Here is a 66031-nt window from a genome sequence, read left to right on the forward strand (position 1 = left end):
TCCTTTTTCTGCCTGGGAACCTCCAATGGAATTTGGTTAACTCCTTACATGCCACTACTCATTTAGGAGAAAAGGCCCTCCAAAGATTACTAGAAAGGTCCTTCAGAGGAACACGCTTCCAACAACTCTAAGACAGGTGGTCTCCTTTTGTCCCACTTGCCAATTAAACAACCCCCAAGGAGCTCAAAGACTCCAGCTGGCCCAGCCCATCCAACAACTTGGAGCCTACCCAGGAAAGGACATAGGTTTCACCCAGATGCCAGTTTCTCAAGGGTATAAATACCTATTAGTCATGATAGATACATTCACAGGATGGATTGAAGGCTTTCCCACCCAGACTGAGAAGGCTGAAGAGGTGGTAAAAAAAACTGCTTCATGAAATCATTCCAAGATTTGGTCTGCCCAGGTCATTACAAAGTGACAATGGGACATCATTTACTTCCAAGGTCACCCAAGGGGTCTCAAAATCATTGGGCATTACTTATTATCTCCATTGTGCCTGGAGGCCTCAATCTTCAGATAAAGTAGAAAGAGCCAATCAATTCTTAAAATCAGCTATAAAAAAGATAACCCAGGAGACCTCCCTGGGATGGAAAGAGGCTTTGCCAATAGCTCTCCTCTGCACCCGCATTACCCCTAAGGAACAGTTTGGTCTTAGTCCTTATGAGATGCTATATGGGAGACCTTTTGTTTATGTCAATGACCTCTTCCTAGATCCAGAGGTTCAGACCCTCCAGTCTTATACCATGGCCATTGGTATATACGCCAACAGAATATACGCTTGTGGGGTATAAACCAGGACCGAAAAGATTCTAAGGAGTCACCACTATATGCTCCAGGGACTCAAGTCCTAATTAAAGTCTGGAAAGATGGGTCCCCAAAAGCTCAACTCCAGCCCACATGGAAGGGCCCCTACCCTGTAATACTTTCTACCCCCACAGCAGTCAAGGTACCAGGACATGACTTCTGGATTCACTACTCATGAGTCAAGCCATGGAAGAAGACAGAAGAGGACACTCAATACACCTGTGAGCCCCTGGGAGATCTCAGATACCTATTCAGGACTACCAATGAGTGCCATTCTAATGAAAACCCCCAAAATCTGGTTTCTGAGGATAAGATTTCTCAAGATAGCCCTAAACAGCCAACACAGCTTGACAGAGATTGTACTCCAAAACAGACAGGAGATAGATCTTCTGATCCCTGAACAAGGAGGGACTTGAACCATCCTGGCGATGTGAATTTAAAAATGACTAATGCCCCTACTAGTCTTTGTTAAGTTATATTGATGATGCTTATGATTATTCCATGTACTGTCAATTGTCTAACCTGTTTTACCTCTGCTCAGGTCAACAAGCTACAGCATGCAGTGCCAGCTCAACAAACATATAAAACTACAGCCGACCAGGAAAAATATCACACACCCTTAGATGGCCATCGCTGTAAGGACTCTGAGGCTTGAGACTAACAAGAGGGGGAGGCCCAAAAGCCCTCGCTGCTCCAGTTCAGCAGGAAGTAGCCAGAAAGACCTCGACACCCCTATTCCCAAAGAATTGGGCCTCCCATCTCGTGAGGGGGGAATATTAGGTAGGTAGAATAGGGAAAAGGAGTCCAAAATGGTGGTGGCTAAAAGACAAGGAAGGGAAAAGCCCACAAAAATAGAACAAAAGAAGGTCCGAGGACCAGAGTGAAGACTTCAGGTAGAACAAACAGCACTCCTGGCTAAGCCCAATTTGCATAGGGCAGGCCCAGGTGGAAGAAAAACATATAAAAGGAGGAGCCAAAGCGCTCTCTTTCTCTCCTGCGTGCGTGTGCTCTTTTTCTCTCTCCCCCTCTCTCTCTATCCTCCACCCTCTTCTCTTCAAGTCTTTGGGTTGGCATGCCCTCACACTTTGAGGATGGATTCTCCTGCTATCTCCTAAATAAAATAGAGCTGTAACACTGATTTGCCTAAGAGCTATAACACAGTTTGTCCAAGACCCGAGAGCTGTGACGCGCCGAGGGCTTTAATGTCCGTTGCTCCAAATCTTTGTTGTGATGAGACAAAGAGCCCAGGAACATACACTCACATGACAGTTCCATGTCCAGTTCTAACTGTTGCTTCCTGGATACAGGTTTCTCAAGAGGCAGGTCAGGTGGTCTGGTATTCGCATCTCTCTCAGAATTTTCCACAGTTTATTGTGATCCACACAGTCAAAGGCTTTGGCATAGTCAATAAAACAGAAATAGATGTTTTTCTGGAATCCTCTTGCTTTTTCCATGATGCAGCAGATGTTGTCAATTTGATCTCTGGTTCCTCTGCCTTTTCTAAAACCAGCTTGAACATCAGGAAGTTCACAGTTCACTCATTGCTAAACCCTAGATTGGAGAATTTTGAGCATTACTTTACTAGCACTCAGACTGAATTTAAGTGACCCTTTTGCAGACTAAGGTCTGTCTAGTCAAGGCTATGGTTTTTCCTATGGTCATGTATGGATGTGAGAGTTGGACTGTGAAGAAGGCTGACTGCCGAAGAATTGACGCTTTGAACTGTGGTGTTGGAGAAGACTCTTGAGAGTCCCTTGGACTGCAAGGAGATCCAACCAGTCCATTCTAAAGGAGATCAGCCCTAGGATTTCTTTGGAAGGAATGATGCTAAAGCTGAAACTCCAGTACTTTGGCCACCTCATGCGAAGAGTTGACTCATTGGAAAAGACTCTGATGCTGGGAGGGATTGGGGACAGGAGGAGAAGGGGATGACAGAGGATGAGATGGCTGGATGGCATCACTACTTGACGCACGTGAGTCTGAGTGAACTCCGGGAGTTGGTGATGGACAGGGAGGCCTTGCGTGCTGTGATACATGGGGTCACAAGGAGTCGGACACGACTGAGTGACTGAACTGAAATGAGCTGAACTGAAACATCTCTTTCTCCCTAAAATCACCGTCATTTTTACGTAATATAACCAAATTAAGACCTGTTTGTAATATAGATCTGAAAATGAAAGTGAAAGTGAAAATGAAGTCGCTCAGTCATGTCCGACTCTTTGCGGCCGTATGGACTGTAGCCTACCAGGCTCCTCTGCCCTTGGGATTTTCTAGGCAATAGTAATGGAGTGGATTGCCATTTCCTTCTCCAGGGGATCTTCCCAACCCAGGGATCGAACCCGGGTCTCCTGCATTGTAGACAGACGCTTTACCGTCTGAGCCACCAGGGAAGTCCTAGATCTTGGCCTGATGACTTATAAAACCATTATTGATCACAGACTTTTTTGCTTTGCTGAGACTTTTATAGAGTCTCAGACTGAACTTTTAAAATAAAACCTTTCAGGGCTAGAAAAATCATTGCAAAGGCTTATCACAGATTTTGCCTAAAAGATCTAAGAAAATTCCTGACTTCTCAAGGTCTCCAAAACTCCTTGAGATTTCTGTATCTGTTATTGAGATAACCTTCCTACCTTATCTGATAAAGTTACTGGAAACTAAGAGCTTCCAATCTCTGGAGGGTTCAGAGAGAGAGAAAAGATAAATGTTTCAATTTGTTTATAAACTGTAATTTTACCAATTTACTGTCATAATTAGTTTGAGGGGAAGGGTATTTTTTTTTCCTTACACCTGGAAAACACAGATTCAAATCACTAATTTTTCAGATAGAAACCATAGAAGTTATAAGCATATTCACCAGTTCATTCAGTCCTTTTGTTAACTTTTGTGAAATCATCAGGTTTTTCATTAGAACCTTTACCCAGAGATGATGGAGGAATAGGATAAGGAGACCACTTCTTCCCCCCAAAATTCATTGAAAGATCATTTGAAGGCTGAGCAAATACCGCAATTTCTGAATGCTGGCGGAGGACACCAGGCACCCAGAAAAGCAGCCCATTTTCTTTGAAAGGAGGTACATTATGAGAAATGCTGGGCTGGAAGAAGCACAAACTGGAATCAAGATTGCCGGGAGAAATATCAATAAGCTCAGATATACAGATGACACCACCTTTTATGGCAGAAAGTGAAGAGGAACTAAAAAGCCTCTTGATGAAAGTGAAAGAGGAGAGTGAAAAAGTTGGCTTAAAGCTCAATATTCAAAAAACGAAGATCATGGCATCCGGTCCTATCACTTCATGGGAAATAGATGGGGAAACAGTGTCAGACTATATTTGGGGGGGCTCCAAAATCACTGAAGATGGTGATTGCAGCCACGAAATTAAAAGACACTTACTCCTTGGAAGGAAAGTTATGACCAACCTAGATAGCATATTGAAAAGCAGAGACATTACTTTGCCAACTAAGGTCTGTCTAGTCAAGGCTATGGTTTTTCCAGTAGTCATGTATGGATGTGAGAGTTGGACTGTGAAGAAAGCTGAGTGCCAAAGAATTGATGTTTTTCAACTGTGGTGTTGGAGAAGACTCTTGAGAGTCCCTTGGACTGCAAGGAGATCCAACCAGTCCATTCTAAAGGAGGTAGTCCCGGGATTTCTTTGGAAGGACTGACGCTAAAGCTGAAACTCCAGTACTTGTGGCCATCTCATGCGAAGAGTTGACTCATTGGAAAAGACTCTGATGCTGGGAGGGATTGGGGGCAGGAGAAGAAGGGGACGACAGAGGATGAGATGGCTGGATGGCATCACTGACTTGATGGACATGAGTTTGAGTGAACTCCGAGAGTTAGTGATAGACAGGGAGGCCTGGCGTGCTGCAACTCATGGGGTTGCAAAGAGTCGGACACGACTGGGTGACTGAACTGAACTGAACTGAACTGAGGACAAAAGATAAAAGATAAAAAGAGAGACAAAGAGTTATGGATGGAGACCCATCCTAGGGAGGGAGTCGTAAAAGAGAAGAAGTTTCCAAACACCAGGAAACCATCTCACTGGCAGGTCTGTGGGAGTTTTGGAATCTCAGAGGGCAACATAAATGGGAGGAAAGAATAAATAAATTAAACCCACAGATTATGGGCATAACTGCAACTCCCAGCGGAAAAGAAGCCCAGAAACTCACATCCACCATCAGCAAGAGGGGGCTGAACAGGGAAGCGCAGGCTGCGTTGCTTAGGGTAAGTACTGGGCCTGAATGTCCTGAGGACAATCTGGGGAGCTAATCTGAGATAGCAACCCAAACTGTGGGATGGCCAGAGAAAGAGAACTTTCCCATGAACAGCTCTAACATAAGGCACTGCTGGGCCCACTCACAGAACAAGTTCAGTTGAGTTCAGTCACTCAGTCGTTGTCCAACTCTTTGTGACCCCATGAAACTCAGCATGCCAGGCCACCCTGTCTATCACCAACTCCCAGAGTTCACTCAAACTCATGTCCATCAAGTCAGTGATGCCACCCAGCCATTTCATCCTCTGTCATCCCTTTCTCCTCCTGCCCTCAATCCCTCCCAGCATTGGGGTCTTTTCCAATGAGTCAACTCTTCACATGAGGTGGCCAAAGTACTACAGTTTCAGCTTCAGCATCAGTCCTTTCAATGAACACCCAGGAACAATCTCCTTTAGGATGAACTGGTTGGATTTCCTTGCAGTCCAAGGAACTCTCAAGAGTCTTCTCCAACACCACAATTCAAAAGCATCAATTCTTTGGTGCTCAGCTTTCTTCACAGTCCAACTCTCACATCCATACATGACTACTGGAAAACCATAGCCTTGACTAGATGGACCTTTGTTGGCAAAGTAATAGCTCTGCTTTTCAATATACTATCAAGGTTGGTCATAACTTTTCTTCCAAGGAGTAAGCGTCTTTTAATTTCATGGGGGCACTCACCATCTGGAGTGATTTTGAAGCCCAAAAATGTAACGTCTGACACTGTTTCCACTCTTTCCCCATCTATTTCCCATGAAGTGATGGGACCAGATACCATGATCTTAGTTTTCTGAATGTTGAACTTTAAGTCAACTTTTTCACTCTCCTCTTTCACTTTCATCAAGAGGCTTTTTAGTTCCTCTTCACTTTCTGCCATAAAAGGTGGTGTCATCTGCATATCTGATATTATTGATATTTCTCCCGGCAATCTTTATTCCAGCTTGTGCTTCTTCCAGCCCAGCATTTCTCATGATGTACTCTGCATAGAAGTTAAATAAGCAGGGTGACAATACACAGCCTTGATGTACTTCTTTCCCTATTTGGAACCAGTCTGTTATTCCATGTCCAGTTCTAACTGTTGCTTCCTGACCTGCATAGAGATTTCTCTAGAGGCAGGTCACGTGGCCTGGTATTCCCATCTCTTTCAGTATTTTCCACAGTTTATTGTGATCCACATAGTCAAAGGCTTTGGCATAGTCAATGAAGCAGAAATAGATGTTTTTTCTGGAACTCTCTTGCTTTTTCGATGATCCAGCAGATGTTGGCAATTCGATCTCTGGTTCCCCTGCCTTTTTTAAAACCAGCTTGAACATCTGGAAGTTCACAGTTCATGTATTCCTAAAGCCTGGCTTGGAGAATTTTGAGCATTACTTTACTAGTGTGTGAGATGAGTGCAATTGTGCAGTAGTTTGAGCATTCTTTGGCATTGCCTTTCTTTGGGATTGGAATGAAAACTGATATTTCCATCCTGTAGCCACTGCTGAGTTTTCCAAATTTGCTGGCATATTGAGTGCAGCACTTTCACAGCATCATCTTTCAGGATTTGAAATAGCTCAACTGGAATGCCATCAGCTCCACTAGCTTTGTTCGTAGTGATGCTTTCTAAGACCCACTTGACTTCACATTCCAGGATGTCTGGCTCTAGATGAGTAATCACACCATCATGATTATTTGGCTTGCGAAACTTTTTTGTACAGTTCCCCTGTGTATTCTTGCCACCTCTTCATAGTATCTTCTGCTTCTGTTAGGTCCATACCATTTCTGTCCTTTATCGAGCCCATCTTTGCATGAAATATTCTCTTGGTGTCTCTAATTTTCTTGAAGAGATCTTTAGTCTTTCCCATTCTGTTGTTTTCCTCTATTTCTTTGCATTGATCACTGAGGAAGCCTTTCTTATCTCTTCTTGCTATTCTTTGGAACTCTGCATTCAGATGCTTATATCTTTCCTTATCTCCTTTGCTTTTCACTTCTCTTCTTTTCACAACTATTTGTAAGCCCTCCACAGACAGCCATATTGCTTTTTTGCATTTCTTTTCCATGGGGATGGTCTTGATCCCTGTATCCTGTACAGTGTCATGAACCCTGAATGCTCTAGTGGTTTTCCCCACTTTCTTCAATTTAAGTCTGAATTTGGCAATAAGGAGCTCATGACCTACAGTCAGCTCCCAGTCTTGTTTTTGCTGACTGTATAGAGCTTCTCCATCTTTGGCTGCAAAGAATATAATCAATCTGATTTCGGTGTTGACCATCTGGTGATGTCCATGTGTAGAGTCTTCTCTTGTGTTGTTGGAAGAGGGTGTTTGCTATGACCAGTGCGTTCTCTTGGCAAAATTCTATTAGCCTTTGCCCTGCTTCATTCTGTATCTCAAGGCCAAATTTGCCTGTTACTCTAGGTGTTTCTTGACTTCCTACTTTTGCATTCCAGTCTCCTATAATGAAAGGACATCTTTTTAGGGTGTTAATTCTAAAAGGTCTTGTAGGTCTTCATAGAACCATTCAGCTTCTTCAGCGTTACTGGTTGGGGCATAGTCTTGGATTACTGTGATATTGAATGGTTTGCCTTGGAAATGAACAGAGATCATTCTGTCATTTTTGAGATTGCATCCAAGTACTGCATTTCGGACTCTTTAGTTGACCATGATGGCTACTCCATTTCTTCTGAGGGATTCCTCCCCACAGAAGTAGATATAATGGTCATCTGAGTTAAATTCACCCATTCCAGTCCATTTTAGTTCCCTGATTCCTAGAGTGTCGATGTTCACTCTTGCCGTTTCCTGTTTGACCACTTCCAATTTGCCTTGATTCATGGACCTATCATTCCAGGTTTCTATGCAATATTGCTCTTTACAGCATCAGACCTTGATTCTATCACCAGTCACATCCACAGCTGGGTGTTGTTTTTGCTTTGACTCCATCCCTTCATCCTTTCTGGAGTTACTTCTCCATTGATCTCCAGTAGCATATTTGGCACCTACTGACCTGGGGAGTTCTTCTTTCAGTATCCTATCATTTTGCCTTTTCATACTATTCATGGGGATTATGCATAAAAACTATTTAATCCTTATTCATTCATTTCATGCTGATTTAATATTATGCTTCTGAGATAAATTCTGACGTGTAATAGTATATCACCTATTTTTAGAAATGTAATATTAATATTATTATGCAATGGTAATGATAACTAAGACATAATAGTAAATGACTCTGATAATAATAAGTGAAACTTCAGTCTTCTTCCTAAAATAGTATAAGATAATCATGTTTAACCAATCCCCTACCACCTGGAAACCGTTATAGTAATAATTATTATCGTTCTCATCATCATTTTAAAGGTTAAACTCTTTTTTCATTTTCACTTTAGAAGTCATCCTGTAACATCCTTCTGTTTCATACCACTTTGGGGTTTGAAGTCTCCCTGTAAAGAACAGCTTGTTTCTTGCACAATATAATATTAACGTCAAGTAAGTTTCTCTGAATTTTCTTTCAACAGTAGATAGTACAGTTATAGTTCAAATGTCAAATAAATGTGTGTCTTGGAGACTAATTCTTTGGAAATAAAGAATAAATAATTTACTGTAAAACAGAGAACATACAACTTTAACATTTTTAAAATGCAGCATACTTGATTAACTTTAACTTTTGTCACACCCAAAATGCTAAGTTATGTGCTTTGAAAGAGTTCAGTTTTTTCTCTGATTAAAGATCAAAGAGCATTTGATTCCACTCAGAATTGAAGCCAACAAAACTAGTTAACAAAGTTTCTTATGAATAAAATGATGCTAATCTTCAAACCAACTTAACCAATATATGGATAAAATCTACAGTAATCATAAATATACCATTTTCTTATCATATGTAACATTTTCATAAACATACTTTCAAAAGCAATTTCAAAAATTTTTATTGTAACGTCTAACTGCTTCTATATTACTTACGGGCCAGTAAGTGATGGGTATCCTCCTTTTGATGATATTCTGGGTTTAGAAGGAATCATGAAATGAAAGGATACTTATTTTGAAACTAACTGATAGGATCCTAAGTTTTAGAGATATACCACTATTGTCAGTCATTTAGGAGTAGAACTCAAATAGTCACAACAGAAGAGATCACTCAGATATAAGCTACATGAGGGAACGTATCCCTAATGCTTAGAACATTACTGCACATACAGTAGGCACTCATTTACTACATTAATGTATGAAAAATGCATATGAATATAATTTCAGATACAAACAAAAGGTACTGTGTACATTCTCCATTGTTATAAAATCCAACCAGCTCCACAAACTATCTATTTGCTATTTTGCCAGATTTTGCCAATTCAATACAGCATCTGTCTCAGCACACTGGCAATATATGTGTGTGAGTGTGTGTGTGTGTGTACAATGAAAGTTGTTCAGTCATGTCCAGCTCTTTGTGATCCCATGGACCATAGCATGCCTGGCTCCTCTGTCCATGAAATGTTCCAGGCAAGAATACTGAAGCGGGTAGCCATTCCCTTCTCCAGGGAATCTACTTGACCCAGGGATCAAACCCAGGTCTCCTGTATTGCAGGCAAATTCTTCACCATCTGAGCCACCAGGGAAGCCTATATGTATAATAGTGAAATCAACTATTTATATGTCTGCCTCCTATGCTAGACTCTATGTCTTACTCTATGTCTTACAAATTTTTGTATCATCAGCATCTAGCTCAGTGACTGACACATGGTAAGAACTATGAAATATTTATTGAACCAGCTAGCTATGATATGAATAAGACAATTAATATCTTTAATCATTTTTTGCCTAAAAATAAAATAAGAGTTCTCAGTGTCATCAGTACTTCCACATACAAGCATCTGGAAATGTGTGGGGACAGGGTTTTTTGTTATCCTAATGCCAGAGATGTATTACTGGCATTATTGACTGGGTGGTACCAGGCAAGCTAAATATACTGCAGTCACTAAAATAATCCCTCACACTGAAGCATCATCCTGCCCAAAATGTCATGGTGAGGCCACTCAGAATTTCAATCCTTAATGTCCTTTCAAGTTTTAAAATTCTAAGCAGAAACTAAATTTTGAAAATTATTGCTTTAAAATGCAGACATGAGTATCAAGTTAACATCAGCTAAGAAGCTTACTGTTTTGTTTCCTATTGCCTTTTATGTGTGTTCTAGGTGGCGTATTTCTCTCAAGTATAGTATGTGGACTCTATGAGTGAAATGTCTAAACTTTTCTGGTGTGAATGTCAAACTCATGCCCTTATTCCTCACAGATCCAAAACCATCTTGGGAAATCTTTTTGGCTCTTGTACATCAACCCGGTCCAAAGTGAGAGGATCTGGGAGATGGAACAGGGTCAAAAGGCTCTCTTATTCTCCCAGCTGCCCCCTAAATTTATAAAAGCCACCAAGACAATGAACCTCCTTCTAATAAGTCATAAAAGTGATACTTCTTATTCCTCAGACCTCCTGCTCTAGATGGAAGGCTGGCGGTATTTCCTGTGGCTTACCTTTTGGTGACTTGTGGTTATTTGTAATTTGTGCAACTCATGGGAACTCAGATGCAAGCTATGCTCTTTTTTATTTAGTTCTTTCATCACAACCTTTTGATTTTCCTGCTCCTAGGGTAATATTAGCAGTGTGAGTAATAGCAACCTTGCTCTTTTGTAAAAGAATGCTAGGTGGAAAAATGATTCAGCAGGTACGGTTACATACAACTTCCAAGTCTATGTTTCTCAACAGTGTGTCCAAGGGTCAACAAACTCCATAAGTCACAGCCAAACTTTGTCACAGACTCCTGTTTCAACTTTACCTATTTGTTAGCTCCCAGCTGAAATGTAATCTTTTATTACCTAAGTTCTAGAACTTTTTGGTTTTACGATTTTTCTGATTAAAAAATTTTAGCCATTTTATTTATTAAATTTTGTTTATATATTTAGTCTTAGCTAAATTTAGTCTTAGCTCTTTCATCCATTCATGTGTAATTACTCCCCAAGGTAAAGTATATGGTATATATTCACTCACAGTTTTCTTCCTAAATAAATGTTATTATAGATTACATCAATTCTCATCACCATGTTTCTCATAGCCATTCTCTTTCCTTAATTACCAAGCTCTGGGAAACAAAACTCGCTTGGGTTATGCCCCTCTTCTCTCTCCAGGCCCATATTATGTGATAGTTCTAACAGGAAACTATAGCTTACCTCTGGTTCTTACTTCAAGATCATTCCACTTATAACTGTCCATCTAGTCCCTTAAATAAGACATCTTGGGGGACTAATGACTAATCATCCCATGCTCCCACATAATTGTGCTGTCATACATTTGGTATCTTTTTAATTATGGGGGATACTATGAATTAGTAATGGCCATCAAAGGCCTTAACGCAGTCAAACAAATTGTAACCCTATTGCCTGTTAACTTATAATCCTAACCAATATCATAACCAAAAGGGGTTAATTAGTCAATACTTGTAGGACATAAAAAATGTAATTATGAACTTGTATACTTATTATCATCAAACAAAATTATTTTAACAAGCCCTCTTAACCCTTCATAGACCTTTACCTATCCATGTTATACAGGTACGCCCCTACCCCACATTGCAAAATTTTGTTTTATGCCACTTTACCTTTACAAAAGACCTACATTAATACCTGTTCTCATTATCCAAAAGAAATGTAAAGATTTTCACTTTTATGAAAAAAAAGTGAAAAGTGAATATTGCATTCAATGTTTGGTTTGCAGGAATCCTTATAGAGGCAGCATGTGCCCCGAGTGGGAGAATGGCCCCACCAAGCTCCTTCCCTGGGTACAAAATTCAGCATAGCATTAAGCCACCACAGCTTTCAACTATGTCTATAAGCATTTGTGCTTCATCTCTATTTATTACATCTGGAGCATCCACTATCAATGTAACTGCTTCTTCCTTTTAAGCCACTGGCTTACAAAAGTTTTCATAAGAATGTTCTGCTTTTGAAAGTGGTGGTGGTGCTTTAGTTGCTAAGTCATGTCAGACTCTTGCAACCCACATCTCCTGTGTCTCCTGCATTGGCAGGTGGATTATTTACCATGGAGCCACCTAGGAAGCCTCATAACAATTCATAAAAAGCCTACATAATTTTAATTATCTCATAATTTATAGCATATATCCTCCAATTATATATAATCTCAATCAAACATGCTCTAAATGAAATTTTAAAACACTAAAATGTTTCAAAAAATTAAATTTCATGGACTAAAATTTTTTTAATTCTTTAATACCTTTAAACCTACATCTGAAAGCTCTTCATTCACATACTGTTGAAGCCTAGCTTGGAGGGTTTTGAGCACTACCTTACTAGCATGTGAAATGAGTGCAATTGTGCAGTAGTTTGAACATTCTTTGACATTGCCCTTCTTTGGGATTGGAATGAAAATGGACCTTTTCCAGTCCTGCAGCCACTGCTGAGTTTTCCAAATTTGCTGGCATATTGAGTTCAGCACTTTAACAGCATCCTCTTTTAGGATTTGAAATAGTGCAGTTGGAATTCCATCACCTTCAGTAGTTTTTTTGTTCATAGTGATGTTTCCTAAGGCCTGCTTGGCCTCACACTCCAGGATGTCTGGCTCCAGGTGAGTGATCATACCATCATGGTTATCTGAGTCATTAATACCTTCTTTGTACAGTTTTTCTGTGTATTCTTGCCACCTCTTCTTAATCTCTTTTGTTTCTGTTAGGTCCTTGCCATTTCTGTCCTTTATTGTGCCCATTTTTGCATGAAATGTTCCCTTCTTATCTCTAATTTTATTGAAGAGGCCTCTAGTCTTTGCCATCCTATTGTTTTCCTCTATTTCTTTGCATCGTATATGTGCTAATATACAAATTTTTTTTACTTACTTCATTCTGTATCAGTTCAGTTCAGTTCAGTTCAGTTGCTCAGCTGTGTCTGACTCCTTGCGACCCCATGAATCGCAGCACTCAGGACCTCCTTGTCCATCACCAACTCCCGGAGTTCACTCAGACTCACGTGCATAGAGTCGGTGATGCCATCCAGTCATCTCATCCTCTGTCATCACCTTCTCCTCCTGCCCCCAATCCCTCCCAGCATCAGAGTCTTTTCCAATGAGTCAACTCTTCACATGAGGTGGCCAAAGTACTGCAGTTTCAGCTTTAGCATCATTCCTTCCAAAGAACACCCAGAGCTGTTCTCCTTTAGAATGGACTGGTTGGATCTCCTTGCAGTCCAAGGGACTCTCAGGAGTCTTCTGCAATACCACAGTTCAAAAGCATCAATTCTTTGGCACTCAGCTTTCTTCACAGTCCAACTCTCACATCCATACAGGACCACAGGAAAAACCATAGCCTTGACTAGATGGACCTTAGTTGGCAAAGTAATGTATCTGCTTTTGAATATGCTATCTAAGTTGGTCATAACTTTCCTTCCAAGGAGTAAGCGTCTTTTTTCCATGGCTGCAGTCACTATCTGCAGTGATTTTGGAGCCCCAAAAATAAAGTCTGACACTGTTTCCCCATCTATTTCCCATGAAGTGATGGGACCAGATGCCATGATCTTAGTCTTCTGAATGTTGAGCTTTAAGCCAACTTTTTCACTCTCCTCTTTCACTCTCATCAAGAGGCTTTTTAGTTCCTCTTCACTTTCTGCCATAAGGATGGTTTCATCTGCATATCTGAGGTTACTGATATTTCTCCTGGCAATCTGGATTCCAGCTTGTGTTTCTTCCAGCCCACGTTTCTCATGATGTAGTCTGCATAGAAGTTAAATGAGCAGGGTGACAATATACATCATTGACGTACTCCTTTCCTGATTTGGAACAAGTCTGTTGTTTCATGTACAGTTCTAACTATTGCTTCCTGACCTGCATATAGGTTTCTCAAGAGGCAGGTCAGGTGGTCTGGTATTCCCAACTCTTTCAGAATTTTCCACAGTTTATTGTGATCCACACAGTCAAAGGCTTTGGCATAGTCAGTAAAGCAGAAATAGATGTTTTTCTGGAACTCTCTTGCTTTTTTGATGATCCAGCAGATGTTGGCAATTTGATATCTGGTGCAGTGATTAGCAGACTCTAAATCCATCCGCATATCTACAAATGACCCAGTTTTGTTCCTTTTTATGGCTGAGTTTTATTCCATTTTATATATGTACCACACTTTCTTCATCTGTTCATCTGTTGAGGGACATTTAGGTTGCTTCCATGTCCTGGCTATGTACCCAATGTTCATTGCAACACTATTTACAATAGGAGTGAGTCAAATAAAATCTTGCTGTAATTATGTCAAAGAGTATTTTTCCTATGCTTTCCTCTGTGAGTTTTATAGTGTCCTGTCTTACATTTAGATCTTTAATCCATTTTAAATTTGTTTTTTGTATGGTGCTTTTTATTCTTCAATTTGCTTACATGGTGTATCACACTGATTGATTTGCATATATTGAAGAACTCTTGCATCACTAGGATAAATCCCATTTGATCATGGTGTAGGATCCTTTTAAACTATTGTCAGATTTGGCTTGCTGGTGTTAAGTTGAGGAATTTTGTGTCTATGTTCATCAGTGACATTGGCCTGTTATTGTCTTTTTTAATGATATCTTTATCTGGTTTTCCTGTCAAGGTGATGGTGGCCTCAATGAATGAAACTTGGGAGTGTTCCTTTCTCTGCAATGTTTTGGAAGAGTTTCAGATGGATACGTGTTAACTCTTCTCTAAATGTTTGATAGAATTAATCTGCGAAGCCATCTGGTTTTGACTTCTGACATCTGGTTTGACATTTGTTTGTTGGAAGTTTATAAATTACACTTTCAGTTTCAGTACTTGTGATTGGCTTCTTCATATTTTCTATTTCTTCCTGGTTCAGTCTTGGAAGGTTGTACCTTTCTAAGAATCTGTCCATTACTTCTGGGCTGTCCATTTTATTAGCCTATAGCTGCTTGTAGTAGTCTCTATGATCCTTTTTATTTCTGTGGTATCATTTGTAACTTCTTTTTCATTCCTAATTTTTTTTATGAGTCCTCTCTTTTTTTGGTTTGAGTCCTCTCTTTTTTTGGTTCATCTGGCTAAAGGTTTATCAATTTTGTTTATTTTCTCAAAGAATCAGTATTCAGTTTCATTGATCTTTGCTATTATTTTCTTGGTCTCTATTTCATTTATTTCTGCTCTGACCTTTATGAACTCTTTCCTTCTGCCAACTGGGTCTTGTCTCTCTGGTGGGCAGGACCATGTCAAGGGTGTGTTTATAGGTGACTGTGAGCTTAGTTTGGTTTTAGGCACCCTGTCTGCTGAGGTGGTAGGTCTGTGTTTCTATCCTGCTGGGTTTTTGGCCTAAGGCATTCTAGCTCTGGACCCTATATGCTCTTGGGTAGAGCAAGGTCTTGATGACAAAATGCTGACCTCAGGAAGACCTCATGTTGATCAATATTCTCTAGGGCCTCTGCCACCAGTGTTTTTGCCACCTCAGTGAGCAGCAGCTGACACCTTCCTCCCTCTGAAGTTCCTCCAAGATTCATAGAGAAGTCCAGTCCTGGCTCCTATGGATTTTCTGCTTTGTGCTGAGTCCCAGTGTATGTGAAACCTTGTGTACACCCTCCAAGAATGGCATCTTTGTTTCCCCAGACCTATGGAACTCCTGCACTCAAGCCCCACTGGCCTTTCAAGTCAAATGTTTTGGGGATTTCTACTTCTAATGCCAGACCCTCAGGCTAGAGAGCCTAGTGTGGGGTTCAGGGCTCATTCTTGTGGGAGAACTTCTGTGATATGATTATTTTCCAGTTTATGTGTTGTCCACCTGTTAGATATAGGATTTATGTCATGAAAGTTCCCCCTCCTGCCATCTCATTGTGGCTTTTTCTTTGCCTTTCAATGTAAAATATCTTGGTCGATAGATTCCAGTCTTTTTTATTGATGGTTGTTTAGCAGTTAGTTGTTATTTTGGTGTTTTCTCAAGAGAAGGTGAGCTCAAGTCCTTCTACTTCACACTCTTTTCCAAAATCAAGGAGCTGCTTTTACTTTGGATGTTTGCTGTCTCCTTCCGCCATGTGTTGGCCATGATCCCCTTGATATGAGATATGTAGGTACACTTTGCACACTTCTACAATAGCAGGGGCATAAGCTCAGCACTTGTTCACAGATTCCCTAGGGGCTGGCACTCTCCATGTCCTCCTGGAAGAGTAGGGGCAGGGCCTGGTACCTGCTCATGGATTTCCTTGGGAGGGGGGTTATCTTCACCCACCCACCCCCAGACAAAGAGGGCAGGGCCTGGAGCCTGCTCCCAGATTTCCTAAGTGCTGGTGCTCTCTGTGCCCTCCCAGGACAGCAGGGGCAGGGCCATCTGTGGTGGCAGCCAGTGCCTACATCTGGAGCTCATAATGGCAGCAGTGACTCAAGCCTGCCTCCAGAGTTTCTGTAGGTGGTGTCTTGTTGCCCAGGAACACTCACAAGGAAAAAGTATCTTCCGGTGGCCTCATCCCTCTCCTCGTGTGCTCCCAATTAATGCTGCCTTGCACCTTGGCAAGTCCAGGGTTCTTCTGAGTACACACTCAGTTGCCACAGCCCAGCCTCTTCAGGCTGTTTCCACACAGTCAGTCCTGGTCCTCTCCCTGGGCCTGACCTCTGAAGCCTGAGCTTCAGAACCCAGCCCCCGCACCTGCCAACAGATAAATATCTCTGGCTGGGGAGCAGAGGGCTGCAATGCTGACCTTCTGTGCAGGTTACCCTTCATTTGCCTTCCACGATCTGGTTGCCATGCTCTCCTCCAAGGCTCCAAAGCTCCCTCTCAGTCCAGTCTGATCTCCCCACTGGTGAGGAGACTTCCTTGGGTGCAAGAACATTTCCTCCTTCACAGCTCCCTCCCTGAGGTGCAGGCCCCATCCGGTTCCTTCCTCCTCCCTGCCCTTTTTGTCCTATTCAGTTATATGGAGGTTTTCTTGTCTTTTCAGAAGTCTAAGGTCTTCTGTCGGTGTTCAGTAGCTATTCTCTGTGAATCATTTCACTTGTAGAAGGTGAACTTTTCCACTTCCTACTCTTCTGCCATCTTGATACACATCAGTGTCCACTAAATATTTCATAACACAAGCCACTGCATCTATAGTTCCCATAACGGCTATCGGTATTAAATCAATATATTCTCATCAATGAACGACTATTAAAATTTTTAATCCAACATTTTTTATTACTACAGTAGCCCTTATTATAAAACTTTGACGTTCCCCATTCCACTTTGAGTACCAGAAGTTACACAAGGTATTCATTCCATTAATATCAAGCTTAATCTTATCAACATGATAAAAACTTACACTTAGATCAATTTTATATCAAATTCAGAGATGATTCATTGGAAAAGACCCTGATCCTGGGAAATATTGAAGGCAGGAGAAGGGGGTGACACAGAATGAGACAATTGGATGGCATCACCGACTCAATGAACATGAGTTTGAGCAAACTCTGGGAGATAGTGAAGGATGGGGAAGCCAGCTGTGCTGCAGTTGATGGGGTTGCAAAGAGTCAGACATGACTTATCAACTGAAAAACAACAACAACAACAACAAATCTAGATATATCAATTATTGCTGTAATATCAATTACAGTTAGAATACTGAGGAAGGTTTAACCAAACACAACTAAAAAAATCTGCCTATTTATCAACTGGCCATATTATAATAATCTTTTTATAGTAATATCTATTATGATCAGGAGCTTTGGCAGTTGATTAGTATATATCATTAGTAATTAGAGATCCTGATATAGCATCTCCTATAAACAATGTAAGCTCTACTTCTCCCATCATCACTCTTAGGGATTCCTGGATGGCTCAGTAGTAAACAATCTGTCTACTAATGCAGGAGACAAGGGTTTGATTCCTAGGATGGAAAGATCCCTTGGAGGAGGAAAAACTGTCCTTAACCAGTAATTTAACTCTTGAAGGGCGTTCGATAGATTTGACTAACTTTTCATTACATTTAGCAGTTGATGGGGTTGTCTCATCAGTTTCAGGTGCAATCAGTTTTATTACTAGAATTATCGATCTAAAACCACCAGCCACATCTCAGCATCAAATACCACTACCGTTTGATCCATTCTAATTACAGCTGTATTTTTACTACTTTAACTCCCAATACTAACAGCTGGTATTACTGTATTATTTATCTTTCCTTCAATTCTCAATGATAAACTTACTGGGTAAAGTATCCTAGATTATAAGGTTTTCTCTTTCAGCAGAGATAAACTATCCCTGTTCCATTAGGTTTTCTTTCAGGGGTTTTCTTATTCTTTCACTTGAAATATATTCTTCCATCTTCTCATTTTGTTTAACGTTTTCTGTCTCTATGAATTAGGTGAAACAGCTACCTATTCCAGTCTTGAGGGGTGTCTGTGTGGGAGCGTTTCTTTGCAGTCAGAGTGTGGGCAGTGGCTTTGGTGGGAGAGCTGCAGTGTCAGGAATCAGTGATCTCTTATACAGTAGGATTCAAAGAGTTTTCTGGAATTCAACTGATCTTGAAGGGAATATGTAAACAGGGGAACATATTAGTTAAGGACATGTTTGATTTGGATTTGTCTTTACTTAGTTGGAATTTTTACCTTCATTTTACATCATTCTTGGCCATTGTCGCAGCCTTTTGGGATTCATAATCTCTGCATATAAGCAGATAAATAAACAGATGGAACTAATAACTTAATTATTGTCCCAGAGAATGGGCGACACTCCCAGCCATACCTCCATTAGTTGAAGAGTAATTCTGCCTTATTCTCATTTCAGAGGCAAGCAGGAGTGTGATGAACATCCACTACAGAAGAATATATCAGGATTGCTAAACTGAACTGGTAAAGGCATATTTATTTCGAAACTTTCTTCCCTAGGAAATTTCTTAAAAACAAAACTACATGCTCATACTTTGAACCATTTTAGTACCTTCGCTTCACAGAAGACCCGTAATACCCTGAGCAATGGTTCACTAGAATAAGGCTGTTTCTCTAAAGCAGGGATCAGTTCAGTTCAGTTCAGTCACTCAGTCGTGTCCGACTCTGCGACCCCATGAACCGCAGCACACCAGGTCTCCCTGTCCATCACCAACTCCCGGAGTTCACCCAAACTCTTGTCCCTTTAGTCGGTGACGCAGGGACAGACCTGGCCAAGTCTCGTCCCATTTGTTTTGTACAACTTGCAAGCCAAGAGTCACGTTTACATTTTGAAATAGTTGGAAAAAGATCAAAGAATAATATTTTATAACATAGAAAAATTTTATATGAACTTCACATATCAGCGTCTATAAGTAAGTTTTCTGAGAACACACCCATGCCCATCAATTTTCTATGGCTGTTTTCACACGACAGCACAGAGTGGAATCATTCCAACAGAGACTATATGGGCTACAAAGGAAAAGTATCTAATATCTGGCCTTCTGCAGAAAAAGTTTCTCAACCTCAGCTCTAGAGTTCATGTGAGGAAAGGAGGCATTGAATTCCCCAGGTACTACAAAATGAACACCTCTTTACAAGCCTGTAAATGCATCTTTCTATGCAATTATGGGGACTATACAAGACAAACAGAGAAAAGAGAGACAGCTAGTAGGGTCTAGGTGCTCAGCACCAACATTCCTTCAGGAAATCCTTGTCATTCCTCTCATGGAAGCACTCACTTTTAAACTATCACCTAGAACCTTGAAACTACAGGATTCAGGAGAACAATAGTCAAATAGAGTGTGTAGGCAGTATGGCCAGGAATTAACAGTAATCTTATGATCCACCAGGGACTCCTCTTTGGGGTGCCACACTCTCTAAGCTAAATTGTTATTCCTAATGTTCTCTCTCACCCAGCCCCACTCCAGAGATCCTGAAGGAAACCACATAAAAGAGTGTGGAAAAGAGGAGGCGATGACGCAGGGAGTGGCCACTCCTCCAACCAGGGCCTGGGCATTTGGGATTCTGAAGATAAGAGGGCTTTGCAGAAAACTGCAGCAACCAAAAACTAGGCTGAGATGCCAGGGGGAGAGGATGGGCTAGTTAATGGGTACACCACAGATGAATTACACTCCTATAAAGGGCAGAAAGGGGGAAGAGTAGCCTTTTTTACCTTGTGGAGAGAGATAATAGCATCAGAGGCCAAGATAGAACTGGGTGTGATGTGCACACCCTTTAGACAAAATAAGGTTATACAGACAGTACTGCTTCCTCAGGAAGGTATCTGTGATCACTATAGTTTGTGTGGCATTAAAAACTAAAAAGAGCTCTATATGAAATGAGAGGAGATAAAATCATGTGAACTAAATTGCAGCCTAGAAAATTTAGGAAACCTATGATTTTAAAAAGCTGTTCTGGGGTCTTCCCTGGTGGTCCAGTGGTTAAGACTCTACACTTTCACTGCAGGGAACACAGGTTTGATCCCTGGTCTGGGAATTAAGATCTTGCATGCCATGCAGCACAGTAAGAAAATTTTTTTAATAAAAATAAAATTAAAAAGTGGTTTCTTCTTACTTACAATGCACATTTACCATATTGCTAACTACATGCCAGATTTACATATATATATATATATATATATATATATATATATACCAGTTCAGTTCCATTGCTCAGTCGTGTCAGACTCTTTGCGACCCCATGAATTGCAGCATGCCAGGCCTCCCTGTCCATCACCATCTCCCAGAGTTCACTCAGACTCACGTCCATCGAGTCAGTGATGCCATCCAGCCATCTCATCCTCTGTCATCCCCTTCTCTTCCTGCCCCCAATCCCTCCCAACATCAGAGTCTTTTCCAATGAGTCAACTCTTCGCATGAGATGGCCAAAGTACTGCAGTTTCAGCTTTAGCATCATTCCTTCCAAAGAAAATCCCAGAGCTGATCTCGTTCAGAATGGACTGGTTGGATCTCCCTGAAGTCCAAGGGACTCTCAGGAGTCTTTTCTAACACCACAGTTCAAAACCATCAATTCTTTGGTGCTCAGCCTTCTTCACAGTCCAACTCTCACATCCATACATGACCACAGGAAAAACCATAGCCTTGACTAGATGGATCTTTGTTGGCAAAGTAATATCTCTGCTTTTGAATATGCTATCTAGGTTGGTCATAACTTTTCTTCCAAGGAGTAAGCGTCTTTTAATTTCATGGCTGCAATCACCATCTGCAGTGATTTTCAAATACATTTATATCCTCTAAGTTTGTGACAATTGAGCAAGAAATAGTAGTAGTGTAGATCTTCATTTGATTAATGAATAAAACAAGAATTGAAGAGGCTTAATGACTTGCCCCGTGTCACACTGCTGTAAGTGACTGAACTAAGATCTGAGGTGTTTCTGACTCTCCACTTTACTATATTTACTTAAGAGATGAGGATTACCACATCCAAAAGACATAAAGAGCAATTTCTCCAGAGTTAAATATATGTCAGTTTATTTTAAACAGTTTGCTTAATGAGAATAATTGAGGTATCAATTTTAAAATAATTGAGGTATCATAATTTTAAGGAACACGATTAGTAGGAAAACAATTTTTACAAACTTCAATATACCTCGTGACTGGGAGTTAGGTATAGTTTACTTAGCCTTATGACCAAATAATTTTACCTGGTACAAATGGATCAATGTATGGAATTTGATCTTTTCCATGACAACACATTAGCCAGAATCAATAAAAGACATTTTTGAGAAATCTAACCTTTGACCTCAAAGGTCAAAAGAGAGGATAGGAAGAAAGAGAGAAAACTCATCATCACTGCAGGGACCAAAAACTCTCAGTTAAGCAACTAGTTTTCAAGAGTATTGGAGGGGGCAGAGGCGGGGGGCTACTATAGAATACCTACAGAAGAATTAGAAATGAGAAAAATAAAGTAAACTTTAAATAACACATCATAAAATGGAGCAGAAAACTGCAGAGTCATCTATCTGGGACAAGTGCCTGAGTCCCAGGCCAAAAGTCCAGGATTGTAAGCATTAGATTGGGTTTGCTAATGGAAAGCAAGGACTGGGTGGCCAATAGATTGGAGCAGAGACTAACTCTCTGGGGGCATGGATGTTGCCTCACATGCTGGAGGACCCAGAAGCAAGTTCCTCTTTAAGAGTAGCTCCTCCCACTTTCCAATACCACCCTCCTAGAGTATTGGTTCAGGGAAGCATTTTTTCTTTCAAACTGCTCAGACGTTTTGGACAAGACTTAAATCCACAGAAAAGAGGAAGATCACCAAAAGGTAGAAAAAGAATGATACTGCAATGATTTGAGAGGGAGGAGAGTGGGACTGCTAAATGGAGAAGGAGTGTGCTACATTTATACCAAATATGGCCAAAATGAGAAGGATATATAGTTCAATAGAGATCTTTTTTTTCTGAGCAGTAAGGATTCTAACTTTTGTTATCCAAATCTACTTTTCTGTGTAACTATGTGATTTTGCCTAAAAAAAAAAAAAAAAAAGAAGAAGAAGTAACAGTCGAGTCTAAAGATACTGTCAGGAATAGGAAAAGATTAGGAAACAAATTTTTAGAACAGAAGTTAAAGGTAGTAGCTAGTGAGAAGTTGTTTTTAGATAAAGAGATGCTTTTTATTTTTAATTGAGAAGGTTAAGAACATTATTAGAGGAAGAAACAGGTGACTACCTGGCATGAAATACAGATGGAACCAGACCTTTTTCTTCCTCAAGCCTTATGTAAAGTAGAAAGAAGGAATGGATGTGTGTGTGTGTGTGTGTGTGTGTACATACACATACATATGTCTCTTCATATATACATATGGGAGTGGGTATGAGTATATGTACATGAGTGTATGTATATGTATGTGTGCATATATACATATATACTTACACACATATATTTGTTTCTTCTTCCATGTATGCACAACAGTTTGTGGGAATAAGTGTGTGCGTATGTGTTTTAGTTGTGAATCTCTGGGCCTTTGCACAGGCAACCATGGTGAAGAAAGTGGCCATCATTGGAGCAGGCATCAGCGGCCTGGCCTCCATCAGGAGCTGCCTAGAAGAGGGCCTGGAACCCACCTGCTTTGAGAAGGGTGAAGACGTTGGGGGCCTGTGGAAATTCTCGGTGAGTAGGACATCACTGCAGCAGACCGGGGAGTGAAGGGGGAAGTGTGCGAGAACACGGTGCTTGAGCACAGGCTGTCATGGCAGCTACACGTGCTCTACCAAGCTTAACATCAGTGGCAGGTGGGGAAGCGAACCCTTGCTTACTTCAGAAGTAAATGGGATAGTGAGCTGGTCAGTCTCTGCGTATAGAACTCAACCCATAAATCACTAATAAGTGAGCCACTTGGGGATAAAATCCATGGTCAAATATTGGTTAAGCTTATGTAACAGAATTACATGAGCTAATCATTTAAAAAGTGCTGGTGCTTTCCATTCATTTGTTGAGTTTCTGGAACAATCTCTTAGAGATTCAGACCACAGATTTTAAGATTTCAGGTGCTGACTTTTTTCTTGCCAAAAATACATAATTCTTGAGATTGCTGCAAGGGGAACCAAGAAGAGGACACATTGATTTGAAGTTGTTCAGTGACTTTTGTTATTGTTCAGTCACAAGTCGTGTCCAGCACTTTGCGACCTCATGGACTGTAGCTTGCCAGGCTTACTTCTATGCATTTATATTAAGGATTCTATCAGCAGGTATGCTTGTAAGCTGTTGTTAGATCACTTCCAGTGATCCTGTCTAACAAGTATATCATCAGGTGTGGGGGCTTCCCTGTGCCCCAACTCTCTCCGTGACTACAACCTTAGGAATACTGTCTGGTTAAGCCTACTCCTGTTTTCTTCTTCTTCTGATAAACCATAAATACATAGGAACATAGGAAGATCAATAACCTCATTTTTTTTGTTTTTACCATGCCACACAATATGTGGGATTTCAATTTCCAGGATCAAACCTGTGCCCCCTGCATTGGAAGCATGAAGTTTTAACCACTGGACCACCAGGAAAGTCCCCAGTAACCCCTTTTAAACCACTATTCCCTCCACAAGTACAAAATTAGTGTTAAACTTTATACCTTAATAGAAATGTTATGTTTAAGAAGAAAGTGTCTATGGTGGCTCTTTAAATATTATCAATATATGAAAATTGTTCTTACTAATATAGATATTTTCTAGATTTCAAAGAACTCTTTTTGAACCCCCCAGCATCGATTATTTTAAAACTGGAGTATAATTGCTTTACAATGCTGTGTTAGTTTCTGCTGTACAACAACATTAATACATATACATATATCCCCTCCCTCTTGAACCTCCCACCCACCCCATCCCACCCTTCTAGGTCATCGCAGAGCACTGAGCTCAGCTCCCTGTGCTATACAGCAGCTTCCCAGGATTGCACAGCTCAGTGCTTGTCACTGGAATGTGCTCACAGAATTTCAGATTAGCACAGTGAAGGCTGATAGGGCTGTTTTATTAAGTAATTTCTATATACCAAACACCTATCTCGTTTCATTCAATCTATATAATATATAATAATCCTATATGCGAGGTATGAATTTTTCCCTTTTACAAATGAATCTGAAGCTTAAATGGAAAAAAAAATAAGGTAAATAGCTTGTGAATGGCTAAGACAAGACTCCAATTCAGTCTGACTTGTATTTCTAGTTTGAATTCTTAATCCCTTAATAAATTGCTGGATGCCATTTCAACAAGTGGCCTGTTGAGCTGGCAGGTCTTCTACCCAGTGATCTTAACCAGATCCTCACATTCACACTTACTTTGCAAAGCATTGTTGAAGAAAGACACTGCTGATAAAGCTTTTGAGAGTAGCTGCCTCTCCTGTTGCTCAAGAAAGGCTTTAAAATTTGAACTTAGCATCATGGAGGGATAAACTACTCACCTGCAAGCATGAGGTACTCTTCAAGAAAAAGAAAAATTACCCCAGAGGATGGAACCTCAAACCCAGAAGCTGGAGCCTTGAGGCACAAATGCTTATTTCCCAGAACTTGAAACCTAATGAAACTTACCCTTCTGGATTTCAAAATTGCTTGGGACTGATGATTCCTTTTTTTTCCTTCCATTTTCTCCCTTTTGGAATGAGAATGTTTATTATTGGTACTCTATGACTGTCCCATCATTGTATTTTGAAATAAGATAATTTATTTTCTAGCTTGACAGGTCCAGAAATACAGAATTCTGTCCCAGGGTGAATTACACTGAGTCGCTTTGATACCTGATTCAGATAGTTTAGACAATGAGTTTCAGAATTATTGAGCTGATGATATATAAGTGAGATTTTGAACCTGATTTTTTGCTGCAGTGGATTGAGACTTTGGAGATGCTGAGATGAAGTGAATGTATTTGACCTGTGGGATAAATGTGAATCCTTAGTGGCCTGACAGGGGACTGTGATAGGCTATTCAAACAATGGGCCCCTCAAAGATATCAGGTCCTGATCCTAGAACCTGTAAATATTCCTAATGAGGGGAAAAGAAGATATTTACAGGTATGATTAATAATCTTGAGATGATGAGATTATTTTAGATTATGGCATGAAATTTCCCTGGTGGTCCAGTGGTTAAGAATCCACATTTCATGGGTTCAATCCCTGGTCAGGAAATGAAATATCCTACATGCCGGCCCTGGGGCAGCTAAGCCCACACACCTCAATGAAAGATCCCACATACCACAAATAAGACCTGACACAGCCAGAAAATAAAATAAACTTTAAAAGAGAAAGAGAGAGAAAGGCAAAGGGAGTTTTGACACACAGAAACAAAAGAAAAAAGGGGATATGACTTTATCAGAGAGACACAAAGATGCTATGCTATGACTGAGAAGGAGACATTAGTCAAGGAATACAGGTAGTCCCCAGATGCTAAAAAAGCCAAGGAATGCTGGCATCCAGCAGGAGCGGGAAGAGACAATGAATCTCCCCTAGAGCCTCTGCAATGGACTTGGCCTTGCCAACACTTTGAGTTAGGCCCGGTGATGCTGGTTTTCAACTTCTGGCCTCTGGAATCATGAGGGAATAGATTCCTGTTGCTTTAAGCTGTCAGGTTTGTGGTAACATTATAGTAGTCGCATGAAACTAATACAGTTGATTATTCAGAATTCCCTAATTATTTCACCTCTGTGGGAGGACTTGAAGATGCAAATGATACTGTGACTTGCAGTGTTTCTCAAATACTTCTATGAGTCTGTAGCAGTATAGCTAGAAATCACATTACAGGATTATACTATAAAATCAAGTTAAATTTTGTATTTTCATTACAGTTAGTTTAAAAAGTCAGCATTTTACATTTTCTAAGATCCAATCATTAGATAAGTGTAAAAAATAATATAATAATAATAAAACTGCAGGGACTTCCCTGGCAGTCCAGTGTTTAAGAATCCACGTTTCCAATGCAGGGGCCATGGGTTCGATCCTTGGTCGGGGAATTAAGATTTTGTGTACTGCATAATGCAGCCAAATTAAATTAAAAAAAGGAATGTGCACATAATTCAAACTTTTGTAGCTTTCTCCTACAGCACTTTCTTAGGTCCTTCTATTAATAGTTCCTTCTTCTAACCCAGATCTAAAGGCAGAATGATGTATTTGCCTCACCTGCTTTGATCACTGAGAAAATACTTTATGACTAGGCTGCAGGTCTAGGGAGAAGGTCTTTCTCAGGAGTTCCACAAACAACATGTCAACAAATTTCCTGGATTTTGGCCTGGAGTATCATGAATAAAGTCTCCTTTTTCTGGGCATGCAATCCTTTGTTCACTTCCTCTGATTTTTTTTTCTAGCCTATGTATCAATTTGATCTTTAATATTTAGTCTCTCCTTGTGTTGACTATAATCACTGTCAAGCATCCTCAACTCATCCAAAGCTGTGAATTCCTCCACCTTCGCATCCCACATGCACACTAGCAGAGTCAACAACCCAAGGGAATAATAGAAAACTCTCATCATATTTCAAAATCACATTGCTTTCTGATGCAGATTTGGCAACTAATCTACCACTGAATCACTTTTCAATAGCAAGGCCTCAGACACATTGGCTTTTAATATGATTGGAATATTCTAATATGACACTAAAAATTTGTAATCTAGGGGCCTGACATCTTTGAGTTATATGAGCCCTAATTAAATTTCTAGTGCTCAGTGCTTTTCATTATGAACTAGCAACTCTACAAAGAGATCTACAGTTTGATCTTTCATCAAAGGGAAAACCATTTCAGATAGAAAACAATGTTAATTTTTTTAACCTATATGTTAATTTTATTTCATTTTATTATTTTACTTTACAATACTGTATTGGTTTTGCCATACATCAACATGAATCCGCCATGGGTGTGTATAGAAAACAATGTTCATTTTTTTAAGGAAAGAAAAAATGTTTTTCTTTGGAGTCCCTTTTAGAGTTTTTTTGACTCTTTAAATTTGAAAATGCAATCTTATGAACTGACTAATATTTACACAGTTGTTTTCTGTTTGTTTTTGGTTTTTACAGATTATAGAGTTGGTCAAACAGTAACTTAGCAAGCATTGCATCTTGCACTTTGGTCTGTCATTAGTTGATATACAACAAACCCTGTATTTTAAAAAGATGAAATATGCCTTATTTTCAAGTGCCAATGGAACATTTCTAAAACTGATTCTTAAATCAAAAAATACTCAAATTTTTTGAAAAAGTATGTAAATAAAATGAAATCCTCAGTTGACAATAAAATAGAAATTTATAACAAAATAAAGATGGAAAATACTGCCTCCAGGAAATTAAGTTCTTTCTTAAAGATCAATTAATTAATATTCTTTTAGAAGTTTGGACTCAGTAAGACAAATGATTGATAACTTAAAAAAGAGAAAATAGAACGGATGAAAAATTATCAACTGCTAACTATCTGATTTTATACCATGAAGGATATCAATTGGAAAATGGTTATAAAAAATAAGATAATTCAATGAGGTGCATGATCACAAAATTGCCAGACAAAAATCAATAGTTTATATATGTAGTAGGGTTAGCAGACTGGCTTGGCTCTTTTCACACTAAAGCTGGTCCATTTTATTTGATCTATGTTTTTAATTTCAGTCCATTATTTTAAAACCAGGATATTTCACATAAAAATCTAAGGAAATGTCTTCTTTTGAAAAGTCAGAAAATCAGGTAACCCTGGATCTCCTCTTACTCTAATACGTAGCCTCTTTAGGCTGAATTTAAATTCTGTGTTTTATCATGTTCATTTTTTATTCATTTCTTGTAATTTTCTCTGCATTTATACAATTTATTTTGACTGGTGCTACATAAAAACAATAATCCCTTAGAATTTTTGGAACAGATTCATTTACAAAATTTTCCATTTTCTCTTATTCCTATAGTCATATCATTCTTTTTTTTAATTAACCTTCATGTCTATATTATTACAACCATGTAAATATCATTGCTAAGCTGCTTAGTGGATTCTGATTATACTTTCTTTCTTGATTAACTTTTCATTTTCACTGGAGTTAGTAACTGCCTTGTGGTCTTTGTTGATTTAATTTTACAATGCTATTCTATTTCACTCCCCAACCTCTCCCACATAATTTTGACTCTCCTCTGAACAGTTAAATACATGAGGTGTTTCACTGGCTTAATTCTTCTCTTAACTGTCTCTTAAAGACACTCTTCTGGATTGTTTCCCTTCTCTAGGCTAACCACACTGCTATTATCCTGGGTAACCCTGTTTTCTGAAAACTTTATCTTCCTACTATTTTTTTATTCTCTCATTTTAGAAGAGTATATGAGAGTACCTCCTTGGCAGTTTTCTATGAAATTAAAATATATGAAGTAAAAGACTGTAGACCTTGAATCTTACAAGATCACTGTTTGATCTGGATTCCTGTTTGATTAGATCTAGTCTAAACTTTCAGGCTTCCCAGGTGGCACTAGTTGTAAAGACCTCCCGCCAATGCAGGAGACATAAGAGATGCTGATTAGATTCCTGGGTCAGGAAGATCCCTGGAAGGAGGGAATGACAACCCACTCCAGTATTCTTGCCTGGAAAATCCCATGGACAGAGAAGCCTGGGGGGTTATGGTCCATAGGGTCGCAAAGAATCAGACACAGCTGAAGCAGCTTACCACATTCTTAACTTTCCGCTTTCTTTGATCTGGTAAGTCAGTTATCACTCATCCATCTGTGCTCTACTTTCAAAATATTGTTTTTGTTTCTTGTTTGCTTTCACTTTTTTTTTCCTTTTTTCCCTGTGAGTTTATACCTCTGATACCTTTACAGTAATTTTAGGGGTGTGTGCATGCTAAGTCACTTCAGTCGTGTCTGACTCTTTGCAAGCCTATGGACTGTAGCCTATCAGGCTCTTCTGTCCATGGAATTTTCCAGGCAAGAATACTGGAGTGGGTTGCCATTTCAAACTCCAGGGGATCTTCCCAACTCTAGAACTGAACCTAGGTCTCCTGTATCTCCTGCATTGGGAAGAAGGTTCTTTACCAATAGCACCACCTGGGAAACCCAATTTTAGAGGAAGAAGAGTTAAATACATCTGCATAATCTTTCATATGTAATCAGAAGTCTGAGTTACTTTAGTAATTTTAAAAAGATAGATAAAGCTACTTCCATAGATAAGCAAGGTTTGGTTCTTTTTTGATCATTTGCCCCCCCCCCCAAATAATTATACTTGAAAATGTCATTTATGATCTTAGTCATTCTCTTATGAACTTCTCATATGATCAACTTAAAAGGATCAGTCTATACACATGGACTCTGAGATACACTATAATACCAAATAGGAACAATAAGATGTTCATGACATATATATATTTTTTTAATAGCAAGTCACAGATGATGTGATTAGCTGATGCTGCAACTCCTTTTTCAGTAACCATGGCCCTTGGGGAACCTAAGAAAAACTAAACACCAATCAGCTCAGCATTGCTAGGGAAATTCATTATCCTGGAACAGCCCAAACTGCAAAAGCACCTCAAATCTGTCTCAAGGGTTTGCATCATTTTAGTATATAAAATTCCTCCTTTGCTGTTACATAATTTTCCTCAACTTTGCCTTGCTCCAAAACTTTACCTTGGACTTTGTATTAGTTTTCTATTTCTGCATAGCAAATTACCACAAACTAAAGCAGCCCAGGTATGGGGGAGCCTGGTGGGCTGCCATCTATGGAGTCGCACAGTCAGACACAACTGAAGCAACTCAGCAGCAGCAGCAGCAGCAAAGCAGCTAAAAATATTTCTTTATTACTCTCAGTTGCCCAGATCAGTGGACTTCCCTGGTGGCTCAGATGGTAAGAGCGTCTGCCTAAAATGCAGGAGACCCTGGCTTGATCCCTGGGTTGGCAAGATCCCCTGGAGAAGGAAATGGCAACCCATTTCAGTACTCTTGCCTTGAAAATACCATGGACGGAGGAGCCTAGTGGGCTACAGTCCATGAGGTTGCAAAGAGTCGGACACGACTGAGCCACTTCACTTTCATTTTTCACTTACACAGATCAGAAGTACAGCATAGTTCAGCTAGGTTCTTTGGTTAGGGTTTCATGAGGTCAAAAATTAGGTGCTGCCTGGGCTGGGCTCTTATCTGGAAGCACATGGAAAGAATCTGCACACTACAGGATGGTGGCTGAATTCAGTTCCTTGTTTTTTCAAGATTAAGGTCTTTGTTTCCTTGCTGGCTGTAAATGGGATTCCTTTCAACTCCTAAAGGCTGCCAGTATTGCTTGGCATATGTCTCTCTCCATCTTCAAAACCAGGAACCAGCTGAATTCCCCTCATGTTTTGAACCTCTGACTTCTGATACCAGCTAGAGAAAACTCTGCTTGTAAAGGGACCATGTGATTCAATAATACTTAACAACATAGTCAGAGGAGTGATATAATATTTACAGATTTCATCCATACTCAAAGGGCAAATGACTACACAAGGATGAGATACACTAAGGGTCATTCTTAAAATTCTGTCTACCATATAGCTCATTTTACCAGTTGAGGGAAAATATGAAATTCTTGAGTGAAGCATGTCAGCCAAACTTAAAACTCTCACTCTGTCCAGGGAGATCCTCTCCCATTTTCTCTGGTGAGTTCTTAATATTTTGAAATGTTTTTTCTGTAAGTAATACTAGACTACTAAGTGTTCAGGTCACTCTTTGACATCTAGCATAAATAGGACAAGACAAATATCCAGAATTACATAGAGAAACACATAAAATCATGCTAAGACCCAAGGAGTACCCCATTTGGCACAGCTTAATCTGTAGGTCTCTTTAGGAGCAATGCTCAGTCTTTTAGCTTCCCTTCCTTGTCCCTCAGCTCTTTCTAAAATTGTCTCTGGGCTTATGCAGAAATAGAACTTATATGACCTTGTGGTGAAGCAAAGCCAAAGTTTCCCAAATTCAAACCCAGTCTTGGGCTGTCCTCTGAATCAACTGGTCTCCTGATGTTCCTATTGTAGATGATTACCCTTCATGCCTATCCTTCAGTAATCTTCAACCAAAAGCCAGTTAATGAACCTGCAACTGTCCTCCCTCAGCTGTCAGGGGCTGATGAACCTCCTAGCTGAACAGACTCCACTTACCAGGTGCAGTTTGCTCACTGAGTCCCTGACCCAAATGGTCCATTCTTCAGCTCTACTAAAATGCCACCTAGCTGGCCCCCAGCCCTTGGCAACTCTCTGGCAAACTAGCTACTAAGAGACTCAGATGACTTCTGCATCCCCTTTGGGAACAGGAACTCTTATGTTTTATTCAAACTGAATGAGTTCAAAAGAGCTAAACTAAGGTCTGAGCTTTTCTTAATCATGTTACCTCTTCCTAATCACTGCTACTTGACTCTTCAGTGTCAACCCTCCCCAACCCAGGTTGTTTTGGGGAGCCTTTGAAGTGATATCTTACCAGAATTTCAAATGTGAAAACAAGTTCCCTCTGCCCTCGGAGTTTTGCTCAATCTTTCTAACATGCCAGTTTGGTCGCTCAGTCGTGTCTGAATCTTTGTGACCCTTTGGACTGCAGCATGCCAGGGTTCCCTGTCCATCACCAACTCCTGGAACTTGCTCAGACTCATGTCCACTGAGTCAGTGATGCCATCCAACCATCTCATCCTCTGTCATCCCCTTCTCCTTCTGCCTTCAATCTTTCCCAGCATCAGGGTCTTTTCCAATGACTCAGTTCTTCATATCAGGTGGCCAAAATATTGGAGCTTCAGCTTCAGCATCAGTCCTTCCAATGAATATTCAGGACTGATTTCCTTTGGGATTAACTAGTTTCATCTCCTTGCAGTCCAAGGAACTCTCAATAGTCTTCTTCAACACCACAGTTCAAAAGCATCAGTTCTTCTATCCTCAGCTTGCTTTATGGCTCTCACATCCATACATGACCACTGGAATAACCATAGCATAGATGGACCTATGTTAATTTCAGAACTTTAGCCCAAAGAATAATGCTTAGGATTTAAGTAATCTCCTTTTCTGTCGCTGTTCCCCTTTCCCCTTATTCCTTTTTTTTATTCCTTTCTTTATTCAGTGAAAAAAACTTTTTTTTCACTGTGGTAAATAAACCACAATAAAAATTTACCAGGTAGCTATTTTAAAGTGTCCACTTCTGTGGCATTAAGTTCATTGACGTCATCATACAATCATAGCACCATCCCTCTCCAAAACATTTTAATCTTCCCAAAGTAAAACTCTGCAGAAATTAAACAATTTCTCTCTCAATTCCTCCCTCTCCCTGGCCTCAAACCACCACCACTCTCTTAGTCTCTGTGAACATGATCACTCTGGGTCTCTCAGAAAAATGGAATCATACAGAAATTGTCTTTTTGTGACTGGCCTACTTCATTCGGCATATGTCCTCAGTGTTAATGCATATCACGGCATGTATCAGACCTTCCTTTCTTCTTAAGGCTGAATAATGTTCCATTGCATGTATACATCACATTGCCTGTCCATGCTCATGAGCTGGCATATTGAAATCATGCACAGGTAAATTTTGGGAAATACTATCACTGTAATTAATGGTTCAAAGCAACAAAATTAATCCAGTTATATGTTCTTAAAAGGACATGAAGAAATTGAGACTCTATTTCCCTTACCTTAGAAAAGATGTGAATAAAGATATATTTTTCTTTTTTAATATAAATTTATTTAATTGGAGGCTAATTACTTTACAATATTGTATTGGTTTTGCAATACATCAACATGAATCCGCCACAGGTGCACATGTGTTCCCCATCCTGAACCCCCCTCCCCCCTCCCTCCCCGTACCATCCCTCTGGGTCACCTCAGTGCACCAGCCCCAAGCATCCAGTATCATGCATTGAACCTGGACTGGTGATTCGTTTCACATTCTAAGTTCCTCTGATTATCATCAAATAATTTAAGTAAAGTTAATTTATGCCTCATCTTATTGCATTTACTTTTGGAAAAGACCAACCAAAAATGAGTGATAATTATTTGGGACTAGTCCTGACCACGATAAATATACTCATTTACAAACTCTGATCCATTTAAAATGTTTCTTTCACAGGACCATGTAGAGGAAGGCAGGGCCAGCATTTATCAGTCAGTCTTTACCAACTCTTCCAAAGAGATGACATGTTTTCCAGACTTCCCATTTCCTGATGATTTTCCTAACTTTATGCATAACAGCAAGCTCCAGGAATATATTACTATGTTTGCCAAAGAAAAGAACCTCCTGAAATACATACAATTTAAGGTAAGATATTAAAAAAAAAAAAAAAACTTATTGGGGGCATAACTGTGAGGAATCCTATGTTTATTACAAGATCCCCATTTGTTCCTTTCACTATCTCTTTCTCAATTGTAAGCAATTTTAACAGCATGGCTTCTTTGACCCTAGATTTAGAAAGCATACATTCCTCTTAAGAATATGTAGGAATTTTTTTTTAGTTATTTTTTTATTTTTGTTTTTTATTTTTTAATACAAATTTATTTATTTTAATTGGAGGTTAATTATTTTACAATATTGTATTGGTTTTGCCATACATCAACATGAATCCACCACAGGAAATTTTTAACTACACATAGTTCTTGAATCAAAATGCCATAAACTTAGAAATAAGAGCAAAGAGAAAAATTCTTGGGTAAACATGAATTTATAAATTAAGAACTCATTATTCCTAAACAATTTACAGGTCAAAAAAAGAAATTGCAGGGGAAGTTTTTAAATATTTAGAGCTAAATGATTATTTAATTTTGATATATCAATATTTATGGAAAGTAGAGAGCACAGAAACTTTTATGAAAATTATAAGCTTAAATGTTTATGTCAGAAAATAAGAAAGATTTTCTAGGTGATCCTTAAGCATACTAAAATATGAGAACTTACACTCTGGATATAGATGATATCTTTCATTTTGAGACAATAACATTAAAAATAAAATGACAAGGAAGTACATTAGGAAATTGCTGTTACTACAAAAGTTATTGGCCACCAGAGTATTTACTACATGTTCTACGTGGCTCTTGTAAACTATAATTCAATTGTCAGAGCTCCAAAAGGAATCACTCTTATACTGCAGAGAATATTGGTCATACACAAGGAACCACGTGGAAATAAAATTTAATAAAACATATAGATAAGGGCTTTCCTGGAGGTCCAGTGGATAAGAATCTGCCTTGCAATGCACACCAGTTCGATCTCTGGTCAGGGAAGATCCCACATACAAGGGGCAGCTAGGCCCAAGAGTTGCAACTACTGAGCCCACATGCCACAACTACTGAAGTCTGTATGCCCTAGAGCCGTGCTCTGCAACAAGAGAAGCTGCCGCAATGAGGAGCCTTCATGCCACAACTAGAGAGTAGCTCTTAATTTCTAATGCTGAGATGCCATAGGATTCTATGATCATTTGGCAAAGTTGGAAAGTCTTTCTATGTTTTGATGATCTGAGAAAGGTAGCCTTCTTAATCTAGTAAAGAGACCATTAAGGAAGCTGCAGGGTTAATTTCACTCCAATAATGACAAAACCCTGATAGTGTTTAATATCAGTGCATCTTCACAAAACTCAATGACCATACAAGTACAAAGTTTAAAAAAAAAAAAAATATAGAATCCTCCTTTCTTGAAGGCCTACTGTAATAGACACTATGGCCTCATTTCTTTTTCCCTTATATCCCTTGATATTGTTTATGGAAAATTTCCCCTGAGAAGCCATCTGTTCCAATTTATGGGGAGTGTCCATGTTATGAAATAGTGAAAGTTACATGATTCATTTGGGGAGGAAACTTGTAACTCTTGGCCAGTTGGCATCATCTTCAAACCTACAGAGAGAAACGCAATAGAACAACAACCCTGCAAGCGCTTTTAACTCTGCCTTCACTTCTCAGTCCAGCTCATTCTCTTACTTCGTTAAGAAACAGCGCGGTATGACTGGGACACAGAAGAAAAAGAAAAGCATGTTGTCACTTGAGTGAGCCTGCCTCAGAAATGTTACCAAGTCAGGGTTGGGTGTTTCCTGTCCTTTGGAAGAAAACAGTCCTAAATAGTACCTTCCACATCATGTAGCCCGCACTATGACTGAGATCAGCTTCCTTGGCTGACTTTTAGTCAAGTGTAAATTTAACTTCAAACACATAGCAAAAGGATGAGAGTAAAAAAATGCTATATTTTCACAGGATCTATTTCATGTAAACTCTGTGTCTTGACCAAAATATGAACCACCTAAAGAATGAAATTGGAAAGTCAGTGGGAGAAACAGCTGTAGAATCAAGGACCTATATTTAAATTTTGAACCTAGTTATTGGATTTTATGCACATTATTTAACTTCTTTAAGTCTCCATTTCATATATAAAATGAAGCAACTATGTATATTATTCTGAAGATCAAATAAAGGCTTTAAAGCAGTTTAAAAAAATAAAATGGCTAAAGAAATACGTTAGAAAATTGCTGTCACTATGTAAATTATTGGCCACCAGATTATTTACTACATGGGCTACCTGCCTCTTGTAAACTATATTTCAATCGTCAGAACCCAAAAATGAATCACTTTCGTACTGCAGAGAATACTGGTCATACACAAGGAACTATGTGGGGATTTAAACACACACACACACACACACACACATACACATATAGATAGGGGTTTCCCTAGTGGTCCAGTGGATAAGAATCTGCCTTGCAATGCAAGAGACACTGGTTTGATTCCTGGTCCAGGAAGATCCCCTGTGCCATGTGCAACTAAGCCTGAGAGTTACAACTACTGAGCCTACACTCTGCACCACAACTACTGAAATTTACACCCCCTAGAGCCTGTGCTCTGCAACAAAAGCCACCACCACAATGAGAAGCACTCACCCCATAACAGGAGAGTAGCCCCCACTCACTGCAACTAGAGAAAGCCTGTGAAGCAACAAAGATGCAGCACAGCCAAAAATAAATAAATATTTTTTAAAATCATACAGATCATTTTATGCTTTGACTTATTGAAAAGAAATTTTGACTTTATAATATACACCTTCACAATGAATTAAGTATTTTTCCTAAGGCACTATTAAGGATTTTCTTCATACTATTTGATGATGTTGGTGCCAAATCTGCCTTTTGGCATTGAATAAAGATTATCTTTCTGTGTTTCTCTTAGACAATTGTATCCAGTGTAAATAAGCGTCCTGATTTCTCAACCACTGGCCAATGGGATGTTATCACTGAAAAAGATGGTAAAAAGGAATCAGCTGTCTTTGATGCCGTAATGATTTGTTCTGGACATCATGTGTACCCCAACATACCTAAAGAGTCCTTTCCAGGTAAGGCCAACGTTTACGCTGCCATCTATACATCTTGCATGAAGAAATAACCTTGATGATGTCTTTCTTATGTATACAAAAGTATAGTTTATAAAAGTACACATTAAATTAAAATATGCTTTTATTGTATCTAGTGGGCTTCCCAGGCAGCTCAGTGGTAAAAGAATCTGCCTGCCAATGCAGGAGATGCAGGTACATTCCCTGGGTCAGGAAGATCCCCTGGAGGAGGGCATGGCAACCCACTCCAGTATTCTTGCCTGGAGAGTCCCATGGATAGAGGAGCCTGGTAGGCTATGGTCCATAGGGTCGCAAAGAGCTGGACATGACTGAGCACATATATCTATACAATTAGATATACTGTATCTGATATAGTTTAAGTGTTAAAATTCCTATTACTGCAACCGTATTCACTAACAAGCTCTGTTATAGCAGTTTTTTTAAGTGAAAATCAAAATAATTCATATGTTTTCCACTTTTTCACTCAGGAATAAAACTTTTCAAAGGCACATGTTTCCACAGCCGGGACTATAAAGAACCAGGAATCTTCAAGGGGAAGCGAGTCCTGGTGATTGGTCTGGGGAACTCGGGCTGTGACATCGCCTCAGAACTCAGCCACATAGCCGAAAAAGTATGCCTCCCTGATACTCAGGGAACTGTCTTTAATACCATTTGAAAAGTGTGAAAGAAATTGGGGAGGGCAGAGTCCTTGATGCAAAAAGTAAGTAGCAGTTCATATAGCTCAATGCCCTTTGGTAACAGGTGGGATTTTAAATAGCTTGATGCGGCAAAGGCAGAACATCAGCTGGAATGATGTCATTCAACAAGCTGATTCTTTGGGATGTTTGGTGTCTAATGTGTCCAATAAGTTCTTCCAAAACCAGTGGGATCATCAGACAAGCACTAGAAGAAATATGACCAGTATTCAGTTATTGGTCACCTACACCAGAGAAGATTTGGCTAAAAGATGAAAATACCACAGAAATGATTTGACAGGTGTTGATCCTAAGATATAGGTTATAGTGCAGGAAGTTTATTTGGGAGTGCTCTCTGGATGAATACCACTGAGGGAAGGGAAAGAAATTTTCCTTTATTTACTCTGAAGCTAGGATAATCCTTCTGAATTGTCCCTAGTTGAAGTGAGAGGCTGGGTCAAAAATTTTTTTTTTACCAGTATAGACGTTTATTTTTATTTACATATATTGCCTCCCTTTTGAGCCTCCCTCTCATCCCACCCCCATCCCACCTCTCTAGGTCAACACAGAGCACCTGGAGCATGTTATACAGAGTGAAATAAGTCAGAAAGAAAAAAAAAACAAATATCATATATTGAAACATATATATGGAATCTAGAAAAATGGTACAGATGAACCTATTTGCAGGGCAGGAATAAAGATACAGATGGAGAGAATGGATTTGTGGACACAGCAGGGGAAGGAGAGGGTGAGACAAATTGAGAGACGGTAGGTCTTTGTCTTCCTCCTTCAACCGGTCACTGAATGCAGGGGATCCAAAAAGATTATAAGATGTTGGGGGAGGCCCCCTCTTCACCAAAGCAACTCCCAAAGAGGGCTGAGAGCTGAGGGCTGCCTTCTGGGCACTGCCAGCAGTGGTGTAATAACTCCATTCCTAAAGGCAGATCTGAGAGGCATATCCACTACAAACAGTCACCAAATTAACAGTTGAATTGGTGTTTTTCAAGGTCATCATCAGCTCCCGAAGTGGCTCCTGGGTGATGAGCCGGGTCTGGGATGAAGGCTATCCATGGGACATGCTGTTTATCACTCGATTTGAAACATTCCTCAAGAACACCTTACCGACAGTCATCTCTGACTGGTGGTACATGAAGCAAATGAATGCCAGATTCAAGCACGAGAACTATGGCTTGATGCCTTTAAACGGGTAAAGCAGAGTTAAACACGAAATGCCTGCTAACTTTTATTTCACTGTCAACAACCCTAATGTGTGAAATAACCCCTAGACAAATCAAAGTGAAGTAATCACCTCTCACATTTCAGAGGACAAAGAATTGCAAAAATTAGGAGTGTTTTCCTGTTTCACAATTCCCCTTACCAGATTTGCACAGCTGGAAAGTTATATAACAGGTCAAGAATTTTACTCCCTAGAGTAATGATAATAATAGTCAACATGTTTTTAAGTACTTAATACATATCAGAGCCTTATTAAGTCTCAGACATGCATTATCTCACTTTACTCTCACGACGACTATGAAAAAGTGAAAGTGTTAGTCTCAGTCGTGTCCAACTCTTTGTGACCCCATGGACTGTAGCCCACCAGGCTCTTCTGTCCATGGGATTCTCCAGGCAAGAATACTGGAGTAGGTTGCCATTCCCTTCTCCAGGAGATCTTCCCAACTCAGGGATCAAACCCCGGTCTCCTGCATTGCAGGCAGATTCTTTATCATCTGAGCCACCAGGGGAGCCACAGCAACTATGATGATGGCTCTATTATAATCTTCATTTGAGAGATGAGAAAACTGTGGTTTACCAAAGCCCCACAGCTAGGAAGTCAGAAACAGTGATTGAAGCAAGTCCAGATCTGCTGACTCCGAAGTACCTCACTCTTAGCCACCTTGCTCTAAAACCTCTTTCTTAACTGCAAAGTTAAGCAAAGCAGGTATTGGTGCTTCACTCATTCAGTTCAGTTCAGTCACTCAGTCATGTCCAACTCTTTGTGACCCCATAGACTGCAGCAGGCCAGTCTTCCCTGTCCATCACCAATTCCCGAAGCTTGCTCAAATGCATGTCCATCGAGTCGGTGATGCTATCCATCCATCTCATCCTCTGACATCCCCTTCCCATCCTCCCTTCAGTCTTTCCCAGAATCAGGGTCTTTTCCAATGAGTCAGTGAATCACATTAGGTGGCCAAAGTATTGGAGTTTCAGTTTTAGATTCAGTCCTTCCAATCAATATTCAGGACTGATTTCCTTTAGGACTGACTGGTTGGATCTCCTTGCAGTCCAAGAGACTCTCAAGAGTCTTCTCCAACACTACGGTTTAAAAGCATCAATTCTTCAGCATTCAGTTTTCTTTATGGTCCAGCTCTCACATCCATACATGACTACTGGAAAAACTATAGCTTTGACTAGACAGACCTTTGTTGGAAAAGTACTGTCTCTGCTTTTTAATATGCTAGCTAGGTTGGTCATAACTTTTCTTCCAAGGAGCAAGCGTCTTTTAATTTCATGGCTGCAGTCACCATCTGCAGTGATTTTGGAGCCCAAGAAAATAAGTCTCTCAACAAAGTTTCCATTGTTTCCCCATCTATATGCCATGAAGTGATGGGACCGGATGTCATGATCTTAGTTTTCTGAATGTTGAGTTTTAAGCCAACTTTTTCACGCTCCTCTTTCACTTTCATCAAGAGGCTCTTTAGTTTTCCTTCACTTTCTGCCATAAGGGTGGTGTCATCTGCATATCTGAGGTTATTGATATTTCTCCCAGCAATCTTGATTTCAGCTTGTGATTTATCCAGCCCAGTATTTCACATGATGTACTCTGTATGTAAATTAAATAAGCAGGGTGACAATATACAGCCTTGACGTACTCCTTTCCCAATTTGGAACCAGTCTGTTGTTCCATGTCCAGTTCTAACTGTTGCTTCTTGACTTGCATACAGATTTCTCAGGAGCAGGTCAGGTGGTCTGGTATTCCCATCTCTTTAAGAATTTTCCACAATTTGTTGTGATCCACACAATCAAAGGCTTTGGTGTAGTCAATAAAACAGAAGTAGATCTTTTTCTGGAACTCTCTCACTTTTTCAATGAGCCAATAGATGTTGACAATTTGATCTTTGGTTCCTCTGCCTTTTCTAACTCCAGTTTGAACATCTGGAAGTTTACAGTTCATATACTGTTGAAGCCTGGCTTGGAGAATTTTGAGCTTTACTTTGCTAGCGTGTGAGATGAGTGCAATTGTGCAGTAGTTTGAGCATTCTTTGATGTTGCCTTTCCTTTGGATTGGAATGAAAACTGACCTTTTCCAGTCCTGTGGCCACTGCTGTGTTTTGCAAATTTGCTGGCATATTGAGTGTAGCATCATCTTTTAGGATTTGAAATAGCTCAACTGGAATTCCATCACCTCCACTAGCTTTGTTCATAGTGATGCTTCCTAAGACCCACTTGACTTCACATTCATTATCTCATTGCACCATTCGTTACCTTTGCTTTCATTCACACAGTTCAGTTCAGTCGCTCAGTTGTGTCCGACTCTTTGAGACCCCATGAATTGCAGCAAGCCAGGCCTCCCTGTCCATCACCAACTCCCGGAGTTCACTCAAACTCATGTCCATCAAGTCGGTGATGCCATCCAGCCATCTCATCCTCTGTCATCCCCTTCTCCCCCTGCCCCCAGTCCCTCCCAGCATCAGAGACTTTTCCAATGAGTCAACCCTTTGCATGAGGTGGCCAAAGTATTGCAGTTTCAGCTTCGGCATTAGTCCTTCCAAAGAACACACAGGGTTGATCTCCTTCAGAATGGACTGGTTGGATCTGCTTGCAGTCCAAGGGACTCTCAAGAGTCTTCTCCAACACCACAGTTCAAAAGCATCAATTCTTCGGCACTCAGCTTTCTTCACAGTCCAACTCTCACATCCATACATGACTACTGGAAAAAACCATAGCCTTGACTAAACAGACCTTTCTTGGCAAAGTAACGTCTCTGCTTTTCAATATGCTATCTAGGTTGGTCATAACTTTCCTTCCAAGGAGTCAGCATCTTTTAATTTCATGGCTGCAGTCACCATCTGCAGTGATTTTCAAGCCCCCCCAAAAAATAAAGTCCAACACTGTTTCCACTGTTTCCCCATCTATTTCCCATGAAGTATTGGGACCAGATGCCATGATCTAAGTTTTCTGAATGTTAAACTTTAAGCCAACTTTTTCACTCTCCTCTTTCACTTTCATCAAGAGGCTTTTTAGTTCCTCTTCACTTTCTGCCATAAGGGTGGTGTCACCAGCATAACTGAGGTTGTTGATATTTCCCCTGGCAATCTTGATTCCAGCCCAGCATTTCTCATGATGTACTCTGCATATAAGTTAAATAAACAGGGTGACAATATACAGCCTTGATGTACTCCATTTCCTATTTGGAACAAGTCTGTTGTTCCATGTCCAGTTCTAACTGTTGCTTCCTCACCTGCATATAGGTTTCTCAAGAGGCAGGTCAGGTGGTCTGGTATTCCCATCTCTTTCAGAATTTCCCACAGTTTATTGTGACCCACATAGTCAATGGCTTTGGCATAGCCAATAAAGCAGAAATAGATGTTTTTCTGGAACTCTCTTGCTTTTTCCATGATCCAGCAGATGTTGGCAATTTGATCTCTGGTTCCTCTGCCTTTTCTAAAACCAGCTTGAACATCTGGAAGTTCACGGTTCACGTATTGCTGAAGCCTGGCTTGGAGAATTTTGAGCATTACTTTACTAGTGTGTGAGATGAGTGCATTGCTGTCATTACCTGCCCCTTAATGGAGCCCTCCCACTGATTTATGGCCACAATGATTTCATCTTCAGCCTTCTCCTCACTCTCTCCTAAAATATCCTCCAAGCCAATCACATGATAAGAAATTACTTTGACATGGGTGAAAAAAGCCCATGTTCTAAGCTGTTTACATCAAAGTTAATTCATTAAGTCAACAAATAGTTATTAAGCTTTTATTATGTGCCAGGACCTGTGGATATAGCAGTGAACAAACTCATAAAATCCCTATCCTCATGGGGCTTACGTTCTAATAATGGGAAACAGACACAAACAGCATGAACTCTAAATAAGGCAGACAAGGGTAACAGGGGATGACAACAAGGCAATTTTAAGCAACCCTTAGAGAAGGTCTCACTGAAAAAGCTTTCAAGCACATTTCTGAAGGAGATGAGAAAATGAGCCATAAGGGTATCTGGAGAAGACTATTCTTGACAGTAGAAACAGCTAGGACATCATTTCTTCAGGGGTATGACTGCCATGTTTGACAAAATACAGCGGCTTCTTTTCTTGGAGAAGAAGACTGGGAAAATAGCAGGAATTGAATCCAGAGACATCAAAATAGCCAGTTGACGCTGGGTCTTGGAAGCTACTGTAAAGACTCTGGCCTTTACTCTGAATGCAGTGGGAAACCATAACAGGCATCTGACCAAACTGGAGACAAAGTCTAAGTTAGTTTGAAGAGATCACTTTGACTGTTATGGCCATAACTCACTGTAGGAGGTAGGTCAAGGAAGGAAGTGGAAAGACTGGTTAAGAGGCTATTATCAAAAACCCAGATGAGATGGGAAGGTGGCCTGAACTAGGATCATCAGTGCTCAGAAGCTGTCAGGTTGGGATAGAGTTTGAAGGTAAAGTGAACAGGATTTTCTGTTCAATTGAATAGCAAATGTGAAAGCAAATAAAATGTCAAGGATGTCTTAGAAACCTTTGATCTGAGCAAGGGAGCAAAGATGGAGGTGATGTCTACTGAGATGTGGACAACCATGGGAGGAGCAGAAGTTTAGTTTTAAATGTATTAAAGTTGGAATGCCTGTTTGGTATTTGCATAGAAGAATGTGGAACAGCAGTGGATACATAAAACAGAAGAGAGATTCAACCATAAGTTTAAAATGTGGACTGGTCAGAATATAGATAGTATTTAAATAAATGAAAACTAGATGACATCTCTTGAAGAATGAATGTCAACAGAGAAGACAAAAGACTGGAGGCATGTTGCTATTTAGAGGTCAGGAAGAGAAGAATTCAGCAGAGGACACTGAGAAGTAATAGTGAGGTATAGCGACGTAGGTAGAAAGGAATCAAGAGTGAGTGATGACATGAAAGCAAAACGAACACAGTTTTTCAAGGAGGAGGAAACCATCAAGTGTGAGTTTACTAATAAATTAGGTAAAATAAGGAGTAAGAGTGGACCACTGGATCTGGTGGCTTGAAGATCCCAGTGGCCTTAACAGAGGAAGTTTCAACATGGAAGTGGGTTTAAGATAAATGGCAGATAATTTGAGTGGTTGAATCCAGCCTTCTCCCAACCAGCAGTCCAACCAATCTCATCGTCTGGCTCAGTTTCCTCCCCAGCAGCATCCACCTATGGCTTTCTCTCTCACACACACAGTTCCCGTCATCCTATAAGAACCATGTCTTTTCTTCCAACATTATTCCATTCACCCCTAAGGCAGAGTTCTGTGCACTCACTAGAGATATTACTGAATAAAAAATAATCAAAAGCTCTCTCTTTCCAGATTTCCAGTTTCCTCTTTTTCTCCTGGCCTTATTTAAATTCCTAGACCCTCACTTCCTCACCTGACATGGTTTTGTCTGCATGGGGTTCACACTTCACCCTCTATGATAGAACCTGGCTGCAGCCTTCCACTTTGGCTTCCTTCCTCCTATTTGATCTTCTTTACATCACAATGGTCACTTTGGATTATATTAAGTTAAGAATAATGGCTAACATTTTGAGCACTATCTATGTGCTACAAACTGCACCAAATTCTTTATATTACTTAGGTCTGCCAATGATCTGAGATAGGTATAGCAGTTATTACCACTTCAGGTGACGAAGATGAGGCAAGAGAAAATAAGAAAATTTAATTTGATCAAGGTTCACAGTTGATTAGTAGCAAAGAAAGAAATTTAAAGACCCAGGTACTCTGATCTTTGTTTTTCCTGATATAGGGGATATGATCTGAGTGCTTATTCTGGAATCTGGGGAGACTTCTGTGGGAAAAGAGAGAAAGATCAAAGGAAATAGAGACGGGATTAGCAAAAACCAACTTCTGTTACTCCACAATGTGGCCTTACATAAGTTTTATCTATCAGCCATATTGATGACACTCCATGGCACATTTAAAAATCTTAGGTAGGTTTTTCCTATCAATTAATTATGGACCAATAAAACAAAGGAAATTGTACTTTTCTAATGCTTGTTTCTGTTTTCCATACAGCGCCCTGAGGAAAGAGCCTGTGTTTAATGACGAACTCCCAGCTCGCATTTTATGTGGTGTTGTGACCATTAAGCCAAATGTGAAGGAGTTTACAGAGGATTCAGCTATTTTTGAGGATGGGACAGTGTTTAAGTCCATTGACTGTGTCATCTTTGCAACAGGCTATAGTTATGCCTACCCCTTCCTTGACGACTCCATCATTAAGAGCAGAGACAATGAGGTCACCTTATTTAAAGGCATCTTCCCGCCTCCACTGGAGAAGCCAACCTTGGCTGTGATTGGCCTTGTCCAGTCCCTTGGAGCTGTCATCCCCACTACTGACCTGCAGTCTCGCTGGGCAGTACAAGTAATTAAGGGTGAGTAGACAAAGAATCTCATTGATGGGGAAGATGAGAATGCCTTTGAGTCTTTAGGAAAACAATATTCTTATTAACAAGAAAAAAATCCTAGGTCCCACCCAGTTTCCAGAATCTATAATTCTATATTTTTGGTACTATATTCTATAAGCAATTAAAAATATATTGGATTGTCATAAATAATAGTACAAGACAATGATTCAAGAGTGTTTTTATGATTTATAACTCCTTGCATGTTCAGTGGCTTCAGTCATATCCGACTCTTTGTTACCCCATGGACCATATCCTGCCAGGTTACTCTGTCCATGGGATTCTCCAGGCAAGAAAACCGGAGTGGGTTGCCACTTCCTCTTCCAGGGGGTCTTCCCAACCCAGGGCTTGAACTCACATGTCTTATGTCTCCTGAATTGGCAGATGGGTTCTTTACCACTGGCACCACCTGTTAAGCCCTATAACTCCTTAGAATTGTCAATTATCCAAGACCTTTCATTAAACTTGAGAATACCAGAGCTTCTCATCTTAGGTCCAGAAGAACTTTATAAAATTAAGATTTTCAAAACTCAATAGAATGATATTGCTTGAAAGGTTAATGAAAGAAGATATTTCAAAGCCAATATCCAGCAACTTTAAATATCCACATTCACCAAAAAAAAGTATGATTTCTGGAAAGGAAGTGGCTTTCTTGCTCTGTTTTCTTCCTTGTCATGTATCAGATAAGGACACGCAGTGGATCAGTAGAAGCAGAAAGCATTTGGTGTTGTAGACAGTCTCTAAGGTAAAGGAATCCTAAGTCCTTGTATTTTAAAAAGAAAAAAGGAACAGTGAACTTGATTAGGGTCAAGCAAAGAAGGCAGGCAGCATCATCCAGCGCCAAGTACTAGAATCAGATTCACATTAAGGTTTGAATGCCATTGTGGGCAAATTCAGAAAATAAAACTAAGCTATGGTTAAAGAACAAATTGAGATGTCAAAGTGTAATGTGCAAAGTCTGGTTGGTCTTAAACCTGAAACTTCTGGATAATGAATCTTAGCAGGTCTGTTTCCTTTGAAGCCACATGTAAGGCTTCCAGTCCTACCTGACTTGCTAGGGTTTAAATGCTCTTTTATCCTGGATATTTGAACCTGCAACTACATGTCCTGCATCATCACTCACCACCAGGCTCCCAACCACATCATTATGGTCCTACATATCAGCAATGTCTCTACATCTCCTTCACTCCCCTGGTCCCAAGCAGAGATGTGTCCCAGGGTAATGTTTCTCCAGCAAGGAAGCAGCCAGGAAAGTGATGGAATGAAACCCTACTTAGAATTGAACTCAGGATTCAGGTTCAGAAAGACTGGCATTAAAATGTAGGTCTTAACTGCTTATAAAATATTCACTTACTCTCTGTGAAGATACTAGTTATAACCTGGGCTCCGAAGAAAGGAGACAGGGCAGAGACCCAGCCAACAGAGAATAGATGCAAAGACTCAGGGAAAATGAGAGATAAGGCAAACAACCCAATTTGGGGGAATAGGATTACCAGACCAAGGAGTCGGTTACAAGCAGCCCAATGGCAATAGCTGGTGGATTACAGAATATAGCCTCTTCTCTATCTCTCCTCTTGCCCAAGGACAGAAGCAGTTCCAAGGTTTGGAACAAGGCCATGTTGACTAACTGTTATGATCCTGCCTGTAGGGAGTTCAGGAACAGAGAGTCACTGTAGGTCTTGAGCAATCAGAGCTAGACTAGAAATTCTAGTCTTGTTCCAGGTGACCCCAAAGTTGCCAAAGAAACCACACGAGATTTGAAGCATCTCCGAATACAAAAGCTTGGGTCTAGGTTTTACAGAATTCTGTAAGTTAATGCCAGGAACAGCCTGAAATCCTGGGGCAGCCCCAACTCAGATTTGGCCTCCCAGGACCTCCCTATATCCTTGGTGACTTGTGGACAGTCCACATCCACAGTCTCATTCAGGAGCTGTTGGCTTTCCAGAGAGAACCTTGTAGCTTCGTCAAATTCTCTTTCTTATCTGTTAGAAATTCCCTTTTTGGGCAAAGCAAGATAACTTCTTATGAAGATCTGTTCCCATGGCAGATTCATGTTGATGTATGGCAAAACCAATACAGTATTGTAAAGTAATTAGCCTCCAATTAAAATAAATAAATTTAAATTTAAAAAAATTTTTAATAAATAAACACTGGCAAATTACTTAGTAACAGCAAAAAAAAAAAAGAGATGTCAATATAACTTTGACTATAATTTATTAGATGGCATACTTAAAAATAAAGCTGAGAGAGTAGAATATAATCCTTCAAACTGATTTTTAAATCCAATAACCAGTTTAAGAGCAAAGATAGAAAGATGAAAGGTTATTTGGTTTTAATCACTGTGACAAGTATCATCTCTGAAAAGATTAGCAATGACATATGTTTGTCTCAGAATGACACCCTGGTTATTTGTTCAAGATATTATTTTGCTAGATAATGACAACAAATTTTAAAAATACTAATGCGATTATTTAAAAAGAAACACTGCAGGCTAGTCCTATGCCAGACTTATTTAACTATTATCATGTCTTTCCACTTTTTTTTAGGAACTTGCCGTTTGCCTTCTGTCAAGGACATGATGAATGATATTGATGAAAAAATGGGAAAAAAGCTCAAATTGTAAGAGCATCTATGGTAAAGGGGATCTAGAATTTTCATAGCAAAATCTGACTTTGTGAATACTTAGAACTGTTTTAGTCTTGAATACTCCTGAGTGGGGCCATTAGGGTGACAGCTATGAGCTAAATTCAGCCATTCAACAAATAGTTATCAAGGATATATTGCACCTGATATGCCACTAAATCCTGTTTCAGCCCTCCATATCTCCTGCAAAAAGATTAAAAATCAGAGGAGCTTGGGAACACATGGATGTGGACTTCTATTTTCTAGCTCATAAATCCTCTAAAACGTAATGATCCCTTCCATCAGGTGGCTCTAATAAAATGACTCAGCCACATAAGAACTAGTCAGAAGAACTAGGCTCCAGTCCTACTTCTGTCACTAATCAGCTCAGTGGCCATGAATTAATAACTTCACTTGAGCAAGAGACAATTCCTCTACTTGTAAATATGGATAAAATTGCCTTTCTCAGCAGCCTTGTTGTGTTGTGGAATGTCCAAGTGAGATCAGTATGAAAGTCCTTCAGTAAAATCTACAAAGTACTGGATAATGAGCAATAATCGCCTTACCAACAAAAGGATCGATGTTGATTTGCATAGATAAAAAGGTGTGAGCCATTTTCCCTGTTCTTGTTTCTACACAAAGCTCGGATAGCCACAGTCTTGTTTCTCTCCCTCCTCTAGGTTTGGCAAAAGTGATACCATACAGACGGATTATGTTGTTTATATGGATGAACTTGCCTCCTTCATTGGGGCAAAGCCCAACATCCCATGGCTGTTTCTCACAGATCCAAAGTTGGCATTGGAGGTTTACTTTGGCCCTTGCACCCCATACCAGTTTAGGCTGGTGGGCCCAGGAAAGTGGCCAGGAGCCAGAAACGCCATCCTGACCCAGTGGGACCGGTTACTGAAACCCATGACGACAAGAGTGGTTGGGAGTCCTCTGAAGCCTTGCTTATTTTGCAACTGGTTCAGACCTGTTCTTATTTCTGTTGTATCAATTGCTGCTTTCATTGTGTTGTTCTAGCCACCACTCTATCTAGGATTCTGAACATTACTAACAGTATCTGGGAAGAACCTTCACTAAAAATTAAGAATTTCACACCTTCTATTTTCCTATTCAGTGGGCATTAGTAAGACAGTACTATCTCTAGGCTTCTAAATAAGCCCATATGAGAATCATGTCATGATCTAAAGAGCATTTATCATTTTCCCTTAATTTTCACTAACACTTCATAATTCCATAACATTTTATAGTTAGATAAATGCTTTTTAACTTAACCCATCTGAAATATTTGACGATTCCTTTTCTCCTTTAACAGTCTTTGAAATATGTATTTCAAATCTAAACAGCAAGTAAATTAAGCAGAGTAGTCACAATATGATAGTCTCAGCCTAATTTTACAAACTATTCACCAGGATCAAGGGGGGAATTTGGTTATTTGACTATTCTATTTTTGTTTTCTGCTGTGTCCTCCAGGAAATTCCTCCTGTTCCCTGGCCAAGAAAAGTAGCATTAAGACCCTGTCTATAATGAAAGTTAGCAAGAAGTGACTCATTTTATTTATATTCTCAATAAAGAAATAAACTTTGACATGTAGCAGCAAGATAAGGACAACAACGACAATGAGTGGATCACCAAATATACCTTTTAACTGAATGTAAAGTCATAAAAAATTAAATCTTTAGCCAAAGCTGTGATCCAAGTCTAATAAAACCTGACATGGATCATATAGAATCATATCCCTTATGGAATGTAGTACCAAAATAAATCTAAAATGTTATTTTTAAAGTATTATTACATGTTACAATTAAACTTTGATAGTTAAAAATGTTTACATTTGACATTATGGAGCAGATAAAATAATCCATTAGCATCATCAGTTACCAGGTGGTTCTTCATATTGTTAAACTCTATATTTCTTACTACACCTTCAATTTTTTCCAAACAAACTGTATTATTTTTTAAAAATGTGTTATATTTGGTTATGAAGGAACAGACACAGATTTGGGGGAAAATACTATTGTATCTTTCTTATCCACTATTCCTTTCTCTATTATGCTTCTTTAGATAGAATACTTACAAAACCCTGGAACCTGTCAAATCTCTACCAGTTCCTAATAACCACACAAAAAGTCCTGCTAGGCTCAGAAGTCAGCGTAGTCTAAGCAGGACAGCCGCTTTAATCTGTCAGAGACTGAGGACACACCTATACCTTCATCTGTAGCTAGAGCCCGTAGAGCAACGAGGAGAAAGAGACCACGTTTTTCTCTAACACTTTCTTCTTTTCTTTTTTTAATGCTCTTGGTATTTAATCTTCAGAGCTAAGATTTATTGTGGATTCTGTTGTACACAACTTTAAATCATTCCCTTTTCCTAATTGTTAAGTCAATAGACACGAGCTAGTGAAAGACAGGGAAGCCCGGCGTGCTGCAGTCCATGGGGTTGCAGAGTCGGACACGACTGAGTGACTGAACAACAAAGCAGAGTAGCATTCTGCTTTGAAGTTCTTACAAGATGTGAAATATTCCTAAATATTACCAAGTGACACAGAACTTTTCCGAAAACCCTATGGCCTAAATGGAATCAAAGTGAAAGTGAAGTCGCTCAGTCATGTCTGACTCTTTGCAACCCCGTGGACTGTAGCCCACCAGGCTCCTCTGTCCATGGGGTTCTCTAGGCAAGAATACTGGAGTGGGTATTTTGTTGAAGTTATAAATACTAGTGCACAAAATAAATTGAAGACTAAAACTGATATGATACCGTTTATATTATTCTTCCTCATATGATTCTTTAAGTTTTGTAAACATTAATTGGCTCATGAAGGATAGAATATTCTTCCTAAACTATTATAGCCAACAAACTCTTTTTAAAATTAACTTTTATTGGAGTATAGAAACTAACAAAGCTGTTAGTTTCTACTGTACAGGAAATGAATCACTGATATATACACATATATCCTCTCCCTTTTGCACTTGCTTCCCATTCAGGTCACCACAGTGCATTAAGTAGAGATATACTCTCTTAATAGTCCTATTAACATCAATCTAGTCTCATAACAAGCGCTTCCCAGGTGGCTCAATGGTAAAGAATCTGCCTGCCGATGCAAGAGACTCAGGAGACATGGGTTCAATTACTGGATCAGGAAGATCTCCCAGAGGAGGAAATGGCAATACACTCCAGTATTCTTGCAGGAGAATCCCATGGACAGAAAAGCCTGGGGGCGGGAGGTGGCGCTACAAGTCCATAGGGTCACAAAGAGGTGGATATGCCTGAGCATGTTCACACACATTCCCATAGGAAATTGAACTACTGCAATGTCTTAATTACTTTGTACATAACATTAATGATTCTCAATTATTTATTTCTGCATATTTAACTCTGATAAGATGAAATGTGTGTGTATTTCAACTGACTTACAGAATTTGAACATATGAAGTACACAAGATTATTTTCACTCCCAGTTTCATCTAGAAATTCTTACCTGTTCTTTAAAGTACATAGATGTTAAAAATAAAAGCAAATAAACAAAATTGTTTTGTACAGCTGATAAAGCTATACTAATTAGGTATGAAACTGACCTGCAGGATCACAGGAATATTGGCCACATCCAGTTTCCATAATGGGAGGAAGGGCCTTGAAAGAGATTTTGGCAATTCAGCCATTTAGAATTATCCAGCTTCTGAAACCAAGTGGTAGATTTTGGCCAAATACTGAGGTCAATGCCAATCTTCAGTGTATTTAACTACTAATCTTTTTCACTTTCTCTTTTCTGGCCTTTCATTTTCCTCTTTATGTTTCTCTCCTTTCTTCTCTGTTACCATTCTTTCTTCTTTTTGCCTTTCTTCAACTTCTTTGTCTTCCTTCTTCCCCTTCTGTCTTTCTTTTTCCTTCCCCTTCTGACTTTCTTTTTCCTTTTCCTTCAGCAGAAATGGAGGCAGGAGCACTCACTTCAGAGGACTCTTAGATCTTCCTACATGCTTACTCTAAACAGTCTTCCAAGAAGTGAGCATGCTCCCCTAGGCACAACCATGCTAGATGCTGTGATGAAAATGCTGAGTTAAATATCACCCTTTCAGTCTATGTTTAAATATCTTCAGTCAGGTACACACTCTGGTATGTAACAGAGAACTGAAAAAAAAAAATCTAACTTTGTTTTGAGCAAGCAGAAACACTTTTTATAGAAATCAAGTCTTCGTGTTCTCAGTTGTCCAAGATTTTCAGAATTTCTAGAATCTGCTATAATGTTAGAGTGATAATTAACCTTAATTAGTCCTCAGAATAACCCTTTGATACAGGTGTTATCACCAGAGATTCTTAGAAGTCAAGAGAAGTCTATTTTTTCTATATGAACATTTTTTAATAAAGAAATGTCAAAAATATTATAAAAACTGTAATTAATCTTAAAAGGTTATATAGAAAAAAGTAAAACTTTAGCACAAAAGAATATAATGCAATATTGCATATATAGTCAAAAGATAATTACAGGTTTTATTACTAAAATAGGGATTTATAATACCCTACCTGTACCCTGGACACGACTGAGCGACTGAACTGAACTGAGGGATGTGTAAGAACAGACTGGTTCCAAATAGAAAAGGAGTACATCAAGGCTGTATATTGTCACCCTGCTTATTTAACTTCTAGGCAGACTACATCATGAGAAACGTGGGCTGGAAGAAGCACAAGCTGGAATCAAGATTGCCGGGAGAAATATCAATAACCTCAGATATGCAGATGACACCACCCTTATGGCAGAAAGTGAAGAGGAACTAAAAAGCCTCTTGATGAAGTGAAAGAGGAGAGTGAAAAAGTTGGCTTAAAGTTCAACATTCAGAAAACGAAGATCATGGCATCCAGTCCCATCATTTCATGGGAAATAGATGGGGAAAAAGTGGAAACAGTGTCAGACTTTATTTTTTGGGGCTCCAAAATCACTGCAGTTGGTGACTGAAGCCATGAAATTAAAAGATGCTTACTCCTTGGAAGAAAAGTTATGACCAACCTAGATAGCATATTCAAAAGCAGAGACATTACTTTGCCGACTAAGGTCTGTCTAGTCAAGGCTATGGTTTTTCCTGTGGTCATGTATGGATGTGAGAGTTGGACTGTGAAGAAGGCAGAGCGCCGAAGAATTGATGCTTTTGAACTGTGTTGTTGGAGAAGACTCTTGAGAGTCCCTTGGACTGCAAGGAGATCCAACCAGTCCACTCTGAAGGAGATCAGCCCTGGGATTTCTTTGGAAGGACTGATGCTGAAGCTGGAACTCCAATACTTTCGCCACCTCATGCGAAGAATTGACTTATTGGAAAAGTCTCTGATGCTGGGAGGGATTGGGGGCAGGAGGAGAAGGGGACAAAAGAGGATGAGATGACTAGATGGCATCACCAACTCGATGGATGTGAGTTTGGGTGAACTCCGGGAATCGGGGATGAACAAGGCGGCCTGGCATGCTGCAATTCATGGAGCATAGCCATAGCTATGACTAGAAGAACCATAGCCTTGACTAGACAGACCTTTGTTGGCAAAGTAATGTCTCTGCTTTTTAATATGCTATCTAGGTTGCTCATAACTTTCCTTCCAAGGAGTAAGCGTCTTTTAATTTCATGGCTGCAGTCACCATCTGCAGTGATTTTGGATTCAAAGCATTGGACACGGCTGAGCAGCTGAACTGAACTGACCTGTACCCTAAGATTCAGCTGCAAGTTCAATCTTTAAAGATAGAAAATTTCTTTCAGTTCTATCATAGTGAATTTCATTTGGAGACAACACTAAAATGATAAGTGTGAGGCCCTTTATGAATAGAAGTCTTGGACCAAGTGGTCTCTCTGATGGCCCTTCTAATCAGGATCTTAAAAGTCAGTGGTCCTCAACACAATCCAATACAATATCACCAGTTTAATAGTTCAATGCTCTACCTACAGTCCTGAAATGACACTTAATAGACAATAAAACCTATCTACACACATTAAAAAATATGTCAATCACTGTAGCCTCAGTTGTAGTGTATAGGATCTCTTTGGATTTTTCACCTACAAATACACATACACTGGGTTTCAAAAGTTGTTTGAAATATTGGAAAAATCATTGAGCAGGATTTTAAATGATTTCCAATATCTGAAAAGAAGTAAGAAAAAGGGCATCCCTGGTGGGCCAGATGGTAGAGAATCTGCTTGCAGTGCAGGAGACCTGGGTTCAGTCTCTGGGTTGGGAGATCCCCCAGAGAAGGGAATGGCTACCCACTCAAATATTCTTGTCTCATCCTAAATGAAACAAAATCACCCCTAATAAGAATCACTCTATAGAGATTGAAAAAAATCTGAGTCAAAGATTATAATCCAGGATTATACACTCATTCAGAAACAGCACAGTTCAAATCCAAAGCCACATCATATGACATTTAATCCAGTATATTGTGTCAGCATGTCACAACTGCCTCTTTATTTGGAATGGTTTTTCAGGGTGACATCTGACCTTTTTGTGTCTTGTCCAAGATCTGTTTATCTTTGCAGACATGGAAATCATGCAGCACATATTTTTCCTCAATACAAATAATATACAAATCATAGTCCAACTTGCTGACATTGATAAGTGATATTCAGTTCAGTTCAGTTCAGTCGCTCAGTCATGTCCGACTCTTTGTGACCCCATGAATCACAGCATGCCAGGCCTCCCTGTACATCAACTCCCGGAGTTCACTCAAACTCATGTCCATCAAGTCGGTGATGGCATCCAGCCATCTCATCCTCTGTCGTCCCCTTCTCCTCCTGCCCCCAATCCCTCCCAGCATCAGAGTCTTTTCCAATGAGTCAATTCTTCGCATGAGGTGGCAAAAGTATTGGAGTGTCAGCTTCAGCATCAGTCCTTCCAGTGAACACCCAGGACTGATCTCCTTTAGGATGGACTGGTTGGATCTCCTTGCAGTCCAGGGGACTCTCAAGAGTCTTCTCCAACACCACACTTCAAAAGCATCAATTCTTTGGTGCTCAGCTTTCTTCATAGTCCAACTCTCACATCCATACATGACCACTGGAAAAACCATAGCCTTGACTAGACAGACCTTTGTTGGCAAAGTAATGTCTCTGCTTTAATATGCCATCTAGGTTGGTCACAACTTTCCTTCCAATTAGCTATATATAACCAGTTCTTTGTATTGACATCCAGAGGCTACAAGGACTGGCTGGACTCTCTTTTATTTGAAGTACTTATATAACCATTTATAAATTTTCTGTTTATACATAACACTGCCTACTTGATGTATTATCTGGCACATAGATAGGCATCTCAAACATAAAACAACTAAATCCCACTCTTCATTTTCCTCACCACTAACACACCTATATACCCCAAACTTGTTCCTCCCTCAGCCTTATTCACCCTGGTAATAACGTCTAAATATTCAGTTTCTCAGGCCAAAAACTAAAGCATGATCCTTCATTGTTTTCTTTGCCTTCTGTATTAGTTTGCTAGAACTGCCCTAACAAAATACATGAGATTGACTGGCTTAAACAACAGGAAGGTATTTTCTCACCTTTCTGGAAGCTAGAAGTCTGAGACCAAATTGTCAGCAGGATTGGTTTCTTCTAAAGTCTTTCCTATGTTTGTAGACAGCCTCTCTCCTCCCTCTGTTATCACATGGTCTCCCCACTTTGTGTGCCTGTAACCAAATCTTTTCTCCTTATAAACACACAGATATCCTGGACTTGGCCCATACCAAAACCTCATTTTAAATCAGTTACCTCTTTAAAGACCCTCTCTCCAAATACAATCTGAGGTACTGGGGCTTAGAACTTCAATACAGAAATTTGAGAGGGGACACAATTCAGCCCTTATCACCTCACTACCTTCCTATCTATATCATCAGCAGATGTTTGTACTTCTCTCTACCTCCACAGCCTCTGCCTTGGTCCAAAACACTATTAACTCTTAATCATCACTCTAAGAGCCTCCTGAGTAGTCTCTTTGCTTCCAGTCTTGCATCCTAACATTCCAGTTTCTATGCAGCAACACAAGTGATCTTTCTCAAACACATATAGGATCTTATCACCCCCAAGATTAAATCTCCACAATAGTGAGCCATTATAATTAGAACACAACACAAGATCCACTAAAGCCTTTGACTCTGTGGATCACAACAAACTGGAAAATTCTCAAGGGGATGGGAATACCAGATCACCTTACCTACCCCCTACGAAACCTGCATGCAGGTCAAGAAGCAACAGTTAGAACCATACATGGAACAATGGAAAATTGGGAAAGGAGTACGTTAAGGCTGTATATTATCATCCTGCTTATTTAACTTATATGCAGACTACATCATAAGAAATGCTGGGCTAGATGAATCACAAACTGAATTCAAGATTGCCAGGAGAAATATCAACAGTCTCAGATATGCAGATGATACCACTTTAATGGTGGAAAGTGAAGAGGAACTAAAGAGCCTCTTGATGAAAGTGAAAGAGGAGAATGAAAAAGTTGGCTTAAAACTCAGCATTCAGAAAACTAAGATCATGGCATCTGGTCCCATCACTTCATGGTAAATAGATCGGGGGAGAAAAGGAAACGTGACAGACTTTACTTTCTTGGTCTCCAAAATCACAGTAGATGGTGACTGCAGCCACAAAACTAAAAGATGGCTGCTCCTTGAAAGAAAAGCTATGACAAACCTAGGCAGCATATTAAAAAGCACAGACATTGGTTGGCTGACAGAAGTCCCTATAGTCAAAGCTATGGTTTTTCCAGTAGTCATATACAGATGTGAGAGCTGGGCCATAAAGAAAACTGAGCACTGAAGAATTGTTGCTTTTAAACTGTGGTATTGTAGAAGACTCTTGGGAGCCCTTTGGACAGCAAGAAGATCAAATCAGTCAATCCTAAGGAAAATCAACCCTGAATTCTCATTGGAAGGACTGATGCTGAAGCTGAAGCTCCAATACTTTGGCCACCTGATGCAAAGAGCTGAGTCATTGGAAAAGATCCTGATGCTGGAAAAGATTGAAGGCAGGAGAAGAAGTGGATGACAGAGGATGAGATGGTTCGATGGCATCAACAACTCAATCGACATGAGTTTGAGCAAACTTCAGGAGATGGTGACGGACAGGGAAACCTAGAGTGTTATAGTCCATGAAGTTGTGAAGAGTCAGACATGACAGTGGCTGAACAATGAACAACAAATGGAAAGAAACCTATGTTACTCATTTATGAGGCTAATCAACTTGTTATATAAAGTATAGAAGTACATGGTTGCCCTTGTTCCTTATTATTACCATCCTCATCCAGATAGCATTCCCTGCATTTTTAGGACATCACACTGTTCTCCAAGGGCTTTCACATTTATCATCCTCTTTTCATGAACACACGAGCAGTACATAAGCTTACCAGGATAGTCTCCATGTCTATATTGCAGATGAGGAAATAAATATACAAAGAGCTAGTGGCAGAGCCAAGAATCTTTCAATCCCCTGGCAAGGTAAAGGTTAATTCTTTGACAAAAAATAGAAGGAAAGCAACTATAGTCCACAAGCCCAGTTCACTGTTGACCATTTTTCTAGGGTTAAGATAACACTATTTAACAAAGGAAATTCTGACTACCCTTTCCAATCTTAAGATGGTTCCTACAGCACTCAAATCTTTTCTTATAGACTTTGTACCCACTGTATTCATGACTGCTGTTCACAAACTCAGTTATTAGACTTAGCTATGGAGGAAGCCCTGAAAATAAACAGCTTACTGAATTGGAAACATAAGTTGGTCAGAATAACTGCCCATTTCTTCTTGCCAAAAGGATTAAGTTGTAATAGTATACCCCATGAGGAAATGTAAAGCATCTTGCTTGTTGTGTAACTATGTGGGAGTCTGGTAAACAGAGGTTTCAACTTTGTGTTGAGTCCATGCCACAGATATGTAGAAAGTCCAAGGCACTCCCTGACGCTGGGAGAAACTATAGAGGCAATGGGGTTTGCTTTGGAGTTACAAGATTTCCCTTTATGCTTTTGTGCTCCTTGGTATATTTGCCATGTTATTCCTAAAACATGCTTTCATACTTCCCCTACTTTCACACTAACCTCAACAAAGAATCTGTAATTCACTCTCATTAAGGTTTATTGAAAACTGCTGACAATGTCATCTCTGCTGAGATGTATATTTCAACATCTCATTTACATGATTAGTACTTTAATTCTGTTCTGTACATTTTTATTGGAGTATAGTTGATTTCCATATAGTCAAGGATATGTATGGTCTTCCCAGTGGTCATGTACAGTTGTAAAAGCTGGACCGGAAAGAAGGCAGAATGCAAAACAATTGATGCCTTTGAACTGTGGTGCTGGAAAAGACTTCTGAAAGTCCTTTGGACAGCAAGGAGATCAAACCAGTCAATCTTAGTGGAAATCAACCCTGAATATTCGTTGGAAGGACTGATGCTGAAGCTGAAACTCCAGTATTTTGGTCATCTGATGCAAAGAGTTGACTCAGTAGAAAAGTCCCTGATGCTGGGAAAGATTGAGGGCAGAAGGAGAAGATGGCTGGAAGACATCACTGATGCAATGGAAGTGAATTTGGACAAACCCCAAGAGATGGTGAGAGACAGGGAGACCTGACATGCTGCAGTCTGTGGGGTCACAAAGAGTCAGACATGACTGGGCAACTGAACAACAACAACTGATTTACATTATTGTGCTAGTTTCAGGTGTACAACAAAGTGAATCAGTTGATATTCAAGAGGACGGCAAGGTGGTAATTTCTTTCTCGTAGCAATAATGAAGACAAGACAGTGAGTTTCCAAGTGGTAGCAATAGTCAAAGTCTTACAAATGGTTCCAAAAAACACTGTGGTTCAATATGGTCTACCCATTTGAGTAAGAATCCAGCCAGAAGTAGATGGTATGAAAAATTCCAACTACTGAATGGAAAGAAGGGATTATAGATAAGAACAAGACAGGCTCTCAGAGTACCACTCAAGTGGCCTAGAGACCAGATTAGAGTCTTTTTAAACTTTTCTGATTTTAAAAACAAAGAGGGTAAAAGTCCAGCCATAAGAGAAAGGATTAGTCCAGTGTACTCCAAGAAGCATATACCAAGACAGGACTAAAAGAAAAACTTCATTCCAAACTAACTAGACGATTTACATTTCACTCTCTGAATAAACCTATCTTCATGCCTATGTGTGTTCTAAGTCACTTCAGTCATGTCTGACTCTTTGCAACCCTATGGACTATAGCTCACCAGATTCCTCTGTTGATGGGATTCTCCAGGCAAGAATACTGGTGTGCGTTGCCACACTTTCCTCCAGGGGATCTTCCCAACTCAGGGATCAAACTCGCATCTCTTATGTCTCCTGCACTGGAAGGCAGGTTCTTTTTTTTTTTTTTTTCAGTGTAGCATTGCTTATTTATTTATTTTTATTGGTTTTGCCATACATTGACATGAATCTGCCACAGGTGTACATGAGTTCCCATCCCTGAACCCCCCTCCCACCACCCTCCCCATATCATCTCTCTGGGTCATCCCAGTGCACCAGCCCCAAGCATCCTGTATCCTGTATTGAACCTAGACTAGCAATTCATTTCTTACCTGATAGTATACATGTTTCAATGCCATTCTCCCAAATCATCCCACCCTCTCCCTCTCCCACAGAGTCCAAAAGTCTGTTCTTTACATCTGTGTCTCTTTTGCTGTCTTGCATACAGGGTTATCATTACCATCTTTCTAAATTCCATATATATGTGTTAGTATACTGTATTGATGTTTTTCTTTCTGGCTTACTTCACTCTGTACAATAGGCTTCAGTTTCATTCACCTCATTAGAACTGATTCAAATGTATTCTTTTCAATGGCTGAGTAATACTCCATTGTGTACATGTACCACAGCTTTCTTATCCATTCATCTGCTGATGGACATCTAGGTTGCTTCCATGTCCTGGCTATTATAAACAGTGATCCTCTACACAGAAAACCCTAAAGACTTCACCAGAAAATTACTAGAGCTAATCAATGAATATAGTAAAGTTGAGGGATATAAAATCAACACACAGAAATCCCTTGCATTCCTATACACTAATAATGAGAAAGTAGGAAAAGAAATCAATTCCATTCACCATTGCAACGAAAAGAATAAAATACTTGGGAATATATCTACCTAAAGAAACTAAAGACCTATATATAGAAAACTATAAAACACTGATGAAAGAAATCAAAGAAGACACTAATAGATGGAGAAATATACCATGTTCATGGATCGGAAGAATCAATATAGTGAAAATGTGTATACTACACAAACCAATCTACAGATTCAATGCAATCCCTATCAAGCTACCGGCGGTGTTTTTCACAGAGCTAGAACAAATAATTTCACAATTTGTATGGAAATACAAAAAAACTCGAATAGTCAAAGCAATCTTGAGAAAGAAGAATGGAGCTGGAGGAATCAACCTGCCTGACTTCAGGCTCTACTACAAAGCCACAGTCATCAAGACAGTATGGTACTGGCACAAAGACAGACATATAGATCCATGGAACAAAATAGAAAGCCCAGAGATAAATCCACACACCTATGGACACCTTATCTTCGACAAAGGAGGCAAGAATATACAATGGAGTAAATACAATCTCTTTAACAAGTGGTGCTGGGAAAACTGGTCAACCACTTGTAAAAGAATGAAACTAGAACACTTTCTAACACCATACACAAAAATAAACTCAAAATGGATTAAAGATCTAAACATAAGACCAGAAACTATAAAACTCCTAGAGGAGAACATAGGCAAAACACTCTCTGACATAAATCAGAGAAGGATCCTCTATGACCCACCTCCCAGAATACTGGAAATAAAAGCAAAAATAAACAAATGGGATTAAATTAAAATTGAAAGGCAGGTTCTTTAACACTAGCGCCACCTGGGAAGCCCCCTTCATGCCTACAGATACAGTTATCTTTCTGCTTGGAGTCTAAGCATCTTTCAAACCCATCTTAAATCTAAACTCTTTCCTGCTGAGTCAGACTTTTTACCTGTTCCCCTGGAACATGCTAAGGTTTAACTCTGATTATGAATCTAAAGGCAACAAAGGATAGATAGGGGTGTATCTTGAGGATAACAGCCACCCTTTCACAGTTATTACAGGATCTTTAAGCATCCTCAGATATGGAAGGTAGGCTGCTTCCAGGAGTAGAGTGACTCACAAGTATAAGATTCTCAACTTCATTGAAAGACTTGATGAGGCTGGGGATTCAGCTTATGCTATGATTCTGAAACCTACAAAAGTAAAATTTGCTCTGATTTCCAGCAAGAGTATCACTGAAGCTAAAAGAAATAAGAGGTTTTTTTAAGTGCACCACAAAAGCTCTGCCTCTCTGACCATTCATTGAGCCCAGAGTCTAAAGACCTAAGCCTGTCATTTTCCTTCTTAAGCACTTCAGTTTGTTCAGAAGTAGCCATCCTTCCACTTGACCTTTTGAGCATCTCTGTTGCCACACAGGTAAGCATAAGAGCCACTTGTTCCTACAAGGCACTTGCTTTAGTACACTATTTGCCAAAATCAAACATAGGTGATAATATGGTTAGCTGTGATACCACCATTTTCCATGGATTACTGCATCCCAATTCACAGTTATCAAAGGGCTCAACACTACATTCAGATCTAAGGACATGACCAAGCCAGCTCCTAAATGTTATTTTTAAGTGTTTGTTGTATTGGACCATTCCTGACAGCAACTTTTGTATTAGTCAGTACCCATTCACCATTTATTTTAATATAAAGAATATAATAATAAAAATTGTTGGTGAGATACTAGAAACCCTAAAGAACAAAAAGAGGATACAGAATATCATAGAGATAGTAACTGCAGAAAGGGCTACCACCTCCAGGCCTAAGAGACTGGGATGATTGGAACTTAGAAGCTTAAAGGAAACTTGCAGACCTGCGATTGCACCTCTGAGGAGGGTGCCAGCTGGCTAGTGTTGGCTCTTTGAAGCAGCATGTAGAAACTGGCTCTATGAGTACTGGAACAACTATAACCTGGAACTAGCCATGGAACCAGTATATTGCTGCAGTAGTGCTGACAGGAACAGGAAGCAAATAGAAAGGAGTAAGTCCCTTCTTTTCTAGGTTCTAAACTCCCCCAGACAAGGAGCCAGCTGGCAAAGAAGAATGAGGTTTGCAGAGTTCCAGGCCCAGAAAGTAGAGCAGAAAAGAACAGGTTTGATGAAAAGACAACCTACTGAATGGGAGAAAATATTTGCCAATGATATGAACGATAAGGGATTAATATCCAATGTATATAAACAGTTCATACAATTCAGTATTAAATACAACCTGATTCAAAAATGGGTGGAAGAACTGAATAGGATTTTTTCCAATGGGGAAATACAGATGGCCAGTAGACACATTAAAAGATGCTCAACTGATTCATACTGTTGTTGTAACAGAAACCAACAGAGCATCGTAAAGCAATGAAAAAAAAATGTTTTTAAAGATACTCAGTATCACTAATCTTCAGTTCAGTTCAGTTCAGTCGCTCAGTTGTGTCCGACTCTTTGCGACCCCATGAATCACAGCACACCAGGCCTCCCTGTCCATCACCAACTCCCGGAGTTCACTCAGACTCACGTCCATCGAGTCATTAATGCCATCAAGCCATCTCATCCTCTGTCATCCCCTTCCCCTCCTGCCCCCAATCCCTCCCAGCATCAGTCTTTTCCAATGAGTCACCTCTTCGCATGAGGTGGCCAAAGTACTGGAGTTTCAGCTTTAGCATCATTCCTTCCAAAGAAATCCCAGGGCTGATCTCCTTCAGAATGGACTGGTTGGATCTCCTTGCAGTCCAAGGGACTCTCAAGAGTCTTCTCCAACACCACAGTTCAAAAGCATCAGTTCTTCAGCGCTCTGCCTTCTTCACAGTCCAACTCTCACATCCATACATGACCACAGGAAAAACCATAGCCTTGACTAGACGGACCTTAGTCGGCAAAGTAATGTCTCTGCTTTTGAATATACTATCTAGGTTGGTCATAACTTTTCTTCCAAGGAGTAAGCCTCTTTTAATTTCATGGCTGCAATCACCATCTGCAGTGATTTTGGAGCCCCAAAAAATAATTCTGACACTGTTTCCACTGTTTCCCTATCTATTTCCCATGAAGTGTTGGGACTGGATGCCATGATCTTCGTTTTCTGAATGTTGAGCTTTAAGCCAACTTTTTCACTCTCCTTTTCACTTTCATCAACAGGCTTTTTAGTTCCTCTTCACTTTCTGCCATAAGGGTGGTGTCATCTGCATATCTGAGGTTATTGATATTTCTCCCGGCAATCTAGATTCCAGCTTGTGCTTCTTCCAGCCCAGCATTTCTCATGATGTACCCTGCATATAAGTTCAATAATCAGGGTGACAATATACAGACTTGACGTACTCCTTTTCCTATTTGGAACCAGTCTGTTGTTCCATGTCCAGTTCTAACTGTTGCTTCCAGGGAAATGCAAATCAAAACCACAGTGAGAAATCACCTCACAACTGTCAGAGTGGCTATCACCCAAACTCTACAGATAACAAATGCTGGCAAGAATGTGGATAAAAGGGAACCCTTATACATTAGTGGTGGGAGAGTAAATTAGTGCAGCTACTGTGTAAAACAGCATGGACATTTCTCAAAAAACTAAAAACAGAACTACTATGTGACCCAGCAATCCCATTCCTGGGTATATACAAGAAAAAAACAAAAATACTCTAAAAAAGATACATTCACCCTAATGTTCATAGCATCATTATTTACAATTACCAAGAGATAAAAGCAACCTAAGTGTTCACCAACAGATGAATGAATAAAGAAACTGTGACATATATACAATGGAATACTACTCAATCATAGAATGAAATTCTGCTATTTGCAGCAACATGGGTGGACATGGAAGGCATTATGCTAAGTGAAATGTCAGACAGAGAAAGACAAATACCGTATGATATCATTTATATGTGGAATCTAAAAACTTACAACAAACCAGTCAATATAACGTAAAAGAAGCAGACTCACACATATAGAGAACAAACTAGTGGTTATGGGGTAGAAGGAAATATAGGGGTAGGGGAATGGCAGGTACAAATTACTGAGTGTAAGATAGGTTCAAGGATGTATTGTACAACACGAGGAATATAGCCAATATTTTTTAATAATGATGAATGAATGATAATAATAATGATGAAATAATTTAAAATTAACTTTTAAATTGTATAAAAATTAAAAACAATAAAAAAATTTTTAACGACTTTGAGTCAAAGGAAAATAATCAGCCAGCATTCTTTAAACCCATCCCAAATACCACTGCTGCTGCTGCTGCTAAGTTGCTTCAGTCGTGTCCGACTCTGTGCAACTCCATAGACGGCAGCCCACCAGGCTCCCCCAGCCCTGGGATTCTCCAGGCAAGAACACTGGAGTGGGTTGCCATTTCCTTCTCCAATGCATGAAAGTGAAAAGTGAAAGTGAAGTCGCTCAGTTGTGTCTGACTCTTAGCAACCCCATGGACTGCAGCCCACCAGGCTCCTCCATCCATGGGATTTTCCAGGCAAGAGTACTGGAGTGGGGTGCAATTGCCTTCTCTGTCAAATACCACACTTCCACCATAAAGCCTCTCAAGTTACTCCCATATAAATGTTTGTTCTCTCTCACTTGAGTCAATATAGTAACTTGGTTTCCTTTTGGCATCACTTGTATTTTTCCCTAAGTAAATTTATGCTTGTACTTATCTTAATCTCTCCCCTCCCCATTGTCCTTCTCCTCCATACATGGACACATCCATGCTGGTTAGTGAATACTGAAACAGTAATTCACCTCTCTCCACATCCCCTGTGACTTCCCAATAACTAGTTGTATTGATTCACTGCCACATAGTAGGTATACATATTTTACTGAGTGACTAAGTTAGTAAATAAATTTAACTGATTGATTATCAGTCTAGGGAAATCAGACTTGGATAACAGTAGGGGTTTTTGAACATAGGAACACCTTGGTTAAACAATATATCATTTGAGGAAATAGAAGGAAATGGCCTCTTTGTGGAGTGATTGACCCAATTTCAAACTCAGGAAAATTCTCAGCATCTAATTCACTGCACCTTCCTCCTTATCCTCCTGACCATGTCAGAAGGGAGATATATGCCAAAATTTCACAGACTTAAGTGGATCCAAAAACTGAAGCCAGTTTCACATAACACAACAAATAGAACATATTTTGCAACCAGTAAGAAAAACAAACTTTAAAAAAAGCATCTGGTGTAGACTTATCTGAAAAGTTAAACAGAATATTATACTCAGAACAAAGGAAGGATGGTTCCAAGTGTTCTTGTGGGAAGAGATGAAGTCTGTTCCAAATCCCAAGAAACCAAAAAATACTTCTGGCAGATGAGCTGAATCACTGTTCTGTGTTACTAATAAGAAAATATTTAGAATAGGGTCACCAAGTTAAATCAACATTTACTTATAGAGCTCCTACAGAATACCCAACTCTACTGGGTGCTGAGGAAGATAAAATTTAGGTACACATTATGGTCCATGATGGGAAATACTGAATCAGTCGAACAGAGGTAAGACTTATGTGACAATGAGCACACCATCCCAGAAGTCTCCAAGGTAAGGTGGGACATCATATTTGATCTACAGGAACTCATCAGCAAAGTGTTTAGGTACTAGGAAGCCTTCTTGAGGAGACTGAAGTTTATTCAGGGTCTGAAAGATGCACAGGACTTGTACAGACCAAATGGAGGTGAAAGAGTTCCTCCACCCCTGAATTTAGAGGCCTGCACCAGGAGAGAGCATGACCACAAGCAGAGAGATGAGAAGGAGTGGGGTGTATGTGATGGGTAGACAGGGTGTGTGCACAGAAATGGTGGATGGCTAGAGCAGGGCAGAGTGTGACTGCCAGCAGGAAGTGATCTTCAACTCCTAAGAAGGAGCATGACATAATAGGTGCTTTGGGAAGATTAATTTCTCAAAGTCACTTGAAGTCCCAGCTTCAGAAGAATGACCCTTGGGAAAGAGCAAAAAAAAGAAACACTGCTAGCCGCAGAAGAGTTCTTCAAAGAGAATGGAGGTGAGTCTAAGTTCATTAAAGTCATCACTGAAGAAAGGAAAGGGGATACTGCCATTCTGACCCTTCAGACTTTCTTCTGACTGAACAGCTTTCTTCTCTGTGGCCCAAGGCCTCCTCTTAGATAAACCTGAGGGGTCACCTTCAAGGCAATTGCCATAAAATCTTGTGCTTGAAGAAAACTTCCAGGAAAGAGAAACCTAAATCTCTTTTCCCATCTCCCTCTTCTATATTTGGCATAAACCAGGTAAAGCTAGGCATCAGCTCAGGGAAAGGAGTAAGGGAGTAACTCTGTGGTCTGAGCAGTTCTGGAGATGCAATAACGTGAACCCCAG

The 66031-nt window shown here is 39.8% G+C and overlaps 1 protein-coding gene across 7 annotated transcripts; it reads left to right on the top strand.

The window, feature by feature from the left end:
- The first annotated feature begins 21691 nt into the window (after positions 1-21691).
- Positions 21692-53605, top strand: FMO3 (flavin containing dimethylaniline monoxygenase 3). 7 transcript variants are annotated; one of them, XR_011247690.1, is made up of 10 exons: positions 21692-22216; positions 22923-23060; positions 33451-33639; positions 36525-36687; positions 37173-37315; positions 38387-38586; positions 44625-44980; positions 47557-47629; positions 52277-52575; positions 53246-53605. XR_011247690.1 is itself a non-coding variant. In XM_069545651.1 (9 exons), the coding sequence occupies exons 2-9, from the start codon at positions 22929-22931 to the stop codon at positions 52290-52292; spliced, it is 1272 nt and encodes a 423-aa protein (XP_069401752.1). In that variant the 5' UTR covers positions 21692-22216; positions 22923-22928; the 3' UTR covers positions 52293-53605. The 7 variants fall into 7 exon arrangements, 6 of the variants coding, with proteins under 6 accessions (XP_069401752.1, XP_069401751.1, XP_069401749.1 ...); XM_069545651.1 differs by having other exon boundaries at positions 52277-53605; XM_069545650.1 differs by lacking the exons at positions 52277-52575; positions 53246-53605 and adding an exon at positions 48313-50384 and having other exon boundaries at positions 22863-23060.
- Positions 53606-66031: the final 12426 nt, after the last annotated feature.

This window comes from Ovis canadensis, chromosome 12 (assembly GCF_042477335.2).
Source record: "Ovis canadensis isolate MfBH-ARS-UI-01 breed Bighorn chromosome 12, ARS-UI_OviCan_v2, whole genome shotgun sequence".
NCBI classification, from domain to species: Eukaryota; Metazoa; Chordata; class Mammalia; order Artiodactyla; family Bovidae; genus Ovis; species Ovis canadensis.

Coding starts and splice junctions, on each gene's coding strand:
- FMO3 (XM_069545650.1), top strand. CDS start 22,929: ATGGTGAAGAAAGTGGCCATCATTGGAGCAGGCATCAGCGGCCTGGCC. Junction 37,316..38,386: donor TCAGCCACATAGCCGAAAAA/GTATGCCTCCCT, acceptor GTGTTTTTCAAG/GTCATCATCAGCTCCCGAAG. Junction 38,587..44,624: donor GGCTTGATGCCTTTAAACGG/GTAAAGCAGAGT, acceptor TTTTCCATACAG/CGCCCTGAGGAAAGAGCCTG.